The sequence below is a fragment of the Magnolia sinica genome, chromosome 14 (assembly GCF_029962835.1).
Source record: "Magnolia sinica isolate HGM2019 chromosome 14, MsV1, whole genome shotgun sequence".
In the NCBI taxonomy this organism is placed as follows: Eukaryota; Viridiplantae; Streptophyta; class Magnoliopsida; order Magnoliales; family Magnoliaceae; genus Magnolia; species Magnolia sinica.
The window spans coordinates 47,688,801-47,760,889 of NC_080586.1; the positions used below are offsets into that span (position 1 = coordinate 47,688,801).

The 72,089-nt window shown below is 41.3% G+C and overlaps 1 long non-coding RNA gene across 2 annotated transcripts; it reads right to left on the reverse strand.

Annotated features, from left to right (window-relative positions):
* Positions 1 to 6,495: 6,495 nt before the first annotated feature.
* Positions 6,496 to 46,132, reverse strand: LOC131225501 (uncharacterized). Of its 2 annotated transcripts, XR_009161374.1 has the most exons (6): positions 46,039 to 46,132; positions 45,815 to 45,900; positions 29,654 to 29,741; positions 29,440 to 29,498; positions 25,687 to 25,741; positions 6,496 to 6,808 (listed from the first exon to the last, which is right to left on the reverse strand). It is a non-coding gene; the product is annotated as an uncharacterized LOC131225501 (long non-coding RNA). The 2 variants fall into 2 exon arrangements; XR_009161373.1 differs by lacking the exon at positions 46,039 to 46,132 and having other exon boundaries at positions 45,815 to 45,974.
* Between the last annotated feature and the right edge of the window lie 25,957 nt (positions 46,133 to 72,089).

The window sequence follows — 72,089 nt, forward strand, 5'->3', positions numbered from 1 at the left end:
CAGGTGGTGGTGCGGGAGTCTCGGGTGGTGGTGCGGGAGTCGATCGGGTTACTCTCCTAGGCATCTTGTCCTACAAGAAAGAACGAAGGCGCCTATCAATTTGAAAACTCTTGAAGGCACACACATTAAGAGTCGGTAATCAAAGATCGGTAAGTTATCCGAACTTCGGGACTTACCCATTCATAGCGGATATGTAATTTTGTTCTTAGTTATTCCCAAGTTATACTCTAATACCAACTTCTGTCACGCCCCAAACTCGAAAATTGGGCTCACAAAATTTTCGATCGTCAAATCCGGCGCCGACAGCCTCCGTAGAACCCCATTCTCGGCTCCCAGCGCCCATTCGCCAGGTTCCGATCCTGAGATGCTACGAGGAGGATTTTCAACACCAGTTTGATTCGTAATAAGCATAACCAAAGGCATAACCCACAAACAACAACCAAAAACTCCATCACCATTCCACTATGATCAAAAACTTTAAAAGTACAATGAGCATAAAGGAAAATACAATGATGATGACAAAAATTCCAAAATGATCTGCTAAGCGCTCCTCCATCAGTGCTGCTGTGAGCTAACACCACCTGCACGCATCGGTCGTGCATAAGCTTATGGAAAGCTTAGAGGGTGGTGTAAGCGTGTGCGTAAGGTAGTAATACAATTATGCAATATCAGAGTAATGCGGAATCTGCTGATGAATCCATGAATGCTTTTAGCCGTACCAAGGCTATACGATGCGAGGCATGGATGATGTCGGCCATACTAAGGCCATGCGGTGCGAAATGCAACTCAATCATGCAAATCCTCATCTAAGTCCACATAGCAATACAACTCAACTCTGGAATATCATCGGGGTCTAGTACACTCCAACCAGATTGTCACCCCATCGCGCGCAATAAGGTGAGTGGAAGAGACCTCACTATCCGCCTATCAATATCGGGCTCGGCTTGTTGATAGCGGACCCATTCCTCGAGCTGGTCAACTGCTATGGCCCCTTGGAAATTTTGAACAGTGGGCATCATTGACCACTACTTTGAATGGTGGGGTCCACTAGAATTTTAGATCTGGCCCATTCCTTAACTCCTGACATAAAATGAGCTCTCAAAATGAATGGACGATTTTGGATGCAACACTTACATCATGGTGGGGAGGGTCCACATGAAGGCCCACCACCCAGTATATTATATAAAATATAATATATAATTTATATATAGTATATACAATATTATATATAATATAATATTTTATATATATATATACACACACACACACACACACACACACACACGCCCACACACACACACGCAGATGCACACACCCACCGTCCCCTAGACGGTGGGGATAGAACACATAAATCACGGTGGGCTCCACCGTCCGCTGGACGGTGGGAGTAAAACACATATATCATTGTGGGCTCCACGTGGGGCCCACCATAATGTTTATACGCCATCCAACCCGTCGATAAGGTCACGTGGACTTAGATGAAGAGTAGAAACAAATTTCATCCTGATCAAAAACTTCTGTGGTCCCAAGAAGGGTTTCAAAGGTCGTCGTTCAATCCCACTATTTCCTACGGTGTGGGCCACCTAAGCTCTAGATCAGGCTGATTTTTTGAGTGGGCCCACTTCAGGGAGACCCAATGAACGGGTTAGATGACAGATATACATCATGGTGGGGCCCACGGCTGGACCCATGGGCTGTTGCCCGTCCGCCCGTCCGCTGTGCGCAGGCAGCGCCTGCTGCTGCTGTGATGTATGTGTTTTTTTTTATTTTCTGGTTTTCCTGGGGTTTTGCTCATGTGGGGCCCACATTAGGTGAATCCACCCCATCCAATGGTCCTCCATGGCTCAAAACAAGCAAAGCAAGCCCAATATTGAGCCTATTTCGGTGTATAGAAACAACAGGGGATATTTCAACAGTAAACCTGTTGTTTGCCATGCTATGGCCCGCCCGAAAGTCTGATTGGTCCCATCTTTCGACTCAACACCTAAAATGAGCTTGGGAAAGGAATGGACGGTGTGGATTGAATACATACATCAAGGTGGGGCCTATAAGAGTGGGCCACCCCATAAGCTTGGAAACAAGCTAATATTTGTGCTTTTTCCCTTTTTGTCCAGCGTTCAGGGACGCTGGACGGCTTGGCGTCATACATGCATTGAGGTGGGCCCTGCTTAGGTGGGCCACCAAATGATGGAGGGTGTGAGTACAACACAGAAGGTGGGCCCCACTTCTAAGTGTTTTGGGTAAAATACATATCTCATGGTGGAGACCATCCAGGTGGGCCACACAACCACATCATCATCACATAAATAAATAAAAAAAAATAGAAAAAAAAGAGGGAGAGAGAGAGGAAAAGAGAGTGGGATACATGTGTGATAGAGGGACCCCGACACTATGGGCCCTCCGTTGCAATCAATCATACATCAAGTGGGTCCCATTATATGTGGGCCCATTAATTCAAAAAAAAATCCAACGGTGGAGATTCCTTCTCCACAAAAATAGATGGTCTAGATGACCCATTTTCAAACTAAAAAGTAACGTCATGATGAGGTCCATGGAGAATGGCCCCATCATGGAATGATATTAATAATCAAGGTGGGCCATCGGCCACATCTTAGGGTCCAAAGTGAGATCTATACCATCGATCGTTATGCCTCACTTGGCCCATCATGAAAACAAGAAAAACTAGCCTATAGAAGCACCCCCACCGTTCGATCTTCTTGCTCTCTTGGCTTCCTTTGCTCCTTAGCTTCGATCTTAACGGAGGAGATGAGGTTTGGATGGTTGAGATGAGAGATGAAAGGGTAGGAAAGATGAGCCACAATTGTGGCTCTCTTGGAGTGGAGCTTGGACGTATGGAGGTTTTTGGGTTACCTGGATTGTGATTTGAAAATGAAGGAGAGAGAGAGTTGTAAAGAGAGATGGGTGATGTGTGATGGAGTGATGGATGGGAGAGAGAGGGATGGGTGTGTGAGGCTTCTTTTGACTTTTGTGGTTGCTTGGTGTAAGAAAGGCATGGGTGTGTAAGAGACTTTTTGACTTTGGGGTTGCTTGGGGATGGATGAAAGGTGATGTGTACATGATGGGATGGATTGAGTGATTGATTGAGGTGGCATCTCGTAGAGATTCTCTCCTAATTCGTATGCGCGGCGTTTTCCTCGCACCCAACGCTGGCTCACATCTCCTAGCCAGAGTATCGGATCGGCGCACGAGACACGACATCGGAACCGCAGCGATGGCGAGGTCGCAGGGGTACAAGTCTTGGGTTGAGTCGACTCGGGTTGACGGCATGTGAATCAAGGTTGTGCGCAAATACCGGTTAAGGGTCGAAGGTTGCCGAAATTCGACTGGAAAGATCGCGGGAACCTACGGATCGGTACAGTCTAGGATACGGGTCTTACAACCCACCTTTGATCATGGACTCTTCCTTCCACCACCAACATGATCTAGGGCTCCAAGAGGATGATTTCAACGGTCGAGATGTTCTTAGGATGGTGGAGATAGGAGGTGGAAAGTGAGCCACACATGACTTCTCATGGGGGGTTGAGACATGAGTTGCTTGTTTTGGAGAATGAAAGAGATGAGAGAGAGGTGTAAGAGACAGAGAGGGAGGTGATGTGAGTGATGGAGTGATGGGGAGGGGGATGGTGAGTGATGGGTGAATATACTTAGTTGTAAGAGAGAGTTGACTTTAAGAGGGGGGTTGTACTTGACATTGATTGGAGTGATGTGATGTGTCGTAGAGATTCCCTCGGTGTTTGTAACATGCGGCGTTTTTCTTGATTTGAACGCGGGCCCACATATCGTGGCACGGGTATCGCCTCGGCGAGTAAGACGCGGCGACGGCGCAATCGCAAGGGTATAAGTCTTTGGTTGAGCCGACTCTGGAATACGAGACATGACTCAGGATCGCGCGCTAATGCCGATAACAAATCGCAGGTCGCCAGAATTCTACCGGGAGGACCGCGGAGGCCTATGAACGGTACGGGCTAGGATGCGGGTCTTACATCGAAGGTCGGCCTCGACCATAGACCTCGACCTCGGAGATCGGCCTCGACCATAGACTTAGACCTCAACCTCGGAGGTTGGCCTCGAATATCAACCCGACCTCGGATACCGCCCTCAGCCTCAGGTACCGACATCGGGATAGAAATATCCTTACAATATATAAAGATAGAATTACCCTCCAAAATCTCCACTGAAGATCATGCCGATCAAGGTAAAGTCGGATATATTCTTGGCATTAAAGTCTGACTCCAATGCGACACCTCCAGCAAATCAACTCGGATACGAGACCGCATAAAAAGCCTATAAATACACCACCCGCCATGTAACAAGGTACAACAAATATCTCGATTCTACTACGCTTACTGTGAGTTAATAAGCATGACTTAGGCATCGGAGGGTCCCCAGCCTTAACTAACACCCCTATTGCATCCTCTTGTTCTCCATTAATTGCAGGTACTCAGCAGCTTGCAGGAGATGAGGCAGGATTGACCAGATTTCTGCATCAGCAAATATAATTAAGGGCCTGTGCAAGACCATAGCCTAAAATGTAATAAGAACTCATATTAATAATAATAATTTTAAAAAAAAAAAACAAAAAAAACTTTCAACTATATATATACTCTCTTTATTATATTTCCACTAGTGAAACACAGGTACTCCATAAAGCAATTTGATCAATAAATAAATTCTTATCTATATTATACAATTTTAAATGATTTATTAATTTATAATAAATATTTTTATATTTTATTTTCAACCAAAAAATTCTAATGATATCACAAAATAAATAAATATATAAAATAAAACTCTGAAAATCTCCTGAAAAGATACCACGCTTGAGAGATAGAAATCAAGTACTTGGCTATCATACGGTTGTTATAACCATTTAATCGGTTGCATACAAATGAGCACTAAAAAAATCGCAGCCGTCGATAAAAGGCTCATTTGATCCAGATAATCCATTCAATCATACCACTTAGGGAGAAGCCATGATGCAAAAATGTCCACGGCTGGATTATCCTGACCCTCTGAATGTTGGGCCATTTTGCTACAAGCGATCTTTTAGGAGCCAGAGTGTTTCTTTGGAATCATAAGCAATCCATGGCAGGACCAATTACAGTTAAATAGATGTTTCAAAATGATGATAGCACCCATTTTGTTTCTCCAATCGATCTTGACGGTCCATTTTTCATTCTATTGATCAAATTGGCACTAGTTCTGCACCCTAACTGGCCATGCCCCTACCCCGACTTGTATAGGTGCATATGTCATATCCTACAAATATACATTACCTAATAAAATAATAATAATTTCTTTTTAATTTAATGCATGCACATATTCATGTGGAGGCATTAACATTTCTAATAAAATACTTTTGTCATTTCTTTATTTTAACGCTCACAGGCACACACAACTCCACCGAAATGTGTTGGACATCCACATCCATCATATAGGCTGCCTCATTTTGTTATTATTATTATTATTATTTTCAGTGGCCATTTAACAATTTCAATGGTTCGGATAATGATCTAAATGTTGTATTCACCCATGTGAGTATGTCATATCGGGGCTTACACAGGCAAGGTAGACCCGATGCTCTGCCCTTTTTTATTTTTATTTTGTTTGGTATAAAATTCAGATCCATTCAGACAATAGAACACCTAGCCAAGCCATGCCCAGCCAATAGCAGTCATAAAATATTAAAAACACTTATTATAATTTAAGAAATTATTTAAAATATAGAAAATATAGGTTTAATATTATTCATTCTAATTATTAAATAAATTGTGCTAAAATCATGATAATTTCACAATAAAATTGCAAAAAATTGAAAATATTGTGAATATTCCTGCAACAGTATCCTTTGATCAAAATTTCGCAATCATATGGTGAGAGATTTTGTAAAAATTAGCAACATTTGTCACATTGCTAACAAGGCCTCAACATGAAAGATATCAAAACTAAAGGTCGATGTGGTCCATCTATAAGGCTAAACCAAATTTTATGGGTTAAGCACGTAGCCCAAGCCCAATAAGAGTATTCCAAGAAAAAAAAAAAAAAAAAAAACGCACACGCACACACACACACACCTCTTTTCACTAAAGAGAGATTTCCACTAGTGAAACACAACTAGTCCATAAAGCAAATCAAGAATTTCTTCGCGTAGAGGACTCATCTCGTGTGGGAACCTTTCCATGCACAGTAGCATTTGGACTCATCCGCTTCAAAATCACTCATCTGGACTGTTCATTATGTCCATCCCAATCTTATAGTCTACCTTGAGAAAAGATGGTACTGATCTGATGCTTAAAATATTCCAGAAAGTGCATGCAAAAATGAATAAAACATGGTAGATCATAGAAGATTGATCCAATCGCAGATGTCTAGGACCATCCTTTGCTATAATCTTTACGACTGGACCTAATGGTCAGTTCAGAGAGCATATGTGCATGTCAACAAGCACAGGAAGGTTTCCATACACTCAGCCCATTAAATCATTTCTCTTTTATCTATAACTTCAGATGGCCAAACTAGACATTTCTGAAGTGAAACACAACTTCCACTCAATATAATACATACCTCCAAAGAGCCAAACTAAGACCTTTCAAGTCCCAAAAGAAACTGCTCTCCTGTTTTACTGAAAGCTGGACCCTGTCAAACTATTAGCTCAAAATACTACTAGTTTAGCAATATAGAAATCTACAACCACCAAATCTTCATTTTGCGACCATTTACACATCTCTTGTGACATACGGCACTCATTTCTGCTTCTTTCTCTTTTTTGCTGGCTCTGATTTACTACCTGCAAACAGAGTAGGAAATTTCAGTTACTCTATCAACTGACAGAACATCACTAGTTATGCAGCTAATATGGTTAAAGACTAAAAAGTCAACACAACTTACATATACAGCTTTTGAGGAATCCAAACTATTGTTTTAAAAAGGAACTATCAGATCTGACGGCCAAGAAATCAAGTAGCTTGGACCAAGGTGGTGAGATGGGATATGAAGGCTTGTTCACTTATTGACGACAGTTCAACATCCCAAAATCTTGACTCGACTCAATGTTCAGCCAGGTTGGGTTGACTCAAAGACTCAACCTGACTCGACATGATATTCAATTAGTAATCTGAAAATACTAGGAATATAAATATACGTTTAAAAATAGTAAAATTTCAAACATAACCAAAAACCAACAAGTACATAGATACCTAAGTGGTTAAGTGCATTGCTTTCCTCATTTGAGGTTGGGAGTTCAAATCCCACTCCCTCCACCTTTATTTTTTAACTACATCTCCCTGCATGAGGTGACTCAGTTCAAGTCATGCCAAGTCGTGTCAACTGAGCCATTGAGTCAACTTAATAAGTCACATAAGTCCAGGCCAAGTCAGGCCCAATACCGAGTTTCCCAGTGACTCGGATCAAAATCTCACCAAGTTGAGTTGACTCAGCCGAGTTTCGAGTTGACTCAGTGCGTTTTGGAACTACGACTAAAGATACGACCTTAGGATTGATTGGCATAGCCAGGACAGGGCTCCAATGATGAGGAGATTATTTTGCTTATTTTATAACTTTCCAATATACAATACTCAGGCCTTTTTTGGTCAATGCCTAAATATGACTTCATCTCATTTTAGTTAGCAGTAATTGATCTCTAATGCTTGATGATTTCATTTCAACAGTAATTATGCATTAAGACCAAGATCTCTAAGACATAGAATTAACCATAATTTTAGGTGTCTACCAAACAGTGCCAAAAAGCATAACATGCTACAAGTTATATTATTAACAAACCTATCAAAAAGCCCAACCAGCAGCATGATGTTTTTGCTCTTGCAAAAGTTTTCTAGCAAAGCTGCACTTGGTCCAGTCTGTTTTTCAGACATTGATCTAAACATGATAAAACAACAACAAATCATATGACCCTAGACCAAGGATGTGCATAGTATCCTTGGGTCCTCTAATTCCTGGATGGACCATGCCCCAAAAATATTGCAAGTGGGACAGGGCCAACTCTTTCATAGATGGCCAGAGTGTAGATGTTTAAGAAATACACACACACACACACACACACACACACACACACACACACACACATGCAGCAGCAGTCACATATCCAAAAAGAAAATGCCAGAGATTTACAGATCCCCCCAAAAAAAGGTGAAAGATTTGACAACTAAGATCTTGCAATCTGGAAAATACTTAGGGGCATGGTCCTTTCATGGTGGAGCCCATAGCAACAATCTAGATCACACACACACGCACATGCACACAAAAAAAAAAAAAAAGTCCCCAAGTTATGCAAACCCTGAAAAGGGAAGCAAATAGATCAAAGAAAAGAAGAAAGAGATTGTGGGAAAGGACCCAACAATCCTCTAGCCGAATGCGAATGCTAGAGATCGCATATGCAAGACTATGAGCAAGCTCAATAGTCCTCCAATCTTGAACCAGAGATCACTTCCCATTCAACAACTACTGTAGAGAAATATGAGGATTACTCAAAGAAAATATCAATCAACTTGTCTAATTCCATAGGCCATAGGCCTTATTTATATTCAATCCTTAGTTCCTTATAATCTATAATAAAAGCTATGGAATCTAAAAATATAATTCCTAGTTAGCCAACATCTGGGAAAATAGGAAACTACTTAAATAAGAAAGCATTATAATTACGAAAGCACCTAAATAAGAAAGTACTTCAATTTTTATAATAATAAAAAAAATGTAAAATTACTTCTTACCTAATATAAAGATATGAAAGAAAAAGAAATTTCCGAATATAGAGATCTGAAAGAACAGTAGTGATGGGCTAAAAAGGGAAAGTGGTCCTTTTTCTTGTACACACGTGCGGAGCATGCACATGTGGGATGTGGGCCGATTGCATCAACTCCTCCCAGCTTGGAAAAACTCGGCTCCGTCGAGTTATGGCAATGTACTCATAGAATTTTGGATTAATGCGCTTGAAATCATCTGCTAAAATCCACGTGTTGTTGGATCTTGGTTGGCCCTTCCATTTGACAAGAAACTCCTAATACCCTCCTTGGCGTATGGAAACTATCTGATCATCCAACACGTCTTTAATGATTTATTAGAGTTGGCGTGGTACCTCAGGTATCTAGATAGCCAATTCTTTCGTGCTCTTGTTTGTGTGATGTCCAAGATAAACTATAGGGTCTTCCACATATAAAATGGGTTGATCTTCATTTTGGGTGGAAGCTCAATTAGGTATGCATTATCACCTAGCTTCTTCAAAATATAACAAGGACCTACCTTCTAGTGGAGCTTTGTATAAGAGCCTGCATGAAACCACCTAGGCTTAAGTCGCACCATGACTCTATCTCCTTCTTGGAATTGTGCATAACGTCGTCGAACATCTACATGTCCCTTGTAATTTTCATTACTAAAGGTGATCTTTCACCCAACTTCTTCATGTTTCTCCTTAACATGATGTGCAAAAGCTTCAACATCCTGGCTTGATCGAGTCGCACTAAGAAGTGGGACTAAATCAATAAGTTGTCGCAGTTGCATACCCGTCGTAATTTCGAAAGGAGAGTCTCGTAGTGCGGTTCATAAAACTGTTATAAGCAAACTCAGTTTGTGGTAACACGATATCTCATGAGTTGATATGATCACCAACAAAACATCAAAGTAGATTCCCAATACTACGATTGACGCCTTCAATCTGCCCATCTGTTTGTGGATGATAAGCACTAGAGAACTTCAACTTAGTTCCCATCTTAGACTACGAGGTGCGCCAGCAGTAACTCATAAACTTGACATCAAGATTAGATACAATCATTTTGGAAACACCATGTACATGAACCACCTCTTTGAAGACAACATTGGCAATGTGCATGGCGTCTGACACCTTCTTACAAGGGATAAAATGAGCAAACTTCAAGAACTTGTTAACCACAATAGAAATAGAGTCATAGCCACGTGAGTCTTAGGCAATCACAAAACGGAATTCATACTAATGTCTTCCCACAGAGCATATGGCACAGGAAATGGGGTATAAAGATCGGTTTTATGCTTGTCACCTTTACCCAACTGGCACGCTCGACATTGACGAACAACAATCCCAACATCTTTCTTCAAACCTGGTTAGTAGAAACGGTCCTCAACTAGGGCCATTGTTTTATCAATACCAAAGTGACCACCCATGCCACCCAAATGAAGCTCATGTATAACAAGTTCTTGTAAGGAACTCTTACGAAGACACGACCTCATATCATAGAATACATACCCATCGTGCAAGCTAAACCTTGGATACTCGGCACCTACGCATGAAATGAGTATTGAAAATACCTTAACAATATCATCATCTGTGGCATAGTCCCGTTTAATTTCTTCAAACCCAACAACGAAAATTGATTAAGTAGACAATAGATTTGATTTTCAACTAAGGGAGTCTGCTACTTTATTTTCGATGCCCGCATGATGTTTTAGGTTGAATGTGAACTCTTGAAGATAAGCACTTCACTTAGCATGCCAACGCTCAACTTTCTCTAAGAATTCAAATACCGTAATACCTTGTGATCAGAATAGAGGAAAAACTCCTTATGAATGACATAATGACGCCAATGCTTTAAAGCTTGTTCAATAGCATAAAACTCCACGTTATATGTAGAATATTTCTTCTGTCTCATTGAGCTTTTCACTAAAAAAGGCCACGGATGTCCTTCCTGGCTAAGGACACCTCCTATGCCTATGTGGGATGCAGCACAGGCAATTTCGAACACCAATTTGAAATTAGGAAGTCTAAGGGATCATTTGGCATCTCTACTCTAATATAATAATAGCTACTTTAATAAGCACTTTTTGTTCTATCTCTTGTTTTAGATAAGCTCATTTGGTAAAATCACTTTTTCTATAAATAAATAAAAAATAAAAAAAATAAAAAAAAACTCTCATTTGAAATAAGCACGTCTGGTAAAACCTTCAAATAAGAGCTTTTTCAAGGGTAGTTGATGTCATTTTTAAAGATTACAATAACCCCATTATAAGAGCAATCTAGATGGTTGTTTTGGTGGATCTTACCATAGATGGACCATGCCCCAAATGACAAAAGAATGGATGGTTGCAATCTTCATTTTAAAACATTTCGGCTATCCATTATGCCGTACATTGGATGTGGATCGTCCATCATATGGAGCCCACCATTGATGTGGACCATTCCTCATTAGGGGTTGACCTTTGATGTGGACCATCCATATGTGGTGCCCACCTTGATGTAGGTCATCCATCAAGTGAGGCCCACCATCAATGCTAATTGTCCTTTATGTGGGGCCGCTCAATGTCTGCTACCCCATCACCCATCACGTGGAGTCCAAATTTGATGTGTCCATAGTGTGCCCTACCTTCGAAGTGGATTGTCCATCATGTGGGGCTCGCTTTTGATATCCACTATCCATTATGTGGGGCATAGCTTTTTATGTGGATCATCCATCATGTTGGGCCACTTTGGAAATGGGTCATCCTTCATGTGAGACCTTGGATGTAGACAATTCATGTAACCGACCCAAATTAGTTAGGATAAGGGTCATAAGGCTTAGATGATGATGAGACCATCCTGCACCCAGAATCTCCTAATCCTTGGCCATCTCCACTAGGCTACTTGCTATGGAGTCATGCTCCCACCCCTCCTCGACATGGTCACACATGCTTCCTTTGAGTTGACTCGCCTCCGCTACCTCATCTATCCTAAATGATGCCAACTCCATCTTCAACTAAGCACGTGGGCTACCTGATTGGTCCTCCCAAGATGCACTCCAACACCATGTTGAACTCCAACAAGAAGGCCTACCAACACGCTTGCTTGGAGCTCAACTTCAAGTCTAGAAGTAACTCGTGGCTACATTGTCCATCAACACGAACCTTGACTCAGAAGATGATGTCTCCAAGTCCTCAAGCAACATACCACAACTGTCGTCTCATTCTCTTGCACATTGTAGTGTTGCTTAGTGTCATTGAGCTTCATGCACTTATAAGTAATGGGATGTCCCCCCACATGAATACTCCACCAGTACCAAAGTCGGACGTTTTGGTCTACACTTTGAATGGCTTGGGGCGATCGGGCACACCAAGGTCGCTTCCTTCATGATGGCTTGCTTCAAGTCATCGAATAGTGCTTGGCATTCATTCGTCCATCTCCACGCCCAATCCTTCTTTAGTAGATCCATGAGAGAAGCAGCTCTCCCGAATAAATTTCGATCAACCCCCAATAATAGTTGACAAATCCAAGGAAGTTTGCATAGTCATAGTTAATTCATGATGGCTTACTTCAAGCCAAGGTACTTGTTCTTGATGGTTACTTCGTTCGACGCTGGATAGTTAATGCATAGTCATAGGCTCCCATTGTGTTTCTTCGGTAACAACACCTAGGCCCCATATGGTGCCTTAGATTGTTAGGATGTAGCCCGCATCCAACAATCAACTGCTCAAGTTCAGGGAGTGTCATCCTATAGGAGGACAATGCAAGTGCCTTTACACCTAACTCCAACTTGATGTGATGATCCACCTCCCTCCATGTAGGGGTGCACGCGGTTCAGTTCGGTCCGGTTCTGGGGTGAAACCGGAACCAAACCACTCCTAACAGTTCTACAATTTTTGGAACCAGAACCGGACCGTTAGCACCCTAGAACCGAACCGGAACCGGACCGTGAAAAACGGTTCGGTTCAGGATCGGTTCCACGGTTCTAGGCCGGAGAATGAATAGAAAAGAAATTTTCCAGGACAATCAACGAAAGAAAACAAACAATAATGAATTGCTTCAAAAAGAAAAGGGAGAACGGTCTGGATTTTGAAATCTGACCTGAAGTAGGAGCTGTGGGAGAGGATCAGACGGTGGAGATGGTAGGTGGAGCCCATGGCATGAACAACGATGTCGGAGAACAAGCCGGAGTTGAAGCCCTCAATCTGGATGTGCTCGCAGAGGGAGGTGAGGTTGCAATCAAGGGCCCGCAGTTCGCTGCTGTTGCGATCGTTGTCTGATTGCTGCGCCGGAGCAATCGGCATCTTTCCATTGGTGCCATACGATCGGGGTTTAGGGTATTTGGGATTCCATAACAGTTCCTTTCTTTCTCTTCTATTTCTCAAAGATGGAAAGCCATTGGAAGATAGAGAGAGAGAGAGAGAGAGAGAGAGAGAGAGAGAGGGAGGGCAGAGGGAGGGCGGCAGTCCGCATTCAGCGAGAGGGCAGGGGTAGGACGCTCAACAAGCGACAGGGCAGGGGTAGGGCACTAAAGGTGTTAGGGTTTTTTTAAAAAAATTAAAGCTCGGATCAATGGTTCAGATATATGGTTCGGATCAACGCTTCGGTTCGGTTCTATAGGACCCTAAACCGAAACCGATCTGTAATCAACAGTTCTGAAAATTTTAGAACCGGAACCGGACCATTAGCACCCTGGAACCGGATTAAATGTGCACCCTTACCTCCATGGGGATAGCTCCTTTGGCAACTTGTTAGGCATCACGTTGATGCAGGACATAAAAGTTAAATCTGATATGCAAGATTTCAGGCTTTAGATCATACTAATTTAGAAACAATCACAAAAATTCTACATCACACATAAGATCAAGCATTTAACAAGGGGAATCTATGAGGGTCCAAGCCTACACATGTTAGGGCTGGATCAATTAAAAATTATAGACCAAACAATGCTCAAAGGAGAGCAGATTCATCCACTCTTGCAAAGAATTATTCCCCAATCCAAGGGATTCACCATGTTTCAATTCGGGAAAGCCTAGGATTTGCAAAAGTGGAATAGAACTTGGAATTTAGGATTATTTAGGGTTGGGGTTAGGGATTTAAGGTGAGAGAGGAGAGGTTTAAAGGAGAGAGAAGAACCTGAAAATAGTCCACACGTGTGGACAACAATCCGGCCCAGGCACATTTGCATGGGTTCCTGCACGCACGTGTGTGAAGTCCATGAATCTGAGATTGGCCACCTAGGGTGTGGTCGGCCAAGGATGGGCCACCCATACACCAAATTTCAGGCCAATTGGGTGTCCGGTTTGTGCACGGTGCTCCGCCGAAGTTTCAGCCCTCCTGGAGGGCCTGATTCTGCAAATCTGCTGTAGAGGTAGGATTGGCTGCAAAAAATGGGTAGATTTGAAGATTGGATGGTTGTGTGAGATGATCAATATTGAAGGTAGGAGGTGGGGGCGATATAGGATGGGTGTGGCTTCGCACCACGGTAGTTAGCCCTTCGAAAAAGGGAGGGTTTCGTACCCAATTAGATTTCCTCAACTCAGAGAATTAGAGAAGCAGGAAAACACAGAATTTTATTCATAATCTTCAATGTGAAAAAACCTACATGGGGTTGCCTATTTATAAGAGAACCCTAAACCCCAAAAGCCGCACCATGTGCGCACACTATTACTTAGAGACAAAGTAACAAAAATAATAACTAATCAATGCAATCAAAACCGTTCATGATGTTCCTAATAACGATAATAACCAAAATTCAAAGTCCTAGATTATCTAGGGTAGTGGGCCACGATCATGAAATCCAATGGTGGGATCCACATGATGATCGAGTCCACTCCAAGGAACCATAGCACATCCCTCTAACTAAGAGGCCCTCCATGGATGTCGTCATCGATCAAGATTGATGGTGGGGCCTTTCTCCTTGCATACTTGCGTAGGGGGGCGTGCGTAGGGGGGCGTGATGTCCCCATCACACGTTCTTGAACTCGACCTAACCTATCTCCTTGGGAAAGTGCTTTGTGCACCACAGTACACACTCCCTTCTTCCTCCATTAGAGTCTCCCTTCTTGGACCCTTTGTGAGCTGTAAAGTTGAGATGGTCTACACCTTCAACTTCATGGCAGGCACAGCTAATGCAGGGGCATTTTCACACCGGACTTGAGTGGGGTTGCCTATGGGGTGCAGGGGCACACTCGGGGTAGGCAGGGCCCACGAGGGAGGTCTCATGTTCGAGACTCCTCATTGGGAGTGATTAATGCGCATTTCACACCGAGCTCAAGTGGGGTAACCTGTGGGATGCGAGAACGTACTCGGAGTAGGCGGCCCGTGTGTGAGACCCGTATCCTAGTCTGTACCGTTCCTAAGACTCCTGCGGTCCTCCCGGTCGAATTCCGGCAAACCGCGACTTGTAATCGGCGTTTGCGCGTGACCTTAAGTCATTTCCCGAAGATCTGAGTCGGCTTAACCAGAGACTTGTACCCTAGCGACCGCGTCGTCGCCACGGTTTCAACGCCGCGTCTCGCGCGCCGATGCGATACTCAGGTCAGGAGTTGTGGGCCAGCGCATATTTCGAAAAAACACTGCGCGTTGTGAATTCCGAGAGAATCTCTACAACCCATCACATCAATTATCAATCAATCAAGTACAACCCATACCCTACCCATCCCTCTCTCACCCAAAGTCAACAACATCCTTACTCATCCCATTCCTTCCTTACCAACAAGTCAACAAGCACCATACCCTCCATTTACTACATCACTCCTCTCTCTCTCATTTCTCAATCCATCCCAAGCAATCCAAGAGAGAGGAACATCCAAGCATTTTCAAGGGAGAAGGAGAAGCTAGGTGTGGCCCACTTCCTACCCCTCTCGTCTCTCATCCTAACCATTCAATCTCAATCATTTTCCATCAAAGTCGAAGCCAACGAGCTAAGGGACGAAGGAGTGCAAACGGTGGGTGATTTAGGATTCCTACCATTGATCTTGATGATTTGAGGGCCCACATGTGGTGGGACCCATTTGATGCATGCATTATAAGAAGGGAGGGCCCATAGTAGCAGGGTCCCTCCCCTCCATCACACTCTCCCTCTCTCCCTCTCTCTCTTGTGATGGGTGTGGCCCACTTGATCCATGCAGTACAAAGTCGTATGGGCCTACCTGGATGTATGTAGCTGGTGAGCCACATGCATGTGGACCCCACCTTGATGGACGAATTGTATCCACCGTCCAGTCGTGGATCATCCAGCAGCTGAGGCTGCAGGACTGTGTGAAAGGAAAACAATATCAGCTTTATTCTCAACTAAGGTGGGCCACACGTGTGCACCCACCACTGATTTGCGTGTTTCATCTATGCCATCCGTCTATCCAGACAGTGGGTCCCACACAGCTCAGAGCTGCTGTTGACGTCAGCATGTTTTGGGGCCCACCATATATGTCTTCTATCCACACCGTTCATTGCTTGGACGGTGGGAACCCATCACACACGTGGGGCCTGCTTTGAATGGAAACGAATTGGCTGGCTACTGCACACCAGCTATGTTGCCACGGTAGACAGGTCTATGCCCACCGTCCATTGACAATGGGACCCACCGCATGATTTATGTGATATATCCTAACCGTCCAGTCATTTGCAGAGAATGTAATAGATGTGAATTTCAGGTGGGGCCACCTTGCACGTGCTGCATGTGTGGTGGGACCCCACTGAAATGTTTTTCATCCAACCGTCCATCCAGGCCTCCATGGCCTGGAATGAGACAGATACAATATCAGGTGGGGCTTACCGTGTTGTACCCAGCACGTGGGATCAATCATGACATATGTGTTTCATTTATGCCATCCACACCGTCCACGTAGGGACGATGAGGCCCTGTTGTGGTGGCCGTACACATGGGACATGACCCCACAATGTTGTATGTGTTATATACCCACACCGTCCATCTGCTGGATGTGTGGTGTCCACCTTGAGGTATGTATATCCACCGTCCATCAGAGGACGTGCTAGATTAGCAGCTATGGGGACCATCGTACCCAGCTGCTGCATTACGTCAGCAAGTTCTGGGGGGCCTGATCTTGAGGGTATGTATTATATCTACACCGTCCACCTGTCTGGACGGTGGGCCCTGATTGATGCATGTCTTGCTTCCACACCATCCGTCCATTTTGAGCTGGATGTGGGACCCCCTGTAGTGCATGTGTTCTCCATGCCGTCCACCTATTTGGCAGTAGGTGGGGCCCACCTTGATATTTGTGTTTTATCTATGCCATCCATCTCCAGCTGGTGGAACCCACATGATGTTTGTGTTTCATCCATCTAGGGACGTGGACCCCATATAATGCATGCTTCCACACTATCCAGGCATTGGGACGGTGTTGCTGCACCGTGATGCATGTGTTGTATCGGTGCTGTCTGGCAGACAGGACCCCCATGTGATGTATATGAGGCCTTTGATGAGGCCCAATGTGATATGTTTGTGGCTCATTTGGTGAGGCCCATTGTACTGTATTCGTGGCCCGCGGGTTGTGGCCCGATGTGTTGTATATGAAGCTCATGTGATGCGGCCCATGATGATGAATATGAGGTCCATTGTGCTGTATGAGAAACCCATGAGTAAAGGCCCATTGTAATGTATTCGTGGCCCGTGGGTTGTGGCCCTATGTATATACGGCCCATGAGTGAGGCCCGATGTGTTGTATATGAAACTCATGTGATGCAGCCCGTGATGATGAATATGAGGTCCATTGTGTTGTATGAGAGACCCATGAGTAGAGGCCCATTGTGATGTGTATCAGGCCCATGTGATGTGGCCCATTGTGATGTGTATTAGGCCCATGAGATGCGGCCCATTGCGATGTGTAAGGCCCATTGTTGTGGCCCATTTGATGTATATGAGGCCCATATATTGCGGCCCATTTAATGTATACGAGGCCCATGTATTACGGCCCATTGTGATGTATATGAGGTCTGTGAGCGAGGCCCAATGTGATGCATATGTAGCCCATGAGTGAGGCCCATCGTAATGTGTATCAGGCCCTTGAGAGAGGCCCATGGTGATGTATATTGGGCCATTTTGTGAGGCCATGGTCCCACTATATGTTTGGCCCTATGAAGGCCACTCCTTGGGAGCAATGTTGGTTAAATGTCCACATTGATGGGCAATGATGGTTAAATGTCCACATTGTGACCTTCCCTTAGGCTCTTTGTCAGGCCGATTATTGATACCGATTGTGAGTACATGTATAGTATTACATCATAATACATGCCCATATGCATCATTCGCATGCTTGTTATGAGTGATTGAGCATAACATGTGTCATTCGGCTGATTGTTTATAGGACTCCCTGAGAGATGGAGTCGCCTCACATAAGCGCGCGGTACGCGCAGGTTTGATGCATGACTAGATGGTATGACTCGTACATTTCGCATTTTGTGATATGACCACCATATGCCCTAGCGACATCAAGGTTGTAGCCTCCACAAGCATATCGTGGATGGTCAGATGGGACACCGGAAATCTTTTTCTACATGAGGTGTCGTAAATATCCCTGGGTGAAAGTCCCTAAACCCTCTAGATACCAGAGGACGCCCCAACGTCTAGACCGAGTGGATACATGAGCGCCCGAGTGCCGAATACCAGTAGGCCGCGTCTCCCACTATGTCGTGGTTGGTTGGGAAGGGGTGTGGCCTTACCCGCCCGAGGGAGTAGGCGATGCTAGGCTGAGTCTGACCATCTCATAAATGGGTCCGCTATCGACGAACTAGGTAGGCATTGGTATACTGCTGGCAGGGGATATGAGGTCTCTTCCACTTAACCAGTTGTGCGCTTGATGGGGCGGCAAGTAGCGTCGAGTGTACTAAACCCCAGTGATGATCTCAGATATGTACGGTACTAATATGTGGACTTATTGAGTAGAAGTCACATACCCAGCATCTTACTCATTCATTCACTATCCACTCGGGCTGGTGGTGCGCAACTAATTGTTGTGTACCTTTGCAATGGCCAGGATTTCAGTTGGGGTGCGCGACTAACCTGAGCTCAGGAGTTTATCACATTGAGTCTGGCTATCCAAATTTAGCTATGGGACTGATTTGGATAAAGTCCCTTGTGATGGACCCCATAGCCTACGATACTATGTACTATCATCCTGACTTCACACTCCAGCTTGGTCATTACATTCACACCACATATTGCATCCGTGGCATATAGCATTTTGGGTTGCTGTGTTTCTGCATTTATATGGCCTAGATGATCCTAACGGTATTTGTGGACTCATCAGGATTTGTATATTGCATTGTACTCTCAATATATGATATTGGCTTATTATGTTTTTGCATCGCATAGCCTGGATAAGGCTAATGATATTTATGGACTTACCAGCATGTTTCCGCATTACTCTGATATTGTACGATTTACGGATTGCCAGTATTTCTACTTACTCTGATATTTATATGCTTAGCACGTGCATCGCACACACTTACACCACCCTCTAAGCTTTCTATAAGCTTATGCACGATAGATGCGTGCAGGTGGCGTTAGGTCACAACAGCGTTGAGCTTGGAGCGTGCAGCTGTCTTCTGGAGCTTTAATTTTTGATATATGTATTTCCCTTTTAGCGCTGTATTCAAATGTTTATATTAGTGGATATGCGATGATGATGTTGCCTTTGTGATTTGGGTAAACTTGTGGTTGTGCTTCTTACGAGATAAATGTACATTGGAAAATCCTCCTTGTAGGATCCCAGGATCGGAATCTGGCATATGGGCGCTGGGAGCCGAGAATGGGATACTACGGAGGCTGTTAGCGCTGGATTCGGCGATGGAGAATTTTGTGAGCCCGGTTTCAAAGTTTGGGGCGTGACACCGTGTGAGGCGGTACCCATGTCATTTGGGGCCCACAAGGAGAGTTCGGCCGAGGTTCTAACCCATGAGATGTGGGGCCTGGGCTATGAGATAAAGGGATTAATTCATCATGCTCTAACAGTTCGAGCTTTTAGAGCAACTGGTTAATTGTCTTGCATCAAATTAATATCAAAGCAGGAGATCTCGTGTTCGAGACTCCTCACCGAGGGTGATTAATGCAGGAGCATTTTCACGCCGGGCTCGAGTGAGGTCTCCTTTGGGATGCAGGAGCACACTCGGGGTGGGCGAGGCCCACGGGGGAGGTCTCATGTTCGAGACTCCTCACCGAGGGTGATTAATGCACATTTCACACCGAGCTCGAGTGGGGTAGACTGTGGGATGCGGGGACACTCGGGGAGGGCGGCCCGTGTGAGGCGGTACCCATGTGATTTGGGGCCCACGAGGGGGGTTCGGCCGAGGTTCTAACCCATGAGATGTGGGGCCTGGGCTATGAGATAAACAGATTAATTCGCCATGCTCTAACAGTTCGAGCTTTTAAAGCAAGTGGTTAATTGTCCTGCATCAACAGCCAATGTTCAAAATATCTCAGATATTATCGAAATTTCTCCAATATTATCTTTATCTCCAGCTCAACGATACCGATAACATTGGTAGCGATACCGATAACATTGGTAGAATTAGAAATTCCAAGTATTAGCAATATATCGCTAAATATCGCCAACGTATCAATATTGCTAGTGTAATCGTCAATATTTTCAACTATGTAAATTCTAGGTGTTGCTTGTATTGCCAATGTATCACCAATATTTTCAACTATGTAAATTCTAAGTAATGCTTGTATCATAAGTGTATTGACGATATTTCCATAATATCGCCAACTTATTGATATCATCAAAATTTTTTTATTAGAAAATTTTTATTTCAATTTTTTCCCTGGGCACATGGTTGTATGTAGTGTTCAATTTGTCATTGACAATATTAATAATATCTCGATATTATCGATATCACAACATGAGCAATATTGAGAGCACAATCTTTCATTTCCTTTCCAATTGTTGTTTCTTAGTGAAATATCATGTGTTGTTGATATTTTGCAATATCAATGGATGTTTGGATGGAAAGTTGGATGGTTAAATAGGTTGAATGGGATAGTTGGGCTGATTTCTTACAACAACACAAGCTTTTAAGGCCCAATTAAATGGAAACTTGTTATGTATTTATTCTTTTTGTAATTTTTTTTTAATTTCTAAATATACAAATATGTACATTTTAACATCTCCTGAAGTTTCACTGAAAATTCAGTTGTTTTTCCCATGTTTCTCAACATTTCCGGTTATCAGCGATATTATCGGCGATATCGATATTGTTTCCGTATCCCTGGCCAGCGAAACTTGTAGCGATACCGATACTTAGAACACCGGGCAACAGCAAGGACCACACAAGGAAGTCCCTCATCCATGACGACTAATACAATAAGGGCATGGGAGTTGCCTTCGTCGTGACTAGAAACTCACTAAACAAGATCACCTTGAAGTCATCCATAAGAACTGAAAAGAATTTTGACTTTCTAGTCCATCCACCAACATGTAGCTTAACATCCTTTGCCACATCATGGATGGGTCAAGCCTCCGAGTTCACCGCCTTCATCCTATTAAATCATCAATTATAACCATAAACACTTTGCCTCCTTGCCTTCTTTCCTAAGACAGTTTTAAGTTGTGACTACATCAACCATGGCTCGAGTTCTTCCCTTTGATTAAGATATCAACGTACATCATTACCTGAGTGGTTTAGCTCTTCAAGGCATTCAACAATTGGATTGTCCGCATCCTTGACTCTTCGCCATCTTTGTTGACTTGGAACGCATCCAATGCCTTGCATTGTGTGCATGGTACTAAAAAACAGTTATGTAATGGCCGTTACATAACAGTAACAGTGGTATCCATTATGCAATACCAGGCCGTAAAGCCCAATTTTAAAAAAAAAAAAATTTAATTAAATGGCTGGTAAAGAGTTTATAATGGCAACAATGGCGATTATGAGCCCTTAACGGGCTGATACATTTTTTCTTCAAAAAAAATCGATTGTTACAGTAACTTTTTGGGCAAAAAAAAAAAAAAAAATCAACCATTATGGGGATCATAACGGTCATTACACTCCCGTATTAGTCGTTATGGCCGATACTTGTATCGGTAATGATGGTGACCGTTACAGCCACCGTCACCGATACAAAATACCTTGCTCCGTCATCGCCAATGCAAGGTCTTACACCACACGTCATTGTAACTCTTGCTTTGCCCATGGTTGAAGGCCATCCATGATGAATAAGAGTTTGCCTTTCTTCATCATGTCCATGATGTCAAGCAACAACATCATGAACTACTTCACATAGTCCTGAATTGACCCGATATGTTGAAGTCTCTTAAGAGTCTTTCTAGTCAAGTGCTCCATATTCTCAAGGAATTGTAATTTTAACTTCCTAAGATTTTCCCATGTTGTGATGGTGCAAATGTCATCATGCCTCCTACAGCACAACAACATTGAATCATTAGTTAGGGACACGATCACACTGTTCACCTTGGCCCCCAAATTGGAAGCCCTTAAGTATTACTCCATTTGCCACAAGTTCTCCAATTCCTTGGAATCCCTAGCCCTACTCAAAGGCAATGGTAAACAATGAGCCTACTCAGGATGTCACCTCCCTTGGAATAGGCCCATTATTGGCCATTGCCTTCTCCAAGATGGAAACCTCGGTACACAACACTAACAATCTCTTTTCCCATCTCTTTGTAGATGTTGGCAATTTGTTCTTCCATTAGTACGTTGAGTGCCTCCACTATACTTGCCATGCCATCATCAACTTGCTTGAACACTGCAGCATGAGCTTGTTGGGTCACGTCCAAGTTTCCAAACCATTCCTCTCCTTCAGCAATGGCAAGCTCTAAATTGTCAAGGCAACCCTCTAAGGTAACCATGTCCAAGGTCACCCTTGAGTCATTGGACTTATCCCTCTTGGTGTGCTTGAACGGATCGTGTATGAGCTTGTTCAGTCATGTTCCAAGTTTCCAAACCGTTCCTCTTCTTAGGCAATGGCAAGCTCTAACTTGTCAAGGCGATCCTCCAAGATGCCCATGTCACCCTAGACTCATTGGACCTACCCCTCTTGTTGTGCTTTGCCCATGGTTGAAGGCCATCCATGATGAATAAGAGTTTGCCTTTCTTCATCATGTCCATGATGTCAAGCAACAACATCATGAACTGCTTCACAGTCCCGAATTGACCCGGTGTATTGAAGTCTCTTAAGACTCTTTCTAGTCAAGTGCTCTAAATTCTCAAGGAATTGCAATTTTAACTTTATGAGATTTTCCCATGTTGCGATGGTGCAAATGTCATCATGCCTCCTACAGCACAACAACATTGAATCATTAGTTAGTGACATGATCACAGTGTTCGCCTTGGCCTCCAACTTGGAAGCCCTAAAGTATTACTCCATTAGCCACAAATTCTCCAATTCCTTGGCATCCCTAGCCCTACTCAAAGGCAGTGGTAAACAATGAGCCTACTCAGGATGACACCTCCCTTGGAATAGGCCAATTCTTGGTCATTGCCTTCTCCAAGATGGAAACCTCGGTACACAACGCTAACAATCTCTTTTCCCATCTCTTTGTAGATGTTGGCAATTTGTTCTTCTATTAGTACGTTGAGTGCCTCCACTATACTTGCCATGCCATCATCAACTTGCTTGAACACTGCAGCATGAGTTTGTTGGGTCACGCCCAAGTTTCCAAACCATTCCTCTCCTTCAGCAATGGCAAGCTCTAAATTGTCTAGGCAATCCTCTTAAGGTAACCATTTCCAAGGTCACCCTTGAGTCATTGGACCTATCCCTCTTGGTGTGCTTGAACGGATCGTGTATGAGCTTGTTCAGTCATGTTCCAAGTTTCCAAACCGTTGCTCTCCTTAGGCAATGGCAAGCTCTAACTTGTCAAGGCGATCCTCCAAGGTGCCCATGTCCAAGGTTACCCTTGAGTCATTGGACCTACCCCTCTTGTTGTGCTTAGACTGATCGTTAACTCTTCTTAACATGCTCCATCACATTCACTAATACCATGATGCCCGATGACCAACTTGGCTCTTATACCAATTGTCTTGGGCTTGCTTATTCCTTAGCCCCAACACCCGTGAGACATTCGCACGATGCCCCAACACTACTCAAGTTAGCTTCGCCCTCACTTGCACCACCAAGTACCATGTTTAACACTTAGGCCGAATGCATAAGAAGATTAAAGGAAACACGGGAGCGTCAAGAGAAAAGCTTTATATTGCACTATAGAATGAAGCTTATAGCTTAAGGAGCGATTTATAAATGAAGAGGTCTCTTGCTTATACAGACCTAAGAGAACTCTAGAAGTTCCAACCAATGGCTAAGAATGGGCCATGTGGTAGAGATCCATCGATTAGGAATATATAAAAAAATTAGAAGATTCTACACAACTCTAGCACAAGACTCTCTTAGAATCTTGTAGAAAGTTCTAGGGTTCTCTAAACATCTCTACATGACTCTAGACTACTCTACACACTATACAAGTTTCATACGTACAAAGTGGGCCAAAATTGGCAAGGAACGGAATAAACCTCCACGCCTGTGACATTTAGGACATTCAACAGGTCAATTAATTGATCTAGACTGTCCATTAGGTCCAAGTAGTTGCACATTTCTTCTAACTAGGTGTGCTCTTGCTTCGAATCACACTTCGGACTCACGCTCACGTTTCCTACCTGTTTATATTTGAAAACATTGAAACAGACGCTTCCCCTCTTCCAACCTCAAATCTATTGCCACCTCATTTCATGCTTCATACAGCTATAGGTCCAACATAGATTTAATGATCTACCATGCAAATATCTCACCACTCTGACAATCATTAGCCTTTAATATGGACAGTCAAAATTACTTGCACAAAAAACAGGTCCAAGCAACAATTTGATCCATCTATTTGTTGGGGCCATCATAAATTGCTACTCATTCCAGGAGTCACTTTTGTTAGGCAATCCCATCCATGGGTAGAACATGTGTGCATGTGACATCCAACCCACCATGAGGATCTCCAACCAGTTGGATGATAAGTTACTACACACCCAGCAGATAACTTCCAACATATCATGTGCATGTGACATCCAACCCATCCAATAGATTGGCCCACCATGAGGATCGCCATATGTAAGAATCAGCTCCATCCACTCATGCGGTGGACCACACTTGCATTTTTTTATTCATCATTGAATATGAATTATTTTATATGGTATGGCCCACCCAAAGAGAGGATGGGGATGATTTTTGGACAAGGTGATCCTCATGGTGGGAACAACCAATTGGACGGTATGGTCCATGATTGGATGGTGGTGACATAAGGAGATACCACCTGAAATTATTAGATGCAGCCCAACAGCCTTGCATGTAGTGCTCCCCATGCGGGAGAGTCATTACATCAAAGATCAGACACATTCACTTATCCAAAGGAGGGTGTAAGTGTAACTAAGTACACTTATCATTTCTCATTTATTTATTGCAGTCATGCAGGTGTGTACATCATACAAACCAGATGGATTGGTGGGATTGTTAAGAGATAAGGGGTACTATGAGGGAAAGAAGCTTCCTTGTAGTAAATATTTTAGATAGGCTTGAGAAGATATATGCATCTCTCTGGATAAGTTTTAGAAGATTTCTGAAAAGAGATGGTTACCAACAAATAAAAACCTTAAAAAGGAAGCAAGGACACAATGACATCTCTAGTTGTTCCTGATTTTTGGGGCAACTGAGTGTGCACAGGCAAAGTGCGAGGGACATTCAAAACTAGTTGTATATTCATTAAAAAGAGGGTTGAGAGCACCTTTGGTCTCATTCATGATTAAGTGTCCTTTTTCACTATTTTCCAACAAGGAAACAGCTCACACCATACCAAAATTCATTTTCGAGAAGAATCCGCCTCACTTTATAATGGGAGCATTCCAAACAGGCCATTTAAGTTCGGCCTGTCACTTTGCTATTCCTGGGGATAACTTTGACTAGTTTATCAGAAAGATTTTGAAATTTTCATTGGCTTGAGACAAACCTGTAGGGGGCAGTGCACGGTCGACATCCAAGGTGATTCCAGTAATAGTACCATCCTGAAATCATAAGGTAATGTATTCTTAAAATGGAAAAATACATATAATACATACAAGAACAAGAATGTGTTTTGTTTTTGTTGAACCCAAAATGTTGATACGGAAGCAAACATGTGAATCCGTAAGAAATGTAAGAGTGTACTCAATAAGGAAAAAATGCCATCTAGTTTGCAGTGCAATTTTCCATGGATTCATGTGGAAATGTATAATGCCAATGGACAAACGATATCCCACCTCCTTTTGGCCCCTTGGAATTCGATTTGTCGACAATCTTTGTCAACGAATTGCTCATACAAAAAACATTTTTTTGCCAACATTATTATCCACTCTTTTTTTAGATAGGCTTGGAAAATGAAAAATATATTCCACAGTTTTTTCTCTCAAACAGAGGAAAATAGGATTCCACGAAATCGATTTGATTTCAGAAGCACTGAACAAAAGTAAACACTCCCCAAAGTTATGGTTTCCACGTGAAATAATTTAGAATCAATATAAATAATTTGAGTATTTGCATGCCCTGATAATACACTACCAATGTCAATGTTGTCAAAAGCACAAGACAAGATCTGGGGTGGAGCTGAACAAAACGCGTGGACATAGTAGTAGTAAGAATGTCTGCCCACCATGTATGTTTTGCATGTATGCATGTGAGATTCAGCTGGTACCATCATAGCCTATGATGCACATTTTTCCACATGGTGGTCCGATCACTAATTTAAACTGTATATTTGGTCCAGTTATTCTTTATCGGCAACCATGTGGAAAAAACAGATCCAATGATCATGAAGTATGAATATTTACATTTTACAATGTACCGTTTCCAAAAAAAAAAAAAAATTGACATTTTATGCTGTCCGTTTCCGAAGCCAAAGTAGGATGCCTACCATTTATCTGCCTAAGATCCTCACCAAACATTTGTCAAACTATAAACTGGAGAATGATGTAATCAACATGTTAAGTGTGACCAGATTGGGTGGAAGCATAGATTTTTCAATCTTCTCTTCTTGTCCTTTTGGGGGCGTTTCGATGGGTGTTGTTGTATATTTGTATATTTGTATGCTTTGACCTTGGCCTTTTTTATAATATACCATCATTGTTCAAAAAATATAACATGTTTAGTTTGACAAGGTTGGTATCTTCCCTCATGTGCATTTTCTCCAGCCACGAGTAGAACACAGAAGTCATAGGGAAAACAAACTACAAAAAAAAAAAACAAAAAAAAAAAAAAAAAACAGAAAGAAAGAAAGAAGAAAATTATTTCCCCAAGCGTGTAGCATATATAAGAAAGTACACCTTACAATTTCTTAAGCTAATCATCTTACTACTACTTACGTGATGATACTCGGATCCCTCAAAAAAAAAAAAAAAAAAAAAAAAAAAAGAAAGAAAGAAAGAAAGAAAGAAAGAAAGAAAGAAAGAGTACTTGAGTTACCCAAAAAAGGGAAGGATAAGGATCCCACTTCCTTAAGCTTGAAATCCAGATTTTCCGGGGGCTTGACTCTTGACTTGTTAGTAGCACATAATCATACTGATTCATACACATTGGGCTACAAACCTAAACTTAAGAAAATTTTCTTTTCTGAGGAGGACTATACAAGAGAAGAAACTAAGATAGCCATTGGGGACAAGAGAACGAGTAGCCTATCTCAAGTGACCCCCTTGTCACTCTCACAAGAGAATCAGCAACATCATCTACATCCCTCAAAATATTAGAAAAGACAACATTCAAAGAAGATAATAGAGTTCTGATTTCCAAAATTACAAAATCTAATTTCCATGGCCCCAAATCTCCTAAGGAAGCCCATTTCATAGCATTTTTTGACTCCCTCAACAATGAACAGTCTAGACGACCAACTTTTGATGTTGTTAGGAAAACACTTTGATATGATCAGACTTACAAGTTGTAACTATTCTTTAGATAACCATATAGTAAGAAATTGGACTTAGTAATGTAGACATCGCTGTTGCACCCTTTAGAGTGTACCAGAGGAAGAGGCGTCGGCAATAGGGTACCGGAGCAGAGGAGTTGATATGGATGGAAGCCAAATCCATCGGCCCCATTTTCTAAGTCACTACGAGTGCAAGATTGGCATGACCGCACCTTGACCGCATGCCCATGGGGTGGATTTCCAACCCTGTCGTGTTTTAGTTTTAAGCTTTTTTTTTTTTTTTTTTTTTTTTTTCGTTTCCTTATTTTCAGAAGCTTTAGTGCACTTTTTGTTTTTTTTTCCATGACTTATATATACACTGAGAAACCCTATTTTATTATTGAATGAATGATAATTCGTATGCTTTCTTCCTCTTTTACCCTTTTACCAAAGATATTAGGGTTTCAGGATAGGCCATTGGGTGTTGAGTATTCCACCCCGGTTTCAGATTTTCCTTCTTTCTAGGTCTTCGAGGTGTAGGAAAAGGTAAGAATCAGCCGTCTTTGTTTCTTTGATGCCCTAGAATCCGTACTTTCTTTCATCTCGAACCCATCTCTTTCGTTCCTCTCTAGATATTCCCTTTTGGTTTGAACGGAAAAGAGGGATGACCAGTCAGGAGAATCGGATCCAAACTTGACTATGGACTGGCTTATACTAGATCTGGGATATCCTCATATCCCTATGTCCTCCCTCTTTTATTGTTTACGTGATTTTATGCGAAAGGGCATGATCCTAACGGAATGATTTCATCTTTGTGTTGAGATTTGGTTAATCCCCTTGATTGAAAATAGTTAGTTGATTAATTTTATTATTTGAATCTCTTCAACCTGATTATACATGCATCTAGGGTTAGGCTATCACTTGTCTCTGCATCACTTAGATGATCCATCAAGCTCAATACATACTTGACTATCCTACCTATACTAGTGTAACATACCCATATAAGTATAACTACCAAGTGTTAATGAATATTGGCAACTAAGAACCTCTAGCACTTTTTAAAGATCTAGAAACATATTGTGATTGATCTGGAACCTCTAGCACTTTTTAAAGATCTAGAAACATATCATGATTGATCTGGATTCATCATCATCATCATCTAAGCCTTATGCCAAGTAATTGGGGTGGGCTACGTGAATCCTTTTTCTGACGTTCCACTCTATCAAGGGCCAGACCTTCAGTTAGACCACTGGTCATCAAGTATTTTCTTACTACCTCCATCGACGTCCTTTTGGACCTTTGCCCTTTTAGAGCCTTTAACTTGCACCAAATCATTCCTTCTAGCCAACATGGTTCTTGATCTCTGTTGAACATGACCAAATCATCTATCTACTTTCCCTCACCTTGTTACCTATTGGTGTTACTCTTAAGTTCCCTCAAACGCATTCATTTCTAATTCTATCCTTCCTCATCGTGTCACTCATCTTTCTCAACATCCTCATTTCAGTTAAACTCATCCTATGAGCATATTGTTCTTTAACTGCTCAACATTTGTCCCATAAAGAATGGCTAGTCTTATAGCTATCCTATAAAATTTCTCTTTTGGTCTGAGTGGTATATGTGATTGATCTAGATTATGAAACAAATATGAATATTACTAACAAACATGAGTCATGACCAGTCCATCCAAAATTACAAAAGCTTAACATGTACTGAATGGAGGCTTGTGAATAACTGCATGTGCATTTGTGCAGGTGATGGCTATGAAAAGCATAGAAGTTAAAGGTGGGAACAGAAAATGGGTTGATGTAAGCAATTATTGCCACAAACCAGATCATAAATTGGTTGCTCATTCCGCCAGTTAGCTAGTACAGGAAGAAGTAGTCGCCCTGCAAAAGATACAATTGGGTAACATAGACTTTCAAATAGGAAATGGATCTGTCATAATATACAGTTGATCAACTGCTGTAATCAATTAATCAAGATGAGAAAGAAGAAAAGATTAAAAAGAACATCTGCTTAAGAGGGCAGTGACAAAATTGACCTGATCTTGATCTTTTGATATTCAGTGATTCTGGTGAGACAATCGATAATTTCTTTGCCCTGTCCCGGGTGATTATGGGTTGATTTACCTAAAGGAAATGCAGAGCTGTTAAACAAATCTGAGATTGTAAACGGAAATATGAAGGCATAAAATACAACGATGGCCACAGTTGTCTGATACTGCAATTTCGCTAGTATTACAAGTGATGGCTCACCTAATTGACAGTCCAAACCACTGATAAAGGATGAGAGACTTCATTTTAAATTTGTGAAGATGGAATAGGAAAAAAAAAAACTTCAAATTAGTTTTCTTCTGGGACATCTCAGATAGGGAGAGCTTTTGGTCATTTTCTCAGTCACTTAAAATAAACACCCTCTTGTGGAATGAAAAGACGTATCAAAATCATCATGCAAGATTTCCCAATGATGTGAGAGTGGATAATACTTTAGAAGGTGCACTGTTGAACTTTTTCGGTTTAGCATAAGACAAACTCTAATAGGTTAATGATAGATATTTACTTATTATATGCAAGACTAAATATGGATGTTTGCTGCTCTAGTTGCCTCTAATGCTCCATATTCACAACTGATGTTTCCATTCTGCAAATTTGGGTAAAATCAGCTCTTTATTTAGGTCTCATTATTGCTTCTAGCAAGTGAAAAAATGATTCCTGATAAACAATTCTTTGAGAATTGCTTATACGAAAATAAAAATGGTTGGCAAATGTATATAAGAAAAAGAAATAGTCCATTTCAACAATGTAGTCAATCATGAAGAAAAGAAAAGAAGAGAAGAAAGATGAAAGAAAAGAAGAAAGGGAGGGGAGAGTGCTTCAATCACTCTACACGCCCCTCCCTCTCTCTTTTATTATTAGGACAATCACTAATCATATGAAAATTACAATTATACCCCCTTGCTTAGAGATAATATAAAACAATGACATATGGGCCTAAAGACTCTAACCCAAACATATGGCCAAGCCCAACATAAACCCAAATCTATGTGGACTACATATATATCATGAATGCACAACTCAACAAAACTCCACCTCAAGATGGAGCTATATATCATGAATGCACAATTCAACAAAGAATCTATCCAGATGAGCTCGACTTAAGCCTTCGTAAACATATTTGCCCCTTGATCTTGGGACCTGACAAACGGCATGCATATTTCCCTGTTAGCAACCTTCTCCCTAATGAAGTAACAATCAACTTCAATGTGCTTGGTTCTTTCATGATAAACTAGACTGTTGGCAATGTGAAATGCTACTTGATTGTCACAGTACAACCTCAGAGGAATATCCACCACGAACCCGAACTCACACATTAACGTCTTTGACCACAGAAGTTCGCATGTTACATGGGCCATAGCCCTGTACTCTACTTCTGCACTTGATCGAGCGACAACAATTTGCTTCTTGCTTTTCCATGCAACCAAATTCCCCCAACAAGTGTACAATAACCTGTAGTAGACCGCATGTCAGAAGGAGGGCCAACTTAGTCTGCATTTAAATAAAATAAAATTATTAAAACAAAAAAAAAAAAACCCTCCAACTCCAAGATGTCTATTTCAATTGTAGAAAATTCCACGGCCAAGAGCTCCCTTTAAATATCCAAGCATGTGAAGCACGGCCTCTGTATGAGAAATACGACGAACCTACATAAAATGACTAACTACATTAACTGGATAAGTGATGTCCGGTGATGTAATCATTAAATAAATCAATTTGCCAACTAGTCGGCAATAGGTTAGATGAAAGAAGCTGAAAGAACATGGAGGGATTGGAATACGATGAATAGGAAGAAAGGAGGTTTAGCTAGGACGGGTTCCACGCCCCTATTGGAATATCCTACTCTATTTGTAGAAATATTCCTGGAAGGACGGATGCAGATCAACTTTGAACGGGTGTTTAGAGGTGAGGAGGATGTGGTTATGGAGGTAGTAATCCCAAGGGAAAGGGGTTCAAATTACATTAGAGGTTTCATTTTGTGCAAATGAGCACTGAAGAGGAGATCGAAAGGGCGATCCAACTTTTGAATGGGGAGAGTTTTGGGGGGAAGAAGCTAAGAGTCTAGAAAGCTAGGTATGGCCCTGAAAGGAAGAACAAAGAAGAGAAGGTCTAGACCAAACTGGGAGATGACAATGCTAAACAAAAAGGGAAGGTGGGACAGAGAGAGGAAGGGGCAAAGATAGGGGGCCCCGAAGGGATATCAAAAGGGTTGAGGACTAACAGCAAATCCTTCAAGGATGCTATTACAAATAACATCGGCAAAGAGACTATTGTTCTAGAGGATGCACGAGATAGAAAAGAAAAATGGTTCTCGAGGATGGCTATGAAAGACGGGCTTGAAGTGAGAATTCATAAAAAGGTTCTTGAAGATTCAATGAAGACTCTTGAGTTATGCTTCGCTGTCGTAGTTACTATCGGAGTGGGGCGAGGGGGGGAGTTGGGCCTAGGGAGTGGCTAATCCTAAGGTACAAAGGTATAGGGGAAGAAGACATTAATAAAGAGAATCCAGGAGTATTATATTTATTTCGTTGGGATGTAAGGAAAATGCGGAAGCCATATTCCCAGCATGTAAGAAAGATTGACAAGGGGTAGTAAGAAACATCCAGAGATGGGAAGAATGGTCGGTGTTTGGCTAGGAGATGCACTGGTATCAATTCTGGAATATTCTGTTGGAACTGTGGATGGACGAACCCTTTAAGGAATCAGAGCTTGCGTTGGATCTATAATTTCGGTTGATAGTCAAACAGATAACGGTGAGGAACGGCATTTCGCCCGGCTAAAAATCTGCAAGAGGAAGTGGACTACATATCCCCAAACGATCACGCTAAGGGTGGTGGATGTCAAGATCAAGATTTCAGTACTAAAGGAGTTAACGAGGAGCAATATAAGAAAGACAGGGATGAAGGAATATGTCAGTCAATGGCAGAGGCGAGCGATGAGGAAGGTGCATGCCAGTTGTGCTTTCACAAAACCCAGATGGCAGAGAAGTTGCATTGTCACTTTTCCAGTGGTAGAGAAAAAGTTACATCAGACTTTTGGTTGAAGCTTACTGAAGAAGTTTCAAAGGAGAGAAGTGTCGACTGTGGGTTTGAATCCAATTCCCAATGCGCAACAGAAAAGGCAGAGATTTCGACAGGTGGCGAATCGGCATGCATCTTCAATCCGAGTACTCGATTGGGTATTACTAAGCGTGAAAAAGTCTCGGTCTGTGAAATGCCACACCACTTCAACACTCGTGAGCCTTCAGTTTTAAGTGATGGCACGTGCGGTAGCCCTGCCCCAACAGTCTACAATGCAATCTTGGGGATTTAAGTTCACACATATCAATCAACAAGATGCAGGAGTCTTCTCATGGCACAGCTGCAATAGCATACCCTCAAGGGAAAATGATGATGATGACTTCCTCAAGATTCAAGGGAGCGCAAGTGCCTTCCTACACGAAGGAAAATCAAATCAAAGTAGAGAAGAAGAGATAACAGAGGTGGCAGGGGCCATCTTTCAGCAATTGCAGATAGGGCGTAAGACAATGGGTGGAGCAAGTAGGAAAATCCCAAATGGTGCCCTTTGGAGAGAGAGAAGCATTGTGACATTCACAATGACCAAATTGCAGCAGATGCGGGAACCTTGAAATCAATGGTGGTCATTTCGAATTCCTGAAGGGAAAATAGTGAACAGATTAGTGAAAGATTGGAGGAGCCTGTTATTATATTGATGCTAGCTATTAATCGACAAAGGTATGCTATAGAGGCTGTGACATCTGCCAAGAATCTGATGTCAGGGTTGCAGGCATCCCGGATCTACGGCATCTACAAAACGGGAAGATGTCTATGGTGCAAGGAATGAATAGAATTAAATTGGTAACTATGGAGATATCTCGACTTGAGGGGGTAACCTTTAGGGATAGGCTAGAGGATTATGTGGCCTCATACAAATTCATTGAGGAAAGCCGAAGAAAGGGACTGCAAAATCAGTTTCAAAACAATATCATTTAGATAACATCTGGAGAAAACAACAGATAGGGTGTTATTATTGAAGATGGTAACCTATCTAAGGGGGGCAGGTAGGGTCTAGTTAATTGTCACTGAAGATTATGAGTTGGAATGTCTGGGGAATGGGGTGTCCACAGAAACATGGGCAAATTAAGGATTTTTGTAAACGATATAAAGTTCAAATCACAACTCTTCAGGAGATGAAACTATCAGGTATAGATCTAGGTATGATTGATTCAATCTGGTGGGGTCAGCAAAAAGAATGGGTTGCAACAGGGTCAGCGGGTGGTATTTTAGTGGTGTGGTATCTGACACTCTAGTCAAAAGAGGAAAGCTAGTTAGGCGATTTTTCAGTGTCAGTAGTGCTAAAGGACATCTCTTCAAGCGGTGTACGTGTAACACGCCGTACTTTTCAGTACTCGGGTGTTACCATGAGAACCAAATTCAGTGTAAACACAAAGTCGACCATCTAAACATTCACTTTCATTCTAACTGAAATCTGACCATTGGAAGGATCTTCATCCGTAGATCGAGCCATCCCACCATTGAATTTCAAGTTGGGCCAACACAACATCCAGAGATTCGCATTGAAACTTAGGAGACTTATTTCTAGGAACCCAATTGGCATAAAATGTTAGACGGCACTTTGTTAGATTGACTGAGCCGTACCAAAATCAGTTTCGAGACCTAGAGTCACTTGATCCACATTTCATCAAATTTGAGACCCTCGATAGTACAAATTGTCGCTCAAATAAATATATCAGCTATCCAAATGTGGTAGCCGCCATCAAATTCCCTCCAGAATAGGCAAGGGAACTGTAGAAACCTTGAGGATCGAATTTCGAAATAATCCAACCATCGGATAGACGGAAATCACGATCTGAACCCAAAAACAAACATTGTGCGGCCCATTTGTGCAAGATAACATCGATTTATAATAGATAGTGGCTCACTAGTTAGATGAACGGTGCTGATCGCGGGATTGGATCATATATCGCCATCAAATCAGCGAAGATCCACGATTAAAGTCTAAGATTTTAAGGTGTGGCAAACCTAAGCGTTGGATCTGCCTCATCTTTAGTCGGATGTCCTAATAGGACCCATAGAGTTCGATGGGCAGAGCAGATCTACCAAGATCACCACGGTGGACCCCACCCTATGTGGTGCGTATGCACAGTTGGTGCTCACCCGTGCCGCATCGAAGAAAGGAATCTAGTCGACAAGGTCTAACCCGACCTTCTTTCAAAAATTCCTCCCACCCGACAAAGATTCAAACGGATCGCGTCCGTTCTTGGTGGAATGTGGCCCACCATGGTCGTCCATCCGGATGATCTGACCCATCCATCTTGGAGAGCAAGGAAATTCGACCAGGACCCAGCTTTCTTGGCCATTGGATCGCACGGGTGTGCACACTAGCTCAAGCACAAACCAAGTGCGTGGGGCAGGTTTTTCTGAAAACGGAAAGATTCTGTTTTTCTTCCCCTACCACGCTGGCAATCCGTGTGCATTGCCTCCTAGAATCCCAACCCTTATTGTGAGTCGATCTCAACCTTCAAAATTAAGGCTTCCAGCTATTACTCGGAGCTTTTTGCCGCCGCATGTTGCATATGAACCCATTAAGTGAGAATACTAATAACCATCCATCGAGAGGGTCCCATAGTGTTCAAAGATCCAATCCAAGCCCTCTAGACGCCTCAAAGTAAAAGATGACCCACCCAATCAAAAACTACCATGATAGTGGTGCTTTGTCGGTTAGAAAGACCCACAATCCTCTAGTGGGCCGCATTATCTGATCTAAGACGACCATTCGATGGGCCATGGTGTCAAAACTCCATCTGTGGCACTAGATTGCAGCCATGCAATTAGAATTGGATGCGCCATCCGAGATTTCCCGTGGTTTGAAGTTGTTAAACAACAACTAATCTGAGGGATTAGTTGCATTCGAATCCCCTAGGAGACGATTAAGGAAACCTATAAAGAGCCCTTTTAGGGTAGCCCTTGCCAGAAAAAGAAAGTTAGAAAGAGAGAAAGTTTGAGGCCGCCGCATCGGGTCGACTCGCTCGAGCTGCAGGTTGGTTTCAGTTGAACAAACTTGTTGGACTGTTTCGGGGATAGGGAGAGAGGAAAAGGGAGGAAAAAGGAGAGAGAAGAAAGAAAAGAGAGTAAGGCAAAGGAAAGAGAAAGGCACAAGAGAGGGGAAGTGTGGTTGTGTCGCACTGTCGCTGCCCGAGTTGGACCCACTGACTCGCTGGGTCACGAGTTGCTGGACGGTGTAGTGGAAGAAAGAGAGAGAGAGAAAGAGAGAGAGAGAGAGAGAGAAGAAGGAGAAACGAGGGAGAGAGAGATGGAGAGTGTTTGCTGCTGATGCCGCACCAAGCTGGGTTGAAGGGTTGTTGCCAGGTCATGTGGACTCGCCGCACCTGGTCTGAGTCAAGTCTGGGTTGCTAGCTAGGTAGTTGGACGAGTAAAGAAGAAGGGGAAGAGAAGGTGAGGAAGAAAGGAAGAAGTAGGAAGTAAGAGAGTAGAGAGACTGGGTTCAAGTGGTGAGCTGACTCGCTGCCAAGTCAGCTGGATCGAGTTGGGCTTGGGCCTGGTCTAGGTCTAACTAGAGTTCCAGCAGGAAGAGAGAGAGAGAGAGAGAGAGAGAGAGAGAGAGAGAGTCCACTCAACTTGGGCTTGGGCCTGGTCTAGGTCTGGCTGGAGTTCCACGATTTGTTAATTAATTATATGTTGCCACTTGCGATTACTTGATGGATTGAATGGAACTTGTTGGGGACTTACCATCTTGCGAACCATATTTTCCCTACGTGGCTTGGATCACATATTTGCCATACGTGGCTTGGATCACATATTTGCCCCCACATGGTTAGGATCGCATATTTACCCTATGTGGCTTTGATCGCATATTTGCTCCTTTTGCGGCTTTAATGGAATATTTGCCCTTTTGCGGCTTTGATGGAATATTTGCCCCTTGTGCCTTTGATGGTTATATTTGTAGAAACTTGTTGATTTTCGGATCATTATGCGGAGTTCGATATGATTTCCAAGTGGAGCTGAAGTTCATTTATTGATTTTCTAGCCATCTTGGAGAGTTCACACGATTTCTAAATGACATCGGAGTTCATACATTGATTCTCTTCATCTTGCAGAGTTCAGTCTTATTGTGATTTCCGGGTGAAGCTGAAGTTCATTTATCGATTTTCTAGTTACCTTCTGGAGTTCACGTACGATATGATTTTCGGGTGAAGCAGAGGTTTGAATGTTGATTTTCTATTCATCTTAGAGAGTTCACTTGTATTGTGATTTCTGGGTGAAGCTAAAGTTCACACGTTGATTTTCTAGTTACCGTGCGGAGTTAATATGATTTCCAAGTGAAGCTGAAGTTCATTTATTGATTTTCTAATCATCGTGCGAAGTTTTATATGATTTCCGAGTGAAGCAAAAGTTCACTTGTTGATTTTCTAGTCATCTTGCAGAGTTCACGTACAATGTGATTTCCGAGTGCAATAAAAGGTCATATGTTGATTATTTGACTATCTGGACACATTCACTTGCATTGTGATTGCTACAACATTCTACTAATGGTGAAATTATATTGATTGGCTATATTTTTTAGTATATGAACATGATTTTGAATTGTGTGGTTTACTATATGTCTCCTCATGTCTTGTGATCTATATTGGATTATGAATGATGAGTGCGTAATCTTAGAAGGTGTTCCTTACTGCGATAGCCATTGACGCTATCATAACATAGCGGTTGATGCTAGTGTAGAGCGAGCCGATGCGTTCACTTGGTTGCTGGGGCAGATCGGGCAGTTGAGGAGCCAGACGAGTTCCCAGCGACGCATATTGAGCTTCATCACTAGTAAATAGATTTCCATTTTTGTTTCATGAACTTTTGGTATTTGGGTTGTATAAGTCCTATATAGGCGCTACATTTTGGATTCTTGTGGTGATTGGAAAGTTTTTATTCAATGCATGGTCTACTCCGTTGATATTTGTTGCTAATTCTGATTAATGATAAGACTGTTTAAATTTAGACTGGAATTTTAAAAGTTAACGCTCGGGTTTTCGAGAAATTAGTATACTCGGGTTTCAAAAACGGGGGTGTTATAGTATGGACCATGCAAGCTAAAACTCCGAGATAACTTCTGGGTGGAGCTGGATACAAGTAGGAGTAGACGGGGATAACTTCTGGGTGGAGCTGGATACAAGTAGGAGTAGACGGGGTCTACCTTAGTGTGTGGGTGGGGATTTTAATGTGGTCAGATTTCTACACGAGAAATCAAATGGGGGGCGGATGACAAAAGGCATGCAAATTTTTTCTAAATGGATCCTACAAAATGAGTTGGTGGACTTACCTATGGGAGTTGTGTTTACACGGTCAAATGGGCAAGCTTCTCTAATTAAATCCAAGTTAGATAGATTCCTAGTTTCCTCTTCGTTGATTCACCAAAGAGGTTTACGTAAACCTATCTCAACCATTGTCCACTGTTATTGGAATTGGATGAGGAAAATTGGGGTCCACGAACCATTAGATTTGAGCTTGCTTGGCTAAAGATTAAAATTTTGACAGCAAAGTTAGCAGATTGGTGGTCATCCTTTTCAGTGGAAGGAGCAGGTTTCTCACTATTTTAGAAATTAAAGATGCTGAAAAAGGAAATAGGTGGCTGGAAAAAAGAACATTTGCAAGGCCAGGAGGAGGAGACTTCTCAGTTTCTTAATCAGGTTCAGATGTTAGATTCCAAAGTAGAGGCGGAGGAGTTGTCAAAAGAGGAGAAAGTGTGGCGCGAGATATATTGGGCGAAATATAATGCTAGATTGACGGAGGAAGAAATTAAGTGGTGCCAAAGATCGAGAGTAGCTTGGCTGAAAGAGGGAGACAAAAAACACCAAATTATTCCATGTCATTGCTAGTGCTAGAGCAATAGTTAACAAAATCAAATCATTAATGGTGGATGGGGAAAGAATAGAGGTCAAGGCAAAGATTTGTGCATCTATAGTCAAATTTTATAAAAGCTTATTGTCCAAGGACTATTAGCATAGACCAGTGCTTGATAACCTGCATTTTGATTCCTCTCCTCAAAAGTGGCGGATGTGCTAGAAAAGGAATACTCGAAGGAAGAAATCAAGAAAGCAGTGGCAGAATTAGGCAATTATAAAGCACCAGGGCCAGATGGTTTCCCAATAGTATTTTATCAAAACCTTTGGAAGGTGGTCAAGTCAGATGTTATAGGTTTCATGAAGGAATTTTTCAAAAAGGCACAATACCGATAGAGTCAGGGGCCGCTTTTATAGCTATCATCCCCAAAAAAAGGATGGTGCAAAATGTCTCAGTGATTTCTACCCGATTAGTTTACTAGGAGGTCCTTACAAGATTCTTGCAAAAGTTTTGGCATCCAAATTCATAATGGTTTTGAGTCAATAATATTGATTTCTCAAGGGGCTTTTGTGGATGGTAGGCAAATAGTCGACAATTCCCTACTGGCTAACAAATGCATCAATTCATGCAACAGAAGAGGAGACAAAGGTTTAGTTAAGCTAGATATCGAAAAGGCATATGATCATGTGGATTGGACCTTCTAGGACTACATGTTGGGAAGATTGGGATGCGGAGTGAAATGACATTCTTGGATACAGAAGAGTGCGAGGTCAGCTAAATTTTCTATCCTGGTAAATGGATTGTCGAATGATTTCTTCTCATCTTCAAGGGTTTTATGATAAGATGAACCCCTTTTTCCATACTTATTCGTGTCCATCAGTGAAGCTTTTAGCAAATTGATCGATAGAGGACAGATATTGGGTTGGTGGACGGCTTCCGGGTGGATAATTCAGAGTTCTAGTTGTCGCATCTTCAATATGCGGATGATACATTGATCATTTGCAAGGCAGATGAATGGCATCCACAAACTCTGCGTTTGATTGTAGCATGTTTCGAGGTGGTGTCAAGTCTAAAGGTGAACATTAGTAAAAGTGAGATTTTGGGGGTTGGCTTATCAAAAGAAGATACGTAGAATTGTGCATTGATTTTTGGGTACAGGGAGGGTTCCTTTCCGTCCACTTATTTTGGGCTTCCATTATGCATTGGAAGACCAGCAAAGGCAATGTGGGATAAGCTGATTGAATGAAGAGAGAGGAAGATGTCTAAATGGCAATCAAAATATCTATCTCTAGGTGGGAGAATTACCATAATTAAAGTGTCAATGTAAAATCGCCCAGTCTACTTTATGTCCCTCTTCACATGTCCCAAATTAGTTCCCGTTAGTTTGGAGAAAGTAAGGCGGGACTTTTTGTGGGGAGACACGAACGAGAAGCATAAATTTCATCTTTTGAAATGGGAGCAGGTGTGTAAACCAATTGATCAAGTAGGAGTGGGACTAAGGAATTTAGAGAAGATGAATCTTGTGTTGTTAGGGAAATGGGTGTGGAACTTCAAGGTAGGATCAGGAGCTAAGTGGAGGGAGCTGCTGGGTAGAAAGTATGGGGTAGGTGAAACAGGGTGGTGGACTAAATCTTCCTCGCTATATCGTGCTTCTTATTTGTGGAAGGCGGTGGCGGCATTAAAATATCAGCTATGGGAAAGGATTGGTTTAAATTTAGGGGATGGGAAAAATATCAAATTTTGGGAGGACAAATGGTAGTCGACATTAAAACGTACGATGAGTTCCTGAGTTTAGCAGGAATAGCAAGGGAGGAAAGTTTGTTAATGGCTTCATGCTTCTCCATGAGGGGAGAGGAGGTTGTGTGGGCTCCCCCGTGTAGAAGGAATCTCGATGATGAAGAGGTGGAAGAATTTGTTCATCTTCTTCAGATGGTTGAAAAACAGTGTTTTAAATATCGACGATATCGGCCGATATATCCCACAATATATCTTGTATCCCACCTACGCGATACAAAACACACAGGTAGTGCCGATATATCCCACCTATTCGATCCAATGAGCATTTTCGATTTTCGATCCATGTTTTTGTTGTAAATCACATTAAACTAGTGTCAAATGGTTACAAATCTATGATTCTTCATATTTTCCATGAAAAATCATGGATTTGGGACTTTGATTTCGATATTTAGGGGAGATGGGTCAAGTTGTGGAAAATTGAGAAAAATCGAAATTTCTCAATTTCTCGCAAATCAGTTGCAATCTTTATATCTAAATACAAAATTAAACATGTATGTAACCTGATCTAGTGATTCTTCTTTTGCTTTTGAATGTATTTCTTGTGTTTCCATACATGTCTTCTTACTTTTATAACTTACATGAATAGACTTTGAAGATACTTACATCAGTTTAGTTGGAAAGCGCATATATTAGGACCACATACAAAGGAAACCCCTATTATGTGCATTTTTTTTGTAATGTTTTGATTTCTAAGTGTGTATTGATGTCTTTTTCAACAATCCCTAAAGTTCCACTGAAAAATTCAACCAATTTCCCAATGTTCCCATGTTTCCCAAATCATAAATACTTGTGCTATCATTGTTTACAATGACATCATCCACATACACAAATAACACGATAGTACCAGTCTTACTCTTTCAACCAAATACAGAATGATCTACCTGACTACATTTCATCCCAAACTAAAGCACCACCTTAGTAAATTTGTCGAACCAAACATGGAGTGTTTTGATCGAGGTGTTCCATATCCATTCCAAAACGCCCGTAGAGGCCAATACATATAGGTAACAACCATGACTGTTACGTGATATGAGGATGAAATGGGGTAGTTGATTTTTTAGGGTTGTATCGGCCGTTATGATGGCCGCAAATGCCATTATGGAGCATAACGACCATTACCCCCGTAACAATCGAAAAATGGCCACTTTTTTCTATTTAAATCCATTTTTTCCTCATTTTTTCACTTTTCTCATTTCAAAAATTCTCCTAGATCATTTTACAAAGGATTTCGATCACTCTTACTATAGTTTTTAAGATTAAAACTATAGATTGAAGTGATTTGAGCAAATAGAAGCTCCGAGGGGCCATTTTTTCAAAAAAATTATAAGGTAGTATTTATGCCTTTTTCTGATTTCTAGTTCTGGTGCTTGATTGTGAGGTGTAAACATTAGAGACATATAATCATGTTCACAAATTCACTAAACAGCCCAATACAACACTCACCAAAGAGTAGACTTTACACTACCAGAAACATGTTCAAAACAAAAAATGAATACATATTTCGGAATTTTTTGGGCAAAAGAAAATTTTCAACCGTTACAGGGGTCGTAACGGTCATTATGCCCCCATATCGGCTGTTACGGCTAATACCCATATCGGTAATGGTGGTGATTGTTACGGCCACTGTTACCGATACGGAATACCTTGATTTTAATTCATAAATTGATTACTTTAGATGACAAACTTTATTGGACTCCCCCTAAGCAATAAAGTCAGGCGGTTGCTCTATACACACCACTTCAAGCATATCTCCATAAAGAAAGGCGTTCTTCACATCAAATTGGTACAGCGGCCAGTCTTTTTTTCTTTCTTTCTTTCTTTTTTCTTTTTTCTTTCTTTTTTCTCACCTCTTTTTTTTCCTTTTTTCTTCTCTCTAAATAGAGAATATCAGTCTAAATTTACAGCAATAAAGAACATCAATCTAAATTGGTACAGAATGAAACTTGGCAACAAGAGGGGAGGTCTCAAACTAGTCAACCCCTAGAGTCTAAGTGTATCCCTTCACAGACAAAAGGGCCTTTAAACGATCCATCGAGCCATTTGGATTGTACTTAAATGGTATATATCCATTCGCACCCTACTAAACGTTTTCTTGTAGTAATTCATACTTAGGTTTTAACCCGGATAAATATTTAGCTACCCAAAACTCTTCACATTGTTGACGTTGTTTGTCCAAATCCATAACGAGAGGTTGATAGACATTTAGAAATATTGAGTAACATTTAGAAATATTGAGTAACATTCATCTAGGGTCTTATCTCCTTGTTGAATTTCAAATATCTCTTCATATAGTTGGAACGTACAGGAGATTTTTTTGTCAAGCAAATAAATTTCTTGTAATGTGTCTCATACTACTTTTGCAGTATCCAAAAACATTATGTTTGCGCTTATCAATGATTCCATGCTATTCCATAACCAAGTCATAATTTGAGCATTATCCTCGTTCCATTGATTATCAATGTTGTCAAATCGCATATGCCATTGTATGCGATCAGCATATGTTGTTCGCATATGCGATCGCACAATCGCATATGCCATGGCATATTTTTTATAAAATAATAAAAATGAAAAAAATGAAAAAAAAAATAAAAAATGAAAAAAATCTTAAAAAATAGTAAAAACTTGCCTAATTAGTACACATGATTGGATTGAGTTATTTTTACTTATTTCATTATAGTTTGAGTGTTTCATTAAGTTATATATTTAATTACTTATATTATATTATATAAATTTTAACAAAATAATCAAGCTGCATTAAAAGAGAACTAATTATTATAAACTTCAAGTAAAGAAATTTTACTGATAAATGGATAACTTAAAACAACTTATAAGTTATAACTTACAGCTTAATTTACAAAAAGTAAGCACAACCTATAAAATACAAAAAATTAATATACTTGAAGTAATTGTAGAGAGATTAGAGTAAGAGAGAGAGTAATAGATTTAAAGCTTTGGAGTAGAGAATAATGAAAATGGAGGGGATATGAGTGCCTATTTATAGGAAAAAGTTCTCCAAATTGAAAAAATAAAAAATAAAAAAATTGCTTCCACTCTGATTATTAGGAAATATGCGATCGCATATTTATCGCATATAAAAGTATGCCATGGCATACTTGCCAGGATCGCATATGCCATCATGGCATATGCGATTCGGTCCACAGTATGCGCATATGCACTCGCATTTGACAACAATGTATGATTATATGTACTAGCACTCATGCAGTTTCTCCATGATCAAATAATTCATTTTGCATTTGGTTGTTAAAAACACTTGAATTGAACCAATGGAGATAATTTGCTCCATTCAATTTAATAGAGGTCATTTGGCCCCTTTAAAAAAAATGGATGGATTTAGCAATATACTTCTCAAATCACTTCTTCCTTCCATTAAGAACAAGAGAAAAAGGAGTACCACACGCCTTGCACAAACACAGGAAGACCTAGCGCAAGCCACAAACACTTGCACGCTTCTTGTGCAGTGAACAGCACGCCTTGGAGAAATCAGCCCACACATTTTCATACCATATGAGGGGTGATGATCACATAAATCTAAAACACCCCTCATGCACAAGCCATTACCCGCAAAGAATCCCTAGGTTTCTTAAGGTAATATCAGCACAAGATTTATGAGAAATAAAATGGAGGAGAGGGAAGAAAAGGAATCAAGAGAAGATGGATCAGGATCAAGACTGCTCTATACCACGTAACATAATATGCTGTTACTGTAAATTAATAAAGGGTTGAAAAGACAAATGCCCTCAATAACAAAAGCAAAAAAATTCACTTATATCCTAAACAGGAATTTTAATCAACCACAAATAATGAATCAATCTAAAACTCAAATTTAACTTTAGTAAAGAGATAAAAGAAGGGCTAGGCCTATATCAACCATCCGGGTTAGTCGTATAGCTATACAGGCCACATCCACACATCCCTAGATGGGTCGTACAGCTGTATAGGCCACACCCACACATCCCTAGATTGGTCGTACAACTGTACAGCCCATATTTCATATATTAACAACCGGAATTGCCACAAATTATCTAGAACTAAATATTAATGATTAGATTGCAATCACAAAAATCATGAATGTAACGTAATGAACAACATGCTATAAGTATATATGAAATCCCAACTTAATTTAAGACCACAAGGTAGGGGCTTGCTCCCCTCCCCTTGCTTAGTTTGCCATCTACCCGTGGTGTATAATATATTTTATTGTGTAAAAATAGCAATTTGTCTATTTAATATGCACAATGTAATTGGTCAAGAACCGATAGACAATGATTGAAATGTAAATTTGGGAAAATCAACCACATCGGCCCTGATTAGACCCAAATCAAGCATGATTTCATGCACTAGGGCCAATTATAATAATATACAAAGAAGAAGAAGAAGACAAAAATAAAAATAAAAACATGATGGTTTACCCCTTTAGTCAAATCACACTCAAATCTTGCATTTTAATATCCAAAATAGACACAGATCTAGTAAAAAAAATGAGTTTTTAAGCTTCCTTTATGGTTGAAATTGAACAGAGGAGGGGGGCGTGACATGAGAATATGGGGTAAGAAAAAAAAAAAGTGGGCCTTTATAGACGAGTCGGCTTGCAAGTGCAACAAATCCGGGGTGGCGGAATCGATGTTCATGCAACTGCACTAGCCAATACAGGGCAATATGGACACCAATTTTTGGGGCCAGGCCATTTCTGACCCATATCATGTATTGGAACCATCTGATAAGGACATTCAGCTGATCCAGTACAGGTATTCAAAAACCATAGCTTTAATACATAACAAAGAGATCCCTAAAGATGAAAGCCTGATAATGAATAGTGGAATCTGTAGAGGTAATTTCATCTGTCCAGAACAAAACAACTATTGTTCTATTGTTGTATGAGACATTATTCATGTGAAGGAAGAAGATTAGTCAGTACTGGTTCCATTTCTAACAGTGGAAGCACACTAGGAGATGGCTTCCATCAAGAGCTTGCCTCTAGTATAGTAGTTTTATTGTCAACTTTTTGGTCTATGGTAATCATGTTAATCTAGCAGTTCAGTTTCAAACATTCAAATACCATTTTCTGCACGACTAAGATCACAACACTAACTTATGGAAAAAGGCATCTAAGAACATACACCTTGCTAGTGATCATATTACAAAACTCACAGCAGAGAGAACAAGAGATACATGCTACAACTACAAGTTATGTAGATCTCTCTCTCTCTCTCTCTCTCTCTCTCTCTCTCTCTCTCTCTCTCTCTCTCTCTCTCTCTCTCTCTCTCTCTCTCTCTCTCACTCACTCACACACACACACACAAGCAAGAAACAGATTTGAGGTTGACAATAAACACAATAATGAGAACAATCAGAGGTTGGAACAGTCAACATTTATTACATATCAAATTGCTCAAAGTTAGGAAGAAGTATGTTCATAAAGTTTTAGAACCAATAATCATTTTGACATGGAGAACATACCACTATTGTCTTTTTGTACTTCCTAGGCCTTCGTTTTGCTTTATCATTGCTTTCTTGCACCTTCGCTGAAATGTTGGAGTTACTTGCTGGTTCAACAGAAGAACATAAAGACTCATTCTGATCACTTGGCTGTATACCACAATGAGAAGACCAGCCGTCCAACTGGAGTCCGGATTTACTATATCCACTATTATCATGGTTTTTTGAAGATGCTACATGCATACCTTCTTCAAGACCATCTTTAGCTACATCCAATGAACTTCCATGTGACTTGTGTTCAGCAGTTTTTATCACATTGCTTGCCAAGTCCTCCAGATTCTCATATGGAATAGTGTTTCTCGCATCAACACCTGTTTGCACTTGATTCACCTGCTCTGGGGCATCAGTACTGGTACTTTCTGAATTCTCCATCAGTGCACTTCTGCTTACGACATCATTTTTCAGTTCAGCATGACTTCCATGATTTTTGTTGCCTAGTTCCTCCGATGACAATACCTTTCTACTTGTTTCTGGTCCGCCATCCTTCGTATCTTTATCATTTTTGCCTTCTCTTTCTTCAGCACAATTACTCACATAATCACCATAGTCATCATCCACTGGAGCAACATAACCTGTGGCAGTACTGTTATCATGTTTCGGGTGACTCTTGGTTGTCTCAGTCATACTTGAGGTTTCTTTTAGTGAGCTAGCCCCCATCCGAGATGTACTGATTTCTATGTGTGAGTCATTTTGCATCATGGGATTTTTTGAAGCATCACCAGTGCAGTTTCCAAGTATCTCAGCAAACAGACTACTCATCTTACCTTTGTCAGAATTACCATGGGTAGAAATTAGATATTCAAGTATTCTGCTCATTGGGATTTTATCAAAGTAACGTTGTGCAACAGAGCATGCATCGTTAACCGAAGACCTTTGTTGCTCAGCAAAACAAGAGGCACTTGATGGAATGTTTTGAGTTGTGGGTTCTTCCCCAAAATATTGATTGACATAAATTTCCCAGTTATAAGGAAAACCCATGAGGAATTTGTTGCAAGCCTGTTCAAATTAAGAGTTAGAAATTAAGAACAACTCAAAAGTCAAGCAAATAATTGGTCAAAGGCATGCAGTAGATACCCGTAAATGAAACAATCAGATAGTCGTAAAAGAACTTACAAACCTCAGGAGGAAACCCATTTTGATGGGTACATGACCTGTTTATGAGACCCTGAATCATAACCGTGACCCCATCTGCAGTCTCAAGAGTGAAGGCATCATGTCTCTTTACAATTGGTGAAGAGAGAAAGACTCTCGCTGGTTGCTGCCTGTGGCATGAGAATAACGAAAAGTTCAGTAATGAGAAAAACTAGGGGTAAGTTCCACGACAGGGAGAATTTCTTGCAGCAAACTGCATACCGGGGTGGGTGGGTGAGTGGGCAGGTGTGGCATCCAACCCGTCTGCTCCACCGTAAAAATAGGATTGCCTAAAATCAGGCCGGCCCAATGATCTAGGAGGCCACCACGTGAATCTAGAGGTTTCTGCATGGTGGTTCATTTTTTATGGTGTCGCCCACCAAGATATTTGGTAACAATATTGGCCAGCATATCTAGGAGTTGTATCAGCCGATACAGCTCTGTAATGCCTTTTTTTCATTTTTTGCAAAAAGAAAAAAAAAAAAAAAAAAAAAAAAAAAAAAAAAGAAGCAAGGAACCCAAAATATGTATTCTACTTTGGTTTGGACATGTATTTGATGGTGCAATGGACCATTCTTTGGTAAGAATGCTATCTGGTTGGTCAGTGTCAGCTTGATCTGTTGAAAGTCAACCAAATAGGCCCTTATCGAACATAAATCAAGATTGATTTGGTAAATTAGGGCCTGTTGCATATAAATACGACAAAAAAATGAAAAATCAAGTGATGGTTTACCCCTTCTTGATGACCTATGGCCCTTAAAAGAGTGGATTGGCGGAAAAGGATTCTTGTAGCCAACCCCAATTAGTTGGGACAAGGCTTAGATGATGATGTTGTTTACCCCTTCAGATATTCTCAAAATGGTCCACTCCTCCATTAATCAAATCCCATTGAAATTGTGTTTTGATCCTCATAATAGGCCTAGATCAAGTTTAAAATTAGTTACTAAGCTTCATGGTTGAAATAAATAAGAAGTGTGAAACAAGAGAAAATTTGAAATAAAAACTTCCCTAAAAGGCCCCTTATAGCGTATTGGCCTGTAACAATTGTATCGGCCCCATAATTGTGCCAATACGGGGCATATCAGTCCATATTGGCCAACATGGCCATTTTTTAAATAACGGACCAATTCACCCTTGTACCACGTACCAGGGTAACCGTTTCCTTTAGGGGTCGTTTGGATGCCTGTAAATGGTTTAAGTTGTAAATGATTTACACCTGTAAATCATTTACAGCCAGTCTTGTTTGGCTTTAAGCTCTAAATAATTTACCGATAAATGATTGTTTGTCTTTGGATAGTATGTTAATTGTTTAAGTCCTGTAAATGGAGAGCCAATCTTTCCATTTATAGCTGTTAGGCTGTAAATGGAGAGCCTGCAAATGAAATCCAATCTTTTCGCCTATAAATGAGATGGGGATAAATGCTATAAATTGTTTACAGCCTGCAAATGATTTACAGGCAAAACAGGCTATCCAAACACGGAGTGTAAATGAATTACCTGTAAATCATTTATAACTTGGCCCATTTATAGGCCTCCAAACAACCCATAATGATCAATTCAGCCATAACATAACCATTTTTTAATACCATGGGCCCACCTGATGATTGGATCGGTCTAATTTCGAAGATGTCCCAATTCTATGGTGGGGTGGCCCTGCTAAACAGGTTGGATGACATACACACACCATATTGGGCCCCACGCAAAGCTTGTTGCATAAAATTCTCCTCTAATTTCGACACTTAAATCCTACATGTCACCCTCGACATGTGGAGAGTTCTGATGGGGTAGATTCAAGCCCGGGGAAAGATTGAAAATGCATTCAAATCTATCTATCGAAAATAAAAACACCCCAAGGGGCTGTTTGCATGCATCTTCTGTAAAATGTAAGAACTCTTACAGTTTGTTTTTGGGGGAGAAATGTTATAGGTAACAAAGTCTCAACCCATTACTTTGTATCAGGTGAGATTGTAAGAAATGCAACAAGGGAATTAGGTGTTTTTCAGTCACAGATTACTTTGCTACAGGCAACTGCTATCTATTTCAAATTTAGGAGAGGGAGGTGGAAACATAGCTGCATCGAAGGTGCACCTACCTGCTCTCTCTCTCTCTCTCTCTCTCTCTCTCTCTCTCTCTCTCTCTCTCTCTCTCTCTCTCTCTCTCTCTCTGTGCGCTCCAGCAAGGTAAGCCCTAACGCTTCTCTCTTTTTTTCCCTCATCGTCATTTTCTTTCTTTTACGTTAGGGTGAAACAAACATTGTTTGGCTAGGGGCGGTTTTTGATCCCTGACTGCGGGGCCCACCGTGATGTATATGCCTTACATTCACGCCGTCCTTCCGTATTGAATGCTCATTTTAGGGCATGATCCAAAAAATAAAGCAGATCCAAATCTCAAGTGGGTCACACCATAGAAAACAATCTTGACTGAAGCCCCACCATTAAAAACTTCATGGGCTCCACCAGAATGTTTATTTGCCATCTAACCTGTTGATAAGGTCACAAAGACATGGATGAAGAGGCCAAACAAATATCATCTTGATCCAAAACTTTTGTGGGCCACAGAAGTTTTTAATGGTTAATTATTATTGTTTCCTATACTATGGTCCACCTAAGATTTGGATCTCCTTCATTTTTTGGATCATGCCCTAAAATGAGCTTTCAATACGGATGGACAGCGCAGATGTGAGGAAAAAACATCATGGTGGGCTCCACAATCAAGGATCGGATCGGTGGATGATCTAGGGAACCACCGAAGCAACCCCAATTTGACTAGTGACGTTGGCCAATAGCCCAATGTTGTCATGTGCAACCGCATATGCGCATATCCATATGCAAATCGCATATGCAATCATGGCACATGTGCAATCGCATATGTGGCATATATGAAAATATGTGATCGCATATAGCATATGCGATCGCACGTTGGCCACGGCATATTAAATTTTTTATTTTTATTTTTTGCAAGAAAAACAAGTTTTTACCTATAAAAAGGTTTCCAAACCTCCTCCATTTGCAATATTCTCACACCAAAACTCTCTTATTATCTTCTTCTCTTACATTTCTTAATTCCAAGTGGTCTCTCTCTCTCTCTCTCTCTTGGAAGTTCAAATATAAAGATTCAAGCACTTTCAAGTTTCAAGGAAGATAGCTTGTTGATTTTCTACAATAATAAATAAATAGCTTGTTGATTTTGTTGTTACTTCTTACTTGTTAACTATATTGTTAAATGTTGATAAGTTGATGTTTAATTGATTTTATTTCTCTCAAATGTATTTTAAATATGTAACTTATAAATAAATAAATAAAATTACATTTTTAAAATTTTTTGAAAAATAAAGTAATATATATATATATGTGGTTGCATATGCGATTGTGCAATTGAATATGCGTATAGGCATATGTGATCGCATATGCGATTCGACAACATTGCAATAGCCAGATGGCTACTAGTTGGTGCTCTATGGGCACCATGTTGTATGAGTTTTATACATGCCGTCCATCCATTTTTCCAGATCATTTTAGGGATTGATCCAAAAAATGAGGCAAATCTAAATCTCAGGTGGACCACACGACAATTAAACAGTAATGATTGAATGTCCATGATTAAAAACCTCCTAGGGCCCACTATAATGTTTATTTGACATCCAACCTGTTGATTAGGTCCTAAAGACCTGGATGAAGGGGAAAAACAAATATCAGTTTAATCTAAAACTTTTGTAGTCCCCGAGGAGTTTTTAATGGTGGTAAGTTTTGAATATGGATTGTTGAACTGATGGTCTCAATGTCGATTGGGGAATGCTCCAAAATTGTTCTCGATTAGATGGTCCTAACCCTTTGATCAAGGGTCTGGATCACTGAACCATAGGCCCCACATGCACTGAATCAAAACCATCATCAAATTATTTGTCTACTTAAGCACTTAGATCCCAAAATCTGATTCAACTCTATATGTTGGGGTGTTTAGGTTCCTTTCGAATCGAGCAGATCCTATCCATACGTTCCTTCATAGTGTCCCCTAACCAACAACATGTATGGTTGGAGAATATGGTTCCTAAATAGATGGTTATTTTGTTGATGTAATTTTATCTTTAAAAGAAAATGGGATTTTTAGTTCCCTTTTGCATACCTTAAGTTTTTTCCACGTTACATTTATTTCGAGTACATGAGCCCATTTGTAGGGCCCACTTGATGATTAGCTTAGCTTAAGAAGTAGTCTAACTATTTATCTAGATGGGCTCAATAAAATGACATACTTTTATCTAAGCTTTCTTATGTGTCAATCTGAATTTTAAACGATTTCGTACTTCAAGCTCTGGTTGGTGTGAATCTACAGCAACTTACCTGTAACTAACTTACAGGTTATCCAAATACAAAAACTAAATTACATGTAAGTAAGTTACAGCTTACATCCAAACAGGATTACCTGAAACTTTCTTTCACCTGTAAGTAAGTTATTTGTAACTTACAACTTAAAAAACTTAAGGGCCATTTGGATGCCTGTAAAGTGCTTAAGTAGGAATTTGTTTACGGGTAATCAAATTACGGGGACTATTTGGATGGGTATATCTGCCTGTAATCAAATTGCAAGGCTGTAATCCGATTACAGCCTTTAGTTGTAATCTAAAACATGAGAAAAAGTCATGTTTCAAATTACAGGAAAAAGGATTTCGGGTAATCAAATTACAGGAAAAGGGATTTCAGGCAATAATATTATATGAAAAGGGATTTCAGGCAACAGCTATAATTTTTGAAAATTTTCAAACAGGGAGAGTTGCGGATCATCTTCCAATAGTTACAAGGACCCAAAACGATAAAAGTAGATGAAGAGGAAAAAGAAAAAGAAGACAAACATCTCCCTCTCTCTATCTCTGTTACTGTTGCTAGGATTGAAACCTCTCATACGTTGGGATGTTGTCAAACCTTAGTACCGTGTTTGAATTGGTGGGCCCACTTCTATGACCTACCAAATAATTTGTTTACCATAAAAATCGGCCACATGCTTTATTGATTTGGGCTTATCCCAATGATCTATCTTACATAAAAATCTTATATGTCCTTTAATTATTTTTAAAAGATTTACCACTCCAAGCTCCATTGTGAGTGAATACCTAAATACAGGTTGTAAACAGATTTCAAGTTATCCAAGCACAGAAAAATGTTTCTAATCAGATTACAGCTTAAAGCCAAACAGAACTGCATATAAACACTTTACAACTGTAATCAGATTACTTATAATTGGATTACAACTTAATGACTTTAGCGGCATCCAAATGACCCCTTACAGGCATCCAAACACGGCCTAAGTTAAATATATAACAAGATGCGTGTATACATATATATACATAAAACACCCATTAAGAAAACCACTTAACGGTCTATATTCGACTGAAGCATGCGGCCCACCCAATGAGTGAACAGCTTGATTTTTTTCAGGGCATCTTCACAGTGGTGCTGACCTAATCAATGGCACAGATATCGCAGATGTGTGCCAGGGATTCTTGGCCACAACACGCATGCAGTGGTGCCCGCCTGCTAAGCAGGCCCAGGCATCACACGTGCTCCACACTAGCACACGTGCTCCACACTAGCACACGCGCCACGAATCACCCCTTGCAAGAGGAGAAGCATAAAGTACCATTTCATCGTCCGCCCTTCGACAGCTAATCTCTTCCCCCCGCAATTGCTTTCAGTTTTCACCAGCCACCAATCATCCAAACAAACCTAACCAAAAAACAAGAAGAATGTGAAGAAGGAGAAACCCTAGACCAGAACAAGGAGATCATGTGAGAATGAGAAGAAGGGCTTACTACTTTTTGGAAAGAGTAAGAGGTTGGGGTTTTTAAAACCGGATTTGAAGTCGGGTGGGCGGTTGTGTCCGCGGGAGTTGCAGAGGAGAGATCTCCTTCTTTCACAGGGTTATTCTTTTCCATCTAGGGAGTTGCAGAGGAGATGGCTTCTGCCGCTGCAGGCGTATTCCCCAGCTGATTTCAGACTGATATCTGAAGGGGGGGTTTTGGGGTAAATGGCATTGGCGGGAAGAACTAGTGCTAATAGGCCGAGCTGGCGCGTGTCGGACTTGGCCCGTTTTGGCTGGACTGGGGCTCAAATACTAGGCCCTAAGGCCAGCCCGGGGCCTTAAATTTATGCCCATTTATTAATCGAGCGAGGCTCCAGCTGCATATAAGAGCCCGCACCCACCCCAACACCGACCTAACCCATCCCATTTATGGCTTCAAAGGCAACTTTTTCAATATCATCATGCATGATTGGGCATGCCAGACCAACACCCTACATCTTGCAGCAAAGAGGGTGGCCGGGCTCGAGTTCCTCAGGTCTGTTTGCTTGCCTGTCACGGCTCTAGGCTGAAATTTTACAGGCTGAGGTTATACAAAACTTGGCACAGGCTGAGCTTGTCCAAAGAACTTGGTCAGGCCTAATCCCAGTCTATATCACCCTTGTTATGTGTGAAAATGGACTGACCAAGGACGACCAATATGACAATATAAAAAGACCGAGGACAGCAGCCCGGCTCTTATGTTCGGGCACAGCCCCTGCTTGAAGATCGGTGTTGATGCATAAATCCGATTAACCCTCGCTGGACCTTCAAGTACTTGCACACGAAACAACAAAGGAGACCTTGGCTAGAATAGGCGAAACCTCAAATGTGTAAGTCAGAATCAAGCAAACTAGATCCAATAGAGTCAAGGGTTTACTTGTGTGTACCTTTCACTGTAGATGGGACCTCTATTTATAAGCCAAGAGTCGATTACGTGGAAAGAAATGCTCCCTATTTTGTAGGCGCTAATCGCGACCATTTCTCAACCATTTAGTGAGATCGTCGGCGATGATAAGATTAAGTGGTCGAGCTCTGAAGACACATATGGTCAGAGGCTGAGGTCGAGCATCCGAGCCAACCTCAGGAATCAATCCTATTGCCATTTTTACGACAATTTTCCTGGACTAGGCACTTTGTAGGCGATGTTGGTTCTTCTTCCAATATAACTCGACCTTCTATCGAGTGCTTTGGTCTTGGTCATATATCCGAGCAACAGAGCTGAACTGCCTTCATCTAGGACCTTAACGGTGTCTTAAAGGCACCAAGGATGACCATCATCTTCATCTTATCATACAGTGTAAGGACTTCTTTATAAGTTCCGAGCTGTGCAGCCCCACGTACGAGATTACGAATCAGATGACCTTCAAAAGACCTCAACAGGAGCTCAATGGGAGCTCGGAAATGGATGGGACCGTGAAAGGGTTTAGAGCTCGGCCCCTTTCACAAGAAGCGGGGATACTTTATCTTCTGGTGGACGAGGCCATCGGGCGGGCATATTTCTTAGTGTTAGATCAATACTACTCTGACCGTTGAGGAGCTCATTGGTTATGGTCGACGCCAGCCGACCACGCGACACACACAGATATCCGAGTTATACTCATCTTTCTGATCAGTTCATTTCTACCCATAACAGTAGCCCCCTACTTCCGAGCTTATGGTGTGAGCTCGGAAAGTAAGTCAGTGCAATGAGATCAGATTCGCGATATTTTGCTTATGGGAGGTCAAGCTAACTTGTTATTAATGCGGAGAGGGGCGGTATGCATGGAGATCGAGGATCTATAATGATGGTACGACGTGCTCGAGGTGGCGTGTGCTAACAAGGCACCTTTTTGTTCCTGACCTATAAGGCATGGACGCATGGCATTGCCTAGGAAGTTAGGTCATCTAGCAAGTAGGAGGCCTCCACATAGTTGTGTGCATGTGTCGAGGAGCCTCTTCGATTGCTTCATTAAATGCAAACAATCAATGTATGCGGCTGAGCTCCCTATAAAAAGGGGAATGCGCTAGCAACCCCAGCCATTTGCCTCTGCTGCTTCTCCCAGACTTTCCAGACTTGGCGATTTCCAATAAGTCAGAAATCTTCTCCTTCGGTGAGCTTTACTTCCTCCGATCTTCTTCATTTTTCCCTCTCTTTTCATTTTGTTCCAGCTTCTACTTTCTGACCACATTCCGGCCAGAAATGTCGGATATATCGGATGACTGGGATGAACTTATCGGTTTTCCAAGATTTCGGGCCATAGAGTTGGGATTCTCAGCCGGGGGCCGCCAGTGATCCACCATCTCAGATCCCATTACTAGGCAATAAGAAGACTGCGACTGCCTTAACAGTGAGGGTGGTGACCCGATCCCTAGCTGAGCGGCCCGTGGAAGCTGAGGCGTGGTCTGCTCCAGCGAAGAGAGGGCGGCTTGATCCCCCACAGATGGGTCCAAAGAGATCGGCCCGTTTGGGTCGAGACTGAAGGAATCTAACTTGGTGCGGATCAGGTCGGAGTACTGCATCCCTAACTCAGTGGTACTCTGATCTCCTGTACTTGATGAAATTCTAGGTGATCCTGGCGAGGGTGAGGTGGTCATGTATCTGGTTGCCTTGCAGTGTGGCCTCATACTTCCCTTTCACCGCATTGTTAGGGAGGTCATATCTCGTCTGAGGTTGGCCCCTGGCCAAATAATCCCAAATGCTTTGAGGGCTCTGCTGGGGGCCTTTATACCATGGTTTTAGCTCAGGAATTCTAAGCTGACCGCCGACGAATTCCTCCATCTCTACGAGGTGAAATCCAACCTTAAGCACACGAGTTAGTATTACTTCTCGACCTGACCGGGCGAGGTTAAAGCCCTCATTACATACAACTCACCATCCAACAAAAATTAGAAGGACAAGTGGTTTTGGACATCTGGAGAATGGGAAGCTTCAACGACTGTTAGGCTATGACCTCGACTTATGACCCGCTTTGCCAACCTAGGTCAGCTACATCCGAACTGTTGACCCCGTAGTTTGTATTCATTTTGTTTTGCTTCTAACTGTAGTGGTTTTTGGCAGTTCTTCCTAGGAAGCCTGTTGTGGTAACTGAGTCGGAGCGCAATCGGATTGCTCGTGCAAGGTTGGTAGATGCTTCTAAGAGATCTTGAAAGTTGTTGATCACCCTCGATCTCTTGCATCAGTCCAGTCTCATTTCATCCATCTTGAGAGGTAAACACATTGGTTTCTTCTGAACTTTGACTTTCTCCTTTTCAATTATGATCAGTATTTGTCATCGCGCGGGAATGGCCGATCTCCCCCATCCTGCCAAAAGAGCTCATGTCCCTTCTGATACCGAGCTGGCCCAGAAGAAACCGCCCTCAAAGAGGAGTCCGATTATACCCCCTGCTAAGTAATGGGTGAGCTCTTCCATAGTTGTGAAAGGGAGATCGACATCAGGCATTGGTCATCCCGTGGTGGAGCAGTCGAGCTCAGCTGCCATCGAAAGAGGTACTCAGGACGCCTCCACTAGCACAAATCCTCCGGTGGCTCCGGAGATAGTGGACTTGGAACCCTCCCTAACACAGGAGGTCGTTCCTACCACCGAGGTTTAGCCTCCCTCGGCCCAAGCTCAAGAGGGCAGTTCGTCTGGTTAGAAGGCAGACGAAGCTCAAGAGAGCCCCTTTATGGATATTTGTGTATTAATATAGGACTGTTGGATATTTTATATTTTTAATCTTCTAATAAATGTTTATTAATGAGATAATCAAATAAGATATCTTTTCTTTTCTTTTTTCCTTTTGGTTCACAATACATCTTGACTAGATTCAATAGTTTTGGATATGTAAACTGAAACTACTTGTATGGCACATCGCAGTTTCTAAGCGTTTGTACATTATTTATCACACTGCCAAAGTATCAAAGATTTGTGGTTTTTTTTCCCTAGGTGAAGTCATTTGATAATCCAGCTGAGTATGGCCCTTAATACAAAAATATGCCAAATTTGTACACATGGTCACATACATCAACTCAAGTTAAATTTTTTCGTACAATTCAATTAAACACAAGGCTACCACACATGTGATAGAGGACTTATATTTGGTTTAAGTGTGGGATTAAATAGTGGGGGTGTACCAGAGTCGTACTGGACTCAATGTTTGATTGAACGTTGGTGACGCCTGTGCTAAAATGACTGAGTAAGACCGGATTTGGAAATCTAGCTATCAAGCTAACCACCAGTTATAATCAGTGATGAGGCAATTTGTGAAAGGGTAGGAGTGAGTTCTTCCTAATGGTTTACCTTTTGTGTAAAGGCTTATTCTTTCACCAGAAATTACAGCCAGTATATATTTTTCCAAGTTATAAATATGAATAATTTTTTTTAAGGCTAAAATAATGCTCATTTTATTAATATTTGAATAAAGTTCATTACAATCGACAAAGTATCAAATAAACTAGAGAAATAAATAAATGACAGATAAATACTTAATCCATCTGTAAAAATAGATGATCAAGGTAAATGGTTAATGGGATGTGACCAGAAAGATGATCGCCCAAGTAAGAACTTGGTTGATCAAGATGCAATAACTTAGGGCTGTGGATGTTTAATATAATCCTACGGTATTGTAGCGGTAGCATTAGACAGCAACAATCTATACTAAGACTAGGCTATGCTAAGATGAAAGTAAAGGTAAATGTAGAATATAGATTGTGCTTGGCATGAGCCTCGAGCTCTTCATCATGCGCTCCTTTTATAGGTTGTCGGGCAGCAAAATTCTCATTGGATTCCTTGCTAATCCTGGATCATTTGGGATTATGTAATGCAATCCGAACATGGATCTCCATAAATCTGGAACCGTTGGTTTTTAAATCTCCACTTTTACGTAGATCCTCTTATTGGAGACCTTCAAGACCTTACTGCATTTAGATTTAGGATCAATCAAATCCATCTTGTTTGCTCATCTTGGACCTGAAATCAATCGTGGTCGATCTGAATGACCCAATCAACATCGTCCACCTTTCCATGATCCTGGTCCCTTCTAATTGTAAAACTGGTGGGATCAAATCTACCAGATTAAGCTCTCCTATTCTCTTAATTTCAATTGATGTATGGCCAGAGAGCCAATCGTTGGTGTCCACCCTCTCCTAATTTGGGTCCGTATTGTGACCAATCTGCTCGAATATCGAACTGATCTTTGGATATTCAAAACTTTCATAATCATCGCAAACCTTCCGAATGTCTCAGGGAAGATTTCCTATTTCAGAAGGATTGCAAGAGGTGGCCTTACCAAATGTATCATAGCCAGATCCGTGATAGGATTCTTTCTCTCAGTGGGTCTTTATAGATGTGCCAGGCACGCTACCTCATTATTTGGCTCACTAATCACGACCAAGTGACACATGACGTTTCACTTTCGTAAAGGCAGGTGTATGGCTTTGTGCCATCGCAGTAATAACCGAATTCGTATCATTGAAGAAAGATCAAATGAAGATATCTTCATGAGTGAGTATGATTTTATTAGCATCAAAATCCATAGTGACGACATGTGGTGTAACGCCCTGAAATTCGGGGGTCGAGCATAACTCAGCTCCCGAGTTCCAAAACATCACTTATGCAACATATTTAATGATGAATGTATGTTGACCGTATTAGTGCATAAAACATGGAATAGATTAAGCCAAAACACAGATATGATTCAGGGATAAGTGAATAAAGCAAGCGGAAGACTTATAGTAAAATGTGTACAAGTGTAAATTCCTGAATTACATATACAACCAGATCGTGTAAAAGTGTTCTTTAACAAAATTATAAGTATCAAATTACATCATTTCAGTCCCCAAAATATCCCAGGAATCCCGCGCATCAGACCGAGGCTCGCTAGAACCCGTCTGAAAACTGCATATAGGAGAAGGCAGCCTCGTCGTCATCCAGCTCCCGCTCTGCCTCAGACGTCGCATCCACATCTGCAACATCAGGGCCTAAGACAGAGTCTGGTGGGTGTGTAACACCGCCCCAGAAACGTGGGAGTGAGTGATCAACTCAGTGGAACAATAAGGCACTGGTTAACATGTTATCAGTTCAATCAAACAGTAATGATAAAGCAGGATAAGTAATTAAATCCTAAGTACTCTTGTTAATGCAAGGATGAATGCAATATGATGCGTGCCCTTACGCATACACCCTCAGCGTCTTCATCTTACGTTACGCATGACATCGCCTCAAAGTGCGCCACATCTACAAAGCACGTGCAAATGCGGTGCATGGATATGATTACCAAGTTGTTATTAGTCCATTTCACACAACAGGATTGGGAAGCTAAGATACCTTCCTCATATCACCATCCAAACAGTGATCCATACTAGGGTCGTCAATCCTAGATATCTCATACGATCATATAGTTGAGGTCGTAGCAAAGGGCTCGTCACCAATCAATGCACGCCTTTCATGCCCTTACTACCACAAATCGGCTCGTCACCTCCTTGCGGTATCCAGGTATGCTCGAGGTCACTACAAAGGGCTCGTCACCAATCAATGTAGGCCGACAGCACGAATATAGTGTCCCATACCACCATAATCGGCTCACGAGTTTAGTTGCTCATTGGTCACTACGAGGAGGCTCGTCACCCCAGCGTAAGCCGACAGCTCGACCACGGTGTCCCATACCACCATGTCCGGCTCATGAGTCTTAGCGGATCAGGTACCATGGTTATTAGGATTCCACTGGTAAGTTCGGTACCCTAGATTCAAGCAGTAGCGTCCATACATGGTTAACATACATCGGACAATTGGGTCATTTGACGAACTTGACTAGCACGAGCGCATATTGAATTGAACGACATAGAGTGCGCAAACACTCCACGTGGCCAAACCACTGCCGCCAACTCTAATACGGCTCGGGTTCGTCTAATACGTCCTACGTGGCGAAAGCAATCTCAACCACGAATATAGGGTCAATTACCGATCTCCTGGACTAAGGCATAGTCCCAAATATCCTACACTACGACAGATACTCATATGGAATATAAAACAGTAATGGATCAACAACTCAAATCATGTTACATACACATCTGAAGAATATCAACTTAACATAAATGTAAGCATAGGAGATGCTTGAATTTAAATAACTTGAAAGGTAACTGCATAAAGGAAAACATGCGCATCAATAGGAGTATTGAGAATCACTTCTCAATGCCCACAATTAGTGTAATCAGTTACACTTAGATCATTCATGCATTTCTACAAACACTTAGCATACAAGGAACAACATACATGACGTATGTTGGAATACATGCACTTAGACAATTCCTTTTACCAAGGAGTTGTCATACATGCATCTAGCATACATACATGACAAATAATCATGGCAAACACAAGTGCGTATTTTATACGTATACGGTACTTTATAAATACACTTAGAATACACAAATCTCAATATAACACATGCATATCAGGAAAGCAATGTAAACACAACATTTGACATGTGAAATCTCATCCATAACAAGAATAAATCACTAACTGGGATTGAAAGCCCTGGAAACCATAGCCTATACACTTAAAGTCCGCACCTTAAGCGAAGAAAGAACCGCCGAGCTGATTTAGACGAGTTGTCTTCGTCAACGGCGCTTGAATACCCTAAAATAAGGATAGAAATGAGACACAACAACACCAAGTCTAATCTAAGCTCTAACACAGGTTAGGGTTAGGTTAACTTACCCCAAAAGAACTCAGAATCGTCAGAGGAACGATTCAAAGTAAAGGTTCAAAGGTGAAGAAGAACAAGTAAGAATCAAGATGAATCACCAACCAATCTCTCTCACTAACTCTCTCTTTTCCACTCTCTTTCCAAGCTAGGGTTAGAGAAAATTCGTATGGAAATGAGAGCTAGGGTTTAAGGACTATATATAGGCCTTAAAATGATGGAAATAACCCCAGGGTCAAGGTATACTTAGGTTATAACCAAAGCACGCCTTTCTCGATCCAACGAAGCACTTCTGGTGGGCCTATAACCACGAAAGGTCGGACTTAAGCTCATTGACCATGGATCTAGGTCAGGCTGAGCTTTCGTACCGACCGGCTCTTCAGATCAGCCGTGGCGGACCACACTCAATTCAACGGTCACGGAAACTCAATCAGGTCCACAAGCACTAGGATATGCCTGGGCCAACTATCCTGATCAGAGGGTGAAATTGGGTCAGAATCCAACGGTCAGAATGCTTAAAATCGTCGCGCAAGCAACACGACTCAGATTTCAATAAAAGCTTAATAAATTCCAACCGTTCTCACACTCTTCACTCCGAGCTCAACCAAATCGACCCAGAACATCAGATCGACTTGATTTTCGAGGTGAAGATCAAGCCCAACTCGGTGACCGCAACAGCCTAAGATCATCGCTATCGGACTTTCGATGCGCGGTCTAGGTCCGATCCAGATCTTCCAAAAATTCCCCAGAACAACTGGATTTAGCGATGGATCCCAGATTTCAGAGTAACGTAGCGCTCACTAATCTACACGTTTAGAGCCATGCAGATACAATTTAAAGTGATTGATGCGAATTTCACAAGCAATCGAGTAAAGCGCTAATTACCCCGAAACAACTACTTAAGGAAAGATAAGCACAAAAAAATCCCAAGGTCGCTACATGTGGCAACTTCCCATTGGTCCACGTTGGTGCGCTAAAAATGGATGTAAATAAAACCTAATGGGGTGGGTGTTATACATGAGGACATGCGTAAAGGAAATGCTAAAGCCCACCATAATGCATGCATGACATCCACTCCGTCCACCACTAGAGATCCTTTGTATATTCTTTGAATCCCAAAATTCAAGCCTCTCAAAGACTTAAGTGGCCACACCATATAAAATTGTGAAATCAAGTGGCCCACCTCATTTTTTGTATTACCTCATTTTGGATATTCATCCATCCACATAAGGCACATGAAGGCCAAAAGGGGCCACATGTGCAGAAGCATCCAATGACAAAGATGGATATACAAGGCTTTTACAACGAGTGGACCTCGATCAACATGAGCTGAAATGGTGGAATCGAAAGGGTAGGTTGCAATCACAACACTAGGGATGGAAATACTTAGCTCACCCCTCTGATGTAGGGGTTGAGATGATCACCAAAGTCAATGATGGATATGGTAGTCGAATGCACAAGAATTCCAAGACATAGAACAATTGTAAAAATGGACTGGGAAGTTGATTTATGTAGGCCCGCCCATTAATGGTTGAGCTTATTCTCCCTTGGCCATTGATGGTGGAGCTCATTCTTTCATGGCACACCAGTGATAGCTCATTCTCCCATGGGGCCTTTACATTTCTCAATGGGCTTCGCCATGTACTAGGTGACCCATTCATTTCTCAATGTATTCACATATGTGGCATTTGATTGTGATTTTAGAAATTAGCCAAGTGGAGTCCACAATCCACTAATGGTTGAGGAAGTTGTTCCCACATGGCCCACTTCCACCATCTCCCACCAACCACATAGTGGTATGTTAACACGGAAAATTCACTTTTCAATTGCATTTAGGGCGTGGTATGAAAGTATGCATCAATCAACCAAGAATTGAAGTGGGGCTACAGTTGTGGAGGAGAGCCTCTATAGCTAAATAAAGTGATTTTTAGCTCGTTGGAAAGCTTGTTAAATTATCTTCCAACGAGCTTGAGATCACTTAGATCCAAGGTGTAAAAGGGAGATCCGATCAATTTAATGAAGTTGTGCGTAATTGACTGTGCAGGCAACATGGGTGATGAAGGACTTTGGCCCCACTTTTGACTACAAAATCATATCTAAACAGATTGATTTATATCTCATTGGAAAGTTTATTAAAATTTCTTTCCAACGAGCCAATATAAATTGAATCAATTCTGTAACGATGGAGATATGAGTGTTTTTCTAAGACTATATAGAGTTGTGAGGCTATGAACATAGGATGACAAAAATCTTTTGAACTGACCAATAAGAACATGACACATGTTCATGTTTAGGTGTGAAAATCATTAGTCTGAGAAGAAAAAGAGCTCGTCGTGCCCTTTTTGAAAAGTGCTCAGGTGTAGGCTTATGGCCTAGATAGTTGGTTAACCCCTTTGCAAGGAACCTTAAATCGTTGTGCCCTTGTGAATAAGAGAAGGGCGCCAACCTTCAAAGACTTCACCCACCATGCCCCTATTAACGAAAGGAGGATGCAGGCTAATGAAAACAACTCGGGTTTTATAAGGGCGTGAGTATCAATACATGATAGTTATCACTTCATGTAGGGCTCATTCAAGTCCAAACCTGCCAATGTGTCTATAAATACCCTAATAGGGTTCCATTTTGATAGATAGATATTTAGATTCTTGATGTCCTCCTTAAGAGCACTTTTAATACGCCCTTCAGAGCACCAAACCCCTCATAGGTAGAATTGGCCTCCGTGCCCTTGTATATTGCCTACCTGCACCTAAGAAAATTCATCCCTCAGCACACCAATGCATTTCCATTTTAACATGTACTTAGGTAATGGATGGCCTTAATGCAACCAATGTATTTCTCCTAAAACTTGTGCTCAATGAGAATTTACCTTAATGTCGTATACTAGACTTAGAGAGATCAACACCTAAGGAAATGTTCCACCAGGAGCGGAGAATAGAGGCTAGGCGTTGGTCATGCCCAGTAGACAGTCTCTTGGGCGTTGGCACTTCATGAGTTTTTTTCATCATCGACTCACCTTCTAGCACCCTCCTTGAGTATAAGATCTATCCTAGCAACTCTATGACAATAAGCTTAAGTTATGGTCACACCCAATGGGAAGACCCGTGGCAGTAGTCGCACCCCTCTCACCTATGGAGTAGCCTTATATAGCAGTGGCTACATCTTGCATTCAACGCTTAAAACTATGCATCTCTACAATTTAAGTTGCTTGATAGTCATGAGGCCAAGTCCTTGATGCACCCAAAATTGAAATACTTAGATCCACACCTTTTTAGTGTTCAATCATAGAAACATGCAGTTTATATAAAACAAAGTTCTATTACTTAATGTAGTCCGCCGCTTTAGGAGATGGGAGGATCCTTCTCTATCAAACTAGCTAGAGTTTAGCGAGGATGCTTTATGAAGGATGACCTACTTCCTGATAGCTACAGAACCCATAACAGGACCATAGTTGTTCACAACCCCAAGTGTAGGGTCACGATGTAGTAATAACTCGGTAAGACCGAGGTCGAATCCACGGGGACTAAACTTGTACGTGTTCTGAAAATAACTAGAACTAGAACTAGAAAAAGATCTAAATCGCAATCTGAATAATTGAGAGTAATGGTGAATAATGTTGATTAAAACTTATGAATTTAAAGGTGGGAACTAGAGTGCTAAGGATCCACTTGTAGCTATCAAAATGCTACCTTACTTAATTCAAGGAACAAAATTGGAATTGGAGTCCTATCCTATCCAATTGGAAGATAAAGCAATTTAAATCAAATCTAAACTTTTCATTGATTTAATTCTCAATGGATGAGAATTGTGATGATTAGAAGGGATTCCATCACCCTATCATGCCCAAGAGATGATGTTGAACAACAGGATTTACCAATCTCACAATCTCAAAACACGAAAAGAAGATATCTAAAGCTATCATAACATCTATTGTAATTTGAGTCACAATAAATCATAGAAAACTGAAAATATTCCTTTAATATTAAATTAAAAATCAATGAAGTTTAATAATAACAAGAATCAAAGCAACATAAATATCCAAACACGCTACAAGCTTTACCTCTTAGCCCTAGCTAAGAGGTTTAGCCAACCATAGACATGATTGAAACCAAATATCTTAAACAAAGCATGAAAATAAACTGAGGAAGAAGAATAACTCTTTGACGACTACTCGACCCTTGTGTTATACTCCTTAAGACCTTTCCAAACCTTAGAAGATGCTTTGGAGCATCCTAAGGAGTCCTATTTATAGTTGTGGAACTCCAACTTTCACACCTAGTTAAAAACCTAGTTAAAAAAATTTAAAAACCGCCTCAAATTTACACACTTTGCACAGTTTTCTAAAATAGGCTCATAGTTTAAACTTCCTCGAATTTACGCACTATGCGCAGTTTACCAAAATATGCTCGGAGTTTCAGAATATGTTTTTTCAGGACAATTTTATGAATATGTTTGGTTTCAGGACAATTATAGGATTCTTTTTCTTCACTTCAAATCTTTGATTCTCTTCATTCCTTACTTGGTTTTTTTAGATTTTTGGCATGTGAATTCTTCATTAATGACTTTCAAATCTCTAAATCTTCATTTAGTAATCTTTTAAGCATAAATTTTACTTTTGGCATTAATTTCACCTTTAGCTTTCAAAATGACCTCGTACATGAAAACATGTATAATTAAATCGATTAAACACTATCATGTTTATAAAACCAATGCATAAATATGAAAAAATATGCAATATTTCACACTCAACACACCCCCTAACTAGCATTTTGCTAGTCTCGAGCAAAACATGTGTGAAGTGATCTTCAATCTTCAATGTTCAAATCACTTTCAGAAAACAATCTTTTGTGCAATCAAGTATGAATGAGTACAATTTAAAGAAGCAAGAATGTAATTTTGAAAACCTAAAGCCAAATCACACAAGCAATCAATCAAAAAGTTTCTTTATCAATCATTTAAGAGCATAAGTTCATATATCAAAAATTTCAAATGTGCTCAGTGAATTCTATTTACTTTCCATAACATATTACTATTTCATAATATTAGTCATGCTCATCACCTCAAGTTTTATTGAATAATCAAGTACTGATTCCAAACTTATCACCTTTTCCTTCTTTTTCTAGTTTTTTATTTTATATCAACGGTTCCTTTTATTTATTCATTCTTTTCAGACTTTTCATTCATTTCCAGTCTTTTCATCATACATGACCTTTTTTATTAATCTCTTTGTTTTTTAATTGGTTCTTTCCATCCTTTAAGGTGGATAAAATTCTTCAGACTTAGTTCTCAATATCTATCAATGATACACATACTAATAATGAGAAATTCTAGTACAATTCACAGAAAGCAATTTGAATGTGGCTTGTGACTTAGATTAACAAGATATTCAAACTTCCTCTTAATCAATTAAATGCAAGAATTTAGACGATAGTCTACTCGATTGATCAAACTTCATCAATTCAAAGTTCAATCTCTATCTTATTATCATACTTAAAACATTCTTAATTTCACAAATTATCATTCTTCAAACATGTTTTTAACTTGAAAATTTTCATAATTTTTACTCAAAACTAAGAAAACATTGATTAGTTTATCTAATCCACACCCCGACCTAAAACTTACATTATCCTCAATGTAAAAGATATGAGCATGCAATGCACATGAGACAACAAAAAGAAAAGAGAAGTGATGGTAAGATAATACCTGAAGAAGAGGAATTGAAGCTTTTTCAAAGTTCTTAACATGTAAATGGGTTAGCACAAAAACTAAAAAAACTGAAATCAAACTATCCTAATCCTAAATCTTATGAAAACAATAAATCTAACAACACCTCCATCAGACTAGGAGGTCAATCCTGGTAAACAGGATCAGTCAAAGGCATAGACTTGTCCTCTGAATCAAACTTCTCAACAAATGACTTGAGGAGATGTCCATTCACTTTGAAAACATTACCAGTTGTTAGATTCTTTATCTCGACAGCCTCGTGAGGATAGACATTAGTAACAATGAAAGGGTCTGTCCAATGAGATCGAAGTTTTTTCGAAAAAAGATGTAATTGAGAATAGTACGGAAGGACTTTTTGATCGGTTATGAATGATTTCCGAAGGATGTTCCTGTCATGGAACACCTTCATCTTGTCCTTGTAAATTCTCAAGTTCTCATAAGCGTCGTTCCGATTTCTTCGAGTTCATTCAATTGAAGTTTGCACAGTGTGAGACCCGACCTGAGTTCGCTTATGTGCATGTGTGTGTGTGAGTATGCATTTTGTTCTTTTTGGTCCCGCGGTCCTACCGGTCAAATTTCGGCAACCCGCGACCTTTGGGTAGCGTTTGCGGTCATCTTTGAGTCTAGTCACATTGACTCGACTCGGATCGGCCCGAGACCTATGCTATCTCATTCGTATCGTCGTTGCGATTCCAACGACGTGTCTTGTGCATTCATCCGACTAATAGATCAAAAGTTGTAAGCATTTCATCATGTGGCCCACTTTTTGTACAAAAGTATATGGACCACTCTGAGGCACAAGTTCCCATGCACACCACCCACACACACTACAATTTCCATGAAATAAACACTACCCATCCTAAACACTATCCACACCTAACCTACCTTAGCAAGCATTGTTTGTATCACCATAGGTCATGATTTCTTTCTCTAACCAAGGATGGAGAGTAATGATGACTCTCCTACAACCTTCCCTTCCACTCTCTCCTCCTTCATTCTCTCATTTTCCTCTTCCATGGTAGAATTTTCAGCCCTCCCTCTCCCAATTTTCAGCAACTTCCCCTTCCTTTCTTCCTCCATCTAGCCACCACAAACTCATCTTGACCATTGAACCTTTAAGCTTGGAGCTTGGAGTACCTAGTGTTGGTGGTAGCTTGAAGATTCAAGGTGGGTGTTTTCCACAAATGCTAACCTCCCTTCCCTCTCTTATTTCTTTTATTTCTTCATGTAGGGAACAAGTGGGACCCACCAACCCATGGTGGGGATCCCATCTAACCCTTTGGATGTGACTATTGGCCATCCATCATGCATGTGTTAATCTATGATGGGGCCATTCTCCATGGACCCCATCATGATGTGTTTCATGATCTCAGCCCTCCTAAGGTCATCTAGACCTTTGTTTTATGGTGGGGATGGCATCCCCATCTCAGATTTTTACTATGGAGGTCCATGCATGCATAGATCCATAGATGAGCAATTGTATGGTTGAATCTTCTTTGTGCATAAGGGGTTTTTAGTGGCGTAACCCCTCTTGAATGGCCGATCTCCTCCTCTTATTTCCTCTATTTCTTTTATTCCTTCTCTCTAAATAATTGTTGGTCATGGAGGGCCCACCTGATGTGCAAGGCACATCCAACCGTCCATCCTTGTTGGGACGTCTATATGTCCCATTTTCTGGACATGTGGAGATCCACCTTGCTGTCCATTCACATATGTAAGGTTGAGATCATTTGGGAGTATGTCCCAGATGTGTGTGGCCCATCTAGGTGGCCACATCTTGATGTGCATGAAGATTATTTGGCTGGAACTTTAATGGCGGACTGCACTAGGCAGCTATATACCTTGCTATCCAGATTTTTTTTTTAGGGCCATGTTGCTAATTGTTTGGGGCCATGTTTTGCCTTGTTTTGAAGAAGATAAGGGTGGGTTATTGGTATGAGGACCCCACCTTAATACATGCTGAAAACCTATCTCATGCAACCCTTTTTGGGACGTCCAGGGGCTGGGCCTAAGGGCCTGGATGGTCCAACATATGGGACCGTCCAGCCATGTTGGTGGAAGAGGGAAAGACCCCAGTGCGATCTGATTTTGGGGAGGTGGCCAACTGATGTGGACCCTACCTTATTGTACAATAATGGAGGCACCCTTCCCTCCATTTTTCCCTTGATTTGATGAGCATAGGCCCACTCCTTGGGTGATCCAAAAGGGGACAGCAATCTTTAATTATTCTGCAACATTACTGTCCATAAATTATATGAATTATTAAAAATACTTTCACTGCTCTAAAAAGTGTAAAATTTTACAAAGAGGTGGCCCACCCATGACAAGACCTACCTACAAAATTTTGGGGCCAATGGACACCTGTACACACCATGGTGGTGGCTGGACTGACCCATTACAATACGGTGTCCAGATCAGTCCGATTTTTAGGACAGATTGATTTCTTTAAATAAATTAAAATATTTACATATGTCTAAAAATTCTGAAATTTTGTGGAGATATGTTACACCCATTATAGGACCCACTTACCAAATTTCAGGGCCAATGGACCTCTGTGCACACCATGGCGAGGGCCGGACTGGCCCACCACGTTGGGACATCCAGGTCAGTCCGATTTTCTGGACAGTCTATTTTATTTAAATAAATTAAAATATTTTTAAGTGTCCAAAAATCTTAAAATTTTGTGGAGGTGTAGGTTACCTATGGATGTATCACTCTGTAAAATTTCTAACCCAAAATACATTTGAGTTGCCCGTGGTATGGCTGGAAGTGGTCTGCTAGGCAGGGACGCCCAGGCTGGGGCATCCAGCCTGCTTCGTGGGCCCACCTTGATGTGTTGAATGTCCCACCACCCATCCATATAGGGTCCTTAGGGGATTGATCATACTTGCCCCCTTTTTATTCAATTAGAACCCATTAGATGGATTTTTGGGCCAGATACCCCAGGCCCATAGGGCTGCCTACACATGGGAAATCCCTGCCTTAGGCTACTGCTGGGCCTGCATTCTAACGGTCTGGCCCATTTCATATATGTATTGTATATCCTCTCTCATCTGGTGGGGCCCACAATGATGTGTGTGAGCCATCAAGAATTAATTATACTAAGAAATACTTCTAATGTTGAACTCCAACCAACCCAGAAATTTGGGTGGGCTGGAATTTGGCATTGAGCCCAATAACTGTTGCCTATAGATGTTCTTTGGGGCAATATGGCCCACTAGATTTGAGGAGGATTTATGTCAGTATCTTATCATCTTAATTTTTTATTTTTTTGGGCTTAATTAGTGTATGATTAAAGGCTCATTCCAAATCGGATTCTTCTTGGGCTAGTCTCTTAGTTAAATATGGGCCTTATAGCCTTGGTTGGGCTGGAACTTTTGATAGGCCCATTGAACCCATGGGTCCTATATTTACCATGTCATTGTGATGGGCCTTATGGGCCAAATACTCAAGTAGTTGGGCCCTTGTTTGCCCACTATAATAAATCCATACTTGGGCCGAGATGTGAGGCCCAACTTACATGTGTTAAAAATTTAAGGATTTCCTATATGTTGGGATAATGGGCTGCCCATTAGGCCTACTACAATGAATGAACCTATGACCCTTATGGTTGGGCCCTAACCTTGCTTAAGGGCCCACCAGGTTGCCTTTGTTTTTGGGCTTAGTGTGTGGCCCACTAGGCCATGGATTGATTGTGCCTTGGACCTTTCTTTGCATATGTAGTAGGCTACCTTTTGGGACCCAGATGAGGTTGGATGTCCTCCTTGGTGGCCCTAAGGTAGGTCCATAGAGGCCCTTATAGGTGGTTAAAGGCCCACCTTGGGCCTGGCTAGGACCATTCTTCCTTAGGATTTTGACTCTCTTAGTTTGTGGGCCATCCCAAAGTACTGGGCTCCCACTAGAGGACTTCTCTTCTTCTTAGAATACCTGTCGATGTGCCTAGATCTTGACCCTCCTTGGGACATACGATTTCATATTCCTCAGGTAGCACACTTACATCGTTACGACCCATATGCATCATCTGTATGAATTGATTGCATTGTATAGTGGCCATTCAGGGATGGAGTTTCTCCCCTTATACACATTGAGTGCCTGAAACTTGTGCATGATCTGTGTGTGCGACTTATGCATTGGCATCACATTTCATGAGGATACTGTCCTTGCTTCATCAGGGCCTTGCCTCCACAGGGACATTTGTGGATGGCTGCATGTGTGGACACCGGAAATATTACTTGAGCATACCGGGTGCATAGGATGCCCATAAGTGAGATTCTCAAAACTTCCATGGTATCAAGGATCTGCTCCAATGCCGTGACCGGGTGGAATACATGAGCGCACGAGGGCCTTATACCGTTAGGCCGCGACTCCCACTGTCGTGTAGTCGGTTGGATAGGGGTGTAGCCTTACCTGCCTGGCGAGAGGAGGCATTGCTAGGCTGAGTCTGACCAGCTCGTAAATGGGTCCGCTACCTTCAAGCCTTGTTGGTGATTGGCTGTCCACAGGCGGGTAGTGAGGTCTCTTACGCTCGTTTGACTGTGCGGGGTCTGCAGAGCGGCAGTCATTCAGCAGTGTAATGGACCCCGGTGATTTCCTTATGATTGGAAACGTACTTGACATATGGTTTGGATATGAGCACTGACATTACTTGCATCGCATTAGCATTGGCTGTACAAGCCCCTTCATGCATTGCTTTGGTACGGCGTCCAGTACTCTTTGCATCATATTCATGGTAAGCCTGGGTAAGGTTAATGATGTTTTCTTTGATCATGCTTCTCTCCTTGTATCTCCTACTACTCTTCTGTGCACCATTATCACACACGTACACCACCCTCTAAGCTTCTATAAGCTTATGCACGATTGATGCGTGCAGGAGATTCTAGACAGGCGTCGTAGCAGCAGAGCGTGGAGTAGAGTTGAGCATTTGAGGACCCTAGTGTTGCCAACCTTTCTCTCTTTTCCTTTTTATCTCATGTATGTCCTTTTGGACCTTATGGATGATTGTAAAAGTTCAAATTCTTAGTGGATTTTGTGATGTGTGCCCTCTGTTATTCTCAGGAATACTTGCTGTGATCCTGGGTATACTTGTATTGGAATGATTATACTGTTATGGAAATTCTCCTTGTAGGATCCCAGGATTGGAACCTGCCTCAGGAGCTAAGAATGGGGTACTACGGAGGCTGTTGCGGCCAGAATCGGCCATCGGGCTACTTGTGAGTCCGGTTACCGAGTCTGGGGCGTGACACACAGCGAGGCAGCATTATCCAAATTAAAGTTCAAAATTTTGATAACTTAGTAAGCTCTATGCTCCAACTCCACAGGTAGGTGGCAGGCTTTCCCATAGACGAGTCTAAAGGGAGACATTCCAATGGGGGTCTTAAAAGCTGTACGGTAAGCCTATAAGGCATCAATCAAGCGAATTGACCAATCCTTATGGTCAGGGTTAACCATTTTTTTCAGAATTTGTTTAATTTTCATGTTAAAAATCTCGGCTTACCCGCTTGTTTGCAGGTGGTATAGAGTGCTCACTTTATGAGAGATGCCATATTTCTTCATTAAGTTATCAAATGGCCTATTACAAAAGTATGAACCTCTATCACTAATGATGGCTTGAGGCATTCTGAACTGGGAAAGGATATTTTCTTTTAAGAATCTAATCACCGTTTTATGATCATTGTTTCAGCTCGGGATCGCTTAGACCCATTTAGTGACATAGTCTACTACCAACAATATGTAAATATTTCCAAAGGATTGAGGGAATGGCCTCATGAAATAAATGCCCTAGTAATTGAATGCCTCAATGATAAGAGTTGGGTTTAGTGACATCATATTTCGATGGGACAAACCTTCCAATTTCTGATAACACTCACAAGATTTGCAAAACTCATGAGTATCTCTG